The sequence below is a fragment of the Cryptotermes secundus genome, unplaced genomic scaffold (genome assembly GCF_002891405.2).
Source record: "Cryptotermes secundus unplaced genomic scaffold, Csec_1.0 scaffold976, whole genome shotgun sequence".
Lineage (NCBI taxonomy): Eukaryota > Metazoa > Arthropoda > Insecta > Blattodea > Kalotermitidae > Cryptotermes > Cryptotermes secundus.
This window is the reverse complement of record NW_019734370.1, coordinates 565,179-630,135: the sequence shown is the minus strand read 5'-3', so window position 1 is coordinate 630,135 and position 64,957 is coordinate 565,179. Positions and strand designations below refer to the sequence as shown.

The following is a 64,957-nucleotide window of genomic DNA, read 5'->3' as shown; positions in this document are numbered from 1 at the left end:
TTACTGCATCCGGAAGAGTCGAAATGTGTAAGACCTACAGCAAAAAACAAAATAGAGAACTCCTCTCCCCCCACCACTCGCTTCTGTTTTCTTAAGCTTCTAGAAGAAGGCCGTTAAAAATACTCATTTTTGACACGGGGCGTTCTACATGATCTGTTTTGGCAACTCCGCAGAATTCGCTCCGACGCGTAAACTGTCAACTTTCCGGCGCCTTATTCGCGATGTCCCAGGTTCAAATCTCGGAACGCCTGGCGGGTTTCGCTTTCTTTTCATTCAGCCCCTCCAAACAAATGCTGCAATACTGCCTTAAACTGGGCCACGGCCGCTTCCCACCTTATAATTTTCAATTCATTATTCACTGTCATCGAAACATAGGCGGTAATGTAGTTGGTTGAGGCACTGTGCTACAAGCCGGAAGGACACGGGATGCATTCCCGATGAGGTCATTGGATCTTTCAATTGACCTAATTCTTCCAGCCGCACTATGGCCCTGGGGTCGACTCAGCCTCTAACAGAAATGAGTACCAGAAATCTTCGTGGGCAAAGGGCGGCCGGCGGGTAAAGGGGCCCATACACGTACGAGTCTGGCTCGCGAGTCCGACTCGGCTCGGGTTCCAATGAGCCAAACTCGTCCGTGTGTGGGTCGCAAAGTTGGAAGTCATCTCATGCGTTTGTGGTGAATTTAATCCGAGCCCGGCTCCCGAATCAAGCTCGCCGAGCCAGACTCATACGTGTATGGACCCCTTAAGGCTGACAACCTCACTGCCATCTGTGAGCCGATTGTCTAGAAAATGTGGGAGCCTCGACGTCTCACAGTCCTATGGATCTCCTGTAACAGAGACAGCTTTACCTTTTTTATCCATCATTCGAAGTTATATATTTTCTACGGCTTGTAGGATTGTACGTAGGTAAGTCAACAAGTAAGTTACAAATGGATACAGAACTTTAACAAATAAAAGTACTGATTTGAAAAATGCTTTTATTCCTCAGCATAATCTCCCTGTAGTTCGAGGCACTTGTCCCATTGTTTCACAAGCCCCTGAAAACAAACAGCATAAAATTCTTTGGGCTGCTGTCAGAACCAGGCGTGTCACACGGCATGGCCTACCTCATAATGCATGACAGGTTATGTTTCCACAAAGTCTGTGCACGATGGGTGCCGCGCATGCTGACCCCACAACACAAAATGCCAACAATGGGTCTGGCATTACAGCATCTCAATCGCTACCATGATGAAGGACACGATATGCTGGCCCGAATTGTCACAGGTGACGAGTCTTGGGTTCACCATTACCAGCCCGAGACAAAGCGTGTGTCAGTGCAGTGGAAACATCGTGCGTCGCCTGCCAAGAAAAAGTTTAAGGTGACAGCATCCTCCAGGAAAGTGATGCTCACAGTCTCCTGGGATCACAAAGGCATACTGCTCACCGCATGCCAGCCTCAAGGACAAACCGTAAATGCCGACCCCTACTGTAACATCCTCAGGAAACTTCGTAAGACCATTCAACGGAAGCATGCAACCCGCCATGCATTGTGAGGTAGGCCATGCCGTGTGAACACGCCTGGTTCCGACAGCAGCCTAAAGTAATTTATGCTGCTGGTTTTCCGGGCTTGTGAAACGATGGGACAAGTGCCTCAATGTACAGGGAGTTTATGTTGAGAAATAAAAGCATGTTTCAAATCAGTACTCTTATTTGTTTAAGTTCTGTATCCATTTGTAACTTACTTGTTGACTTACCCTCGTAGATTAGGGATAAATTGAAAGGATTTGTAAGGAAGCGGTACTTCTCTTGAGAGACAAGAAGGACGGCGTAGTGAATGCCGTAAAGCGCACCAGCTGAACACGTGTGTAGAGCGTTACCGCTACACGAACATGCTCAGTGGAAGCAGTGAAGCCTGTGCTACTGACAGTGTCACCAGCTGAACACATGTGTAGAGCGTTACCGCTACACGAACATGCTCAGTGGAAGCAGTGAAGCCTGGGCTACTGACAGTGTCACCAGCTGAACACATGTGTAGAGCGTTACCGCTACACGAACATGCTCAGTGGAAGCAGTGAAGCCTGGGCTACTGACAGTGTCACCAGCTGAACACATGTGTAGAGCGTTACCGCTACACGAACATGCTCAGTGGAAGCAGTGAAGCCTGGGCTACTGACAGTGTCACCAGCTGAACACATGTGTAGAGCGTTACCGCTACACGAACATGCTCAGTGGAAGCAGTGAAGCCTGGGCTACTGACAGTGTCACCAGCTGAACACATGTGTAGAGCGTTACCGCTACACGAACATGCTCAGTGGAAGCAGTGAAGCCTGGGCTACTGACAGTGTCACCAGCTGAACACATGTGTAGAGCGTTACCGCTACACGAACATGCTCAGTGGAAGCAGTGAAGCCTGGGCTACTGACAGTGTCACCAGCTGAACACATGTGTAGAGCGTTACCGCTACACGAACATGCTCAGTGGAAGCAGTGAAGCCTGGGCTACTGACAGTGTCACCAGCTGAACACATGTGTAGAGCGTTACCGCTACACGAACATGCTCAGTGGAAGCAGTGAAGCCTGGGCTACTGACAGTGTCACCAGCTGAACACATGTGTAGAGCGTTACCGCTACACGAACATGCTCAGTGGAAGCAGTGAAGCCTGGGCTACTGACAGTGTCACCAGCTGAACACATGTGTAGAGCGTTACCGCTACACGAACATGCTCAGTGGAAGCAGTGAAGCCTGGGCTACTGACAGTGTCACCAGCTGAACACATGTGTAGAGCGTTACCGCTACACGAACATGCTCAGTGGAAGCAGTGAAGCCTGGGCTACTGACAGTGTCACCAGCTGAACACATGTGTAGAGCGTTACCGCTACACGAACATGCTCAGTGGAAGCAGTGAAGCCTGGGCTACTGACAGTGTCACCAGCTGAACACATGTGTAGAGCGTTACCGCTACACGAACATGCTCAGTGGAAGCAGTGAAGCCTGGGCTACTGACAGTGTCACCAGCTGAACACATGTGTAGAGCGTTACCGCTACACGAACATGCTCAGTGGAAGCAGTGAAGCCTGGGCTACTGACAGTGTCACCAGCTGAACACATGTGTAGAGCGTTACCGCTACACGAACATGCTCAGTGGAAGCAGTGAAGCCTGGGCTACTGACAGTGTCACCAGCTGAACACATGTGTAGAGCGTTACCGCTACACGAACATGCTCAGTGGAAGCAGTGAAGCCTGGGCTACTGACAGTGTCACCAGCTGAACACATGTGTAGAGCGTTACCGCTACACGAACATGCTCAGTGGAAGCAGTGAAGCCTGGGCTACTGACAGTGTCACCAGCTGAACACATGTGTAGAGCGTTACCGCTACACGAACATGCTCAGTGGAAGCAGTGAAGCCTGGGCTACTGACAGTGTCACCAGCTGAACACATGTGTAGAGCGTTACCGCTACACGAACATGCTCAGTGGAAGCAGTGAAGCCTGGGCTACTGACAGTGTCACCAGCTGAACACATGTGTAGAGCGTTACCGCTACACGAACATGCTCAGTGGAAGCAGTGAAGCCTGGGCTACTGACAGTGTCACCAGCTGAACACATGTGTAGAGCGTTACCGCTACACGAACATGCTCAGTGGAAGCAGTGAAGCCTGGGCTACTGACAGTGTCACCAGCTGAACACATGTGTAGAGCGTTACCGCTACACGAACATGCTCAGTGGAAGCAGTGAAGCCTGGGCTACTGACAGTGTCACCAGCTGAACACATGTGTAGAGCGTTACCGCTACACGAACATGCTCAGTGGAAGCAGTGAAGCCTGGGCTACTGACAGTGTCACCAGCTGAACACATGTGTAGAGCGTTACCGCTACACGAACATGCTCAGTGGAAGCAGTGAAGCCTGGGCTACTGACAGTGTCACCAGCTGAACACATGTGTAGAGCGTTACCGCTACACGAACATGCTCAGTGGAAGCAGTGAAGCCTGGGCTACTGACAGTGTCACCAGCTGAACACATGTGTAGAGCGTTACCGCTACACGAACATGCTCAGTGGAAGCAGTGAAGCCTGGGCTACTGACAGTGTCACCAGCTGAACACATGTGTAGAGCGTTACCGCTACACGAACATGCTCAGTGGAAGCAGTGAAGCCTGGGCTACTGACAGTGTCACCAGCTGAACACATGTGTAGAGCGTTACCGCTACACGAACATGCTCAGTGGAAGCAGTGAAGCCTGGGCTACTGACAGTGTCACCAGCTGAACACATGTGTAGAGCGTTACCGCTACACGAACATGCTCAGTGGAAGCAGTGAAGCCTGGGCTACTGACAGTGTCACCAGCTGAACAAGGAGGTTTCCCGTGAACGCAAGTCTCTTGTGCCGAACTCTGCACCTCACTCAGAACCTCGGTTCGAGCTTACAAAATGAGCCAAATGAAGGAAATTGGGCATGAGAAGAGGAGGACGCGGGACACACCACTCGTTCGCGAAGGGGAACGCCTCCATCATAAACAGATTTTGGCAGATGTGCGCCTCCATACAGTTTAACTAAGATCTATTTCCACGTGCCTCTCTTCTCTGCGCGACCCATTAGCGTGTATATATTAACGTCAACTCGAAGTCTCGTTTAGTTCGCTAAATTGCGAGACTTTTTTTAAGCTCGTCATCTTCCTCCTGGCAGACGTCGCGCCCAGCTAATGTTAGAACGTCATTAAGCGTCCTCATTTGTCTCGGTAAGGGTTGCAGAGACGGTAATGTGAGTAGGGGAGGTTTCCCTTTCATTGCGTCTAATCACCCACGATTGGCTTCATCCTTTAAATTGTTTCATCAATTTGTTTTTTGAATAACAGGAACCAAGTATTCATAGCAAGTGCCACCAGTGGAACCTGTCCTAGGAACAATTCAATCCAGTTCACTTCCTGAAAAGGACTACATTTCCACAACATCAATTTTAATATTGTCACGTGTCCGGGGTTCCGGACTAGACGAAGCTATTAATTGGACAACTTTTACGTCACAACTACAATCACTATGAAATAGCGTCTTCCAGACGACGCTACCTCACTAGTCCGTCGTCTATCGCGTTTCGTCTTCTGGTTTCTTCTGCTCCCAGCTCTGCTCCGTTCGCCACGGATCTCACCTCTGATCTCATGTCTTCTACAATCGGACGGAATAGAAGACACTTTCTGCAAGGGTTTCGTTTCCATAGCGGCTGTCTGAATTGTCTCGGGAACGTGTTTTCATCTTTAGGTAACACGTTGATTTTTATCTCTGGCTATTGGTTGTTGCGGGGAAAATGCATATTGAGCCGTTGCCCGGCAATGGACGTCTCTGTATGCGCTCTCTCGGAAACGTGTTTTAACAACGTCAAGGCCACAGTGCGGCTGGAAGGATTGGGTAAATTCGGGAATCGAACCCACGACCCTGCGGCTTGTAGAATGAGTTACAGTAGTCAAGGCATTCAGAAGTGACAGACATTTCTCACCACTTGGTCATGTTTCGTAACAGATGTCACCTTGCAACAGCTGGAGCTGAAAAAACGCCTATGTCGCGAGATGTTGCAGCTGCTGGAGACGTTGGGGGCAGGACAGTGCAGGATGAGAGGTATGTACAGCCCCCCCCCCTCCTCGGGGTTACGCAGAACTAGATTTTAAGTAAAACCCCCCAGAAAATAAATGTAAGTACTCTGCTACGCTCATTTAAGTATGTATCGTTTTTAACAGCCTACGCCCCAGTACGAAATAAGGTGACCTGGCCGCGTCCCAGGTTTAAATAACGTAATTAGCACCTGCAAAGGATCACTAAGGACCTCGCCTTAGCCCCGGCTATCATATCCTTAATAAGAGGTGTGATATTCAGTTTCAAACAGTGTCTTTCTTTAGGCGGCACGCGATGCCAAGCTCAGTGGATTCATGTTTTTAAAAAATAAAAATTCGTCATTAAAGATAAATTGAATGTTTTCTTGGAGAACGATCACATATCGATCTATTGGAACTCCGATCGTACCATATTCATGAAAACTGAATATTCTCCCCCCACCAAAAACAAATTTGAGTTACCCGCTTGAGTAGGTTAATCTTTTTTCGCCCCTCCCCACACACAAAGTCACTGAATATAAATATTGACAAGTTACTGCATGAAGTTTCCAGTTCTCTAGGTCTGACATACACTGCCAGGCTCACCGTTTAAAACGATTATTGTTGTGTTGTTCTGTTGGTAGGCCTGCTGCTTTACGAACTGCACTGTACTTTAATGGAACTGCGACAGAGGCGTCTTGAGAATTTGGGAAGCAAGAACACATGTGGAGCCGAACTGCGGGTGAGGCAGACACTACAGACAACAAACAGGATGCAAATCCTTTGTGTCCAGTCAGAAGGAGAAGTATTTTCTGACAATATCGAATGTATTATTTAGTTCTTTTCGTTGTAAAGAAAGGACTGTTTTATATTTACTACAAAGGACCTTTCTTTCCTAAGAACCAGCATTTGAAAGAAAGAATTTGCCCTATATCCGGGCTGAAACGGTACCTTGTTCTGTTTCGAGAACGCCTATTGGTTTGCGATATCGTCATGTAATGACGCAGACTATTACATCATCATTAGAGTGACCCCGGAATCTTTTTCAACATCCAATACCCGAACCAAAGTCTCCATGCCGAAGATCAAAACACACGGGAATTTACTTCTGTAATGATGCCTGCCCCAGGTGTCACGTACCTTCACAGATGTTTCAGACAGAGTTTAAGTAGGGGCTAGCAATATACACACTGTACATCCCTAACCGATTTATAAACACAAATAAATGAAATTGTTAAAACACCGAACATGCAAATGACTGTGCTTGGTTTTCGTTACAAGCAAGGTTACCTGAGGTGGCGGTTGAATGGACAGAATTCTGATGTCGACTGGCAGTCCTGACTTTCTTTCGTGATTTTTCTCAGCCTTTCCAATTCATTATTCACCATGATCCTAACACATAACTTCTATACAGTCTCACTTACTGGCAGCTTCGTTGAATGAATAAAAAATAAACGAACAAATAAATATGCAGCGAATAGTCTGGTGGTTGGGTACCAATGTTTCGGAAGAACATATTGCCTCCATCTTCAGGGTAAATTAACGAAATATGTTTATTATAGGATCTGGGCCGGGAAGCTCTCGACTTGGTGGAGGAAGCAGTCGAAATCCTCGGAGACGACATTACAGCGCCCCTGGACATACAGAACCGCCTGCGCATGTGCAGAGAAGCCGTCACTGGGATATAGTTCATGGATCATCTGCCGCCCCACCCTCCAATTGTATCTCTTCCTACCAAGACCATATAATTTCTGGAAAGCTGTTAGTTTCCTTCGTGACGAAATGGTTGCAGATGTATGATTTTTCTGAAACAAATGTTTTCTGTTCGTTAAAATAAACCGTGTTTTAAGAATAAAATTCTTATTTATTATGAGAATAGAAATGCAGTCACATCTCGACCCAAGACTTCCCGAATTTCGATCCCATTAAATCAATTAAAATGTAAAGCTCTCTCTGTAACAGGCTGTGGAGGTCCATAGGGTTGTGAGACGTCGAGCTCCCACATTCTTCTAGATAATTGACTGAGAGGGCCAGGGCCATAGTGCGGCTGGAAGGATTAGGTAAATTTAAAAGATCCAGTGATCTCATTTGGGACTTGAACCCGCGACCTTCCGGCTTGTAGCATAGTGCCTTATTCAACTAGGTTACCGCCTGCCACCATTACAGGAGCTAAAATGTAGACAGATGGGTCTGAGCCTAGAGCTTCAGGAACGGAACCCAGTACGCCTCATGTTATAATGAACTTGACTTATGACCCTCATTCGGAACCGCATTAAGTCGTGAGTACGAGATGAGACTACAAAGGCCATTGAAATTTCAATCGGCAATTGTTAAAAAAAACACCTCAAAATGATAGAAGCTATAAGCACAATATGGTTCTGAGTTTTATTTAACTTATTTAACTGAAGTCACAGGAACAACATTTTGCTCTGAGGATACATTGTCTCAGCCATGAAATAGATGGATCATTCCACCAGCTGTAACTTGGCACCAGACGGTGAGCCAGGCATCAGTGATTTAAAACAAAAGCGACACGAGGGTGCCCGGAACGTCATATCCCCATCACACAAAAGGTAAAAGTCTGTTTGAGCCTTGCTGAAAAGTGTTGTGTTACACACGGCACAGTGTTGGGGCCGAGAGCCACAGGGAACGTCTGGCTGTACTACTGTTCGTAAGTTCCCTGCCTCCTCTAGCCAGTGGTCAGAAACCAAAGAAAACTCTGGACAGAACTTTAAAATAAGCCACGATCATTTCATCGTTAATGCCTCTGTGCATTTAGCCAAACAAAATAGACATGTCTACACGTTTTAAATAAACAAACAAATGTCAAAAAAAGTATTGTTTCACCCTTTGAAGTGTCAGGGTAATTTTGATTTTCTGAATTAGTGTCAAACTTCATAATCTGGGGAAATACTTTAATTCATTCATTCGTTTTTATTTTATCCTGCAGATCAAAATATAATGCCACAGGACTTGTATATCTATATTATTATTGAAATACACTAATGATAATGGTATAAACTTATTGAAAATATGGCTTATTCTATGCATATGCTTATAAGTAGCCACTATTACAGAATCCTTCATTGAAATCATCTTCTGCTGAATAATGGCATCCCTTAACAAGTAAGTCCTGAGACACAACTGTTGAAGGCCAGACTGCAGAAGAAAACATGGCAGAGATACCTTCACTTGGCGATGAATGCCCATGGTCACCACTTGACTCTGCCTATCGAGTTTATGTAGGAGTGTTCCTGATAATCTCAGGTAAGTGACACCCAGTCAGATGCCCCTTTTGTCAAGTTAGTCTGACCATAATGCATAAGTTCACTTCACAGATATTTCATCTAGAATATTTGCTGTTTTCTGTTTATTTGCTGGTTTTAAAGTTATTTAACTATACACAAAATTTGTCTGAGATGCTTCGGTTTACCTCTGCTAATCTTCATTCTCCCATTGCTCCATACTCATCTGCCACTGCCATGTGAGGTGTGTGATATCCATGAACATGCAGCACATTATCATTTCCTCAGGCTTTAACTTCAGGGCTTCATCTCTGACCTGGCGCTTGGCTCATTGCTCGTTTTTTCCAAAAGTATTGTAACGTATTGGATGTATAACGCGACAAATAACTTCACACCGTATTTGATATAGCGAATTTTATTTCACATTCGCACTTACAATCACCCAAATTACAGATTCACAATTACTGCTATCTGCAGTATCACAAATACTGCACTCCAAATGCCAGAATACAACTGACTGGTTGCTGGATAACTCAGAACTAACTTGGAGGTAGCTCGAGGACTAACTGTGAATAGCCTTCGCTGCTCCTTATGTAGCCGCGTTTGGACAATACAGAAAATGGCCACGTAATAGGCACCACTGTTGTCTGGTGCCATCATGCTAGTAACGCTGTGTACCACTGTTACTACCGTCGTCTCTCGCAACCACTGTTTACCCGCGCTGCCTAGCAACCGCGGTACCCCTTGGTGACGTCACCGCTGTTGACTCGCGTTGCATAGCTACCAGGATGCTAGGACTCGGCTCACTTCGGCTGGCGGGGGGGGGGGGCGTCATCCATAGCTCAACATGTCACAGTATTAATAATTCCAAGCCATTTTCATGTATGGGTCCGAAACATGCTAATTTCATTTGAGAATACTGATGTGCTACTGAAAGCTGCTGTTTTACAGGCATTCTTGGTGTTGTTGCCAATGGTTGGCTGGTCACTGGGTTCCTCATTAGTCCACTGCTCAACATTAAGACACACTTACTGATACTGAACCTCACAGTCAATTGTTTAGGACGTGGGCTACTGGCAGGGTTCCCGTTTGCTGGAACTTCAATTCTCGCTGGCAGGTTTGTAGCAGAAAGAACCAAAAAAGTCAGTAAGTCTACAAAAGTTCTTAAAAGAAAGTGGTTGTGACAGAATTCAATTGGTTTAACATAGAATCTAGTGGTGAAGTAAGTTTGTTGTGGATGGTACTGTAACAAGGACTTCCATTTCGGGGTTTGGTTCAGTCTGATAAGATACAGAGGGTTTTCATGTGAGAACACTCCAGTGGAAGTCAGAAGCACTGTCTAGAAAACTGCCTGTAGCTATCTTACCTGCTATTCAGGCCACTTCTACTCTCCATCAGAATGTCCAGGAAAATGGTTGGTGAGGACAACAATGCCCAAGATTTCCCACTCTCTGCCTACTGCCATATTTTCCATCTGACTTTTCTGACCTAACTAAGTCAACCAGTTAAATGTGTTTACTGCTAGTGAATCTTACTACAAGTCCATCACAATCAACATTCCTGTGAACAGGACGGCTAGGTGACTACAGAGAAGTATGTTCAGAGAATGTGTGGGGCATCAATCCAGAAATTTCCTTCCATGACCTCAGCAAAGTCATTCTCAGCCACAGCAGATGACAAATATTGATGTATTCAGTGTACCTCCATTTCACAGGTGGCTGTTCGGTGCCAAATGTTGCCAGCTCTTCGCCTTCCTCCAGCAGCTCTTTGGCATGTCCCAGGTTGCTGCAGTCACAATGCTGGCAGTCGAGCGTGTCATGGTGACCCGTTATCTTTACTCTAGTAAGTACTGGACTAGCAACAGAACCCACTGATTATACTAGGGGCCCCTACAAGACCTCACACAATCTACCCACTCAGTTGGTGTCTCCACATCTTTAGACCTCAAGACAGAAACAGATTCAGCTCCTGAGATGCTGTGTTTAGCTAGGAGTAACAGACAATGGACAAAGTCCAGAAACTCATAAATAATAAGTTTATACACATCCCACCATAAGAACACTTTAGCATTAACTTACGAAGCTGATAGACATAACTCCTTCAGAAAACTACAATGGTTGAAAGTTCTGTTCATCCATATCCCATACCAGCCATACGAGATGTAAACGTCAGAATATTATCCTTAAAAGCATACTATAATGGGCTCAGTGACGTCAAAAAGCTCCTTCTATTGGACCCAACAGAAAGTGCTTCCCCATATTTTCACCTGAGGTTGGAAACAGATCCAGTATCCAAAAACACGTGTTCAATTCGGAATATTAGATGCAAAAATCAAATAATTTTAACTTTATTTACTTCTTGATATACAGCTAAAATTAAGTTACTCATAAGTACTTACCTTTATTCATATTACTAATGATATTACTGTCATGCAAATTAATAATTATCATTACAGGAACCCACCCTCCTCTGCAGCAGTATGTAACAGGAATTTTGCTTTGCTGGACTACTGCTGCATTGTGGTCAGTGCCACCGCTTCTAAGTTGGGGAAGGTCTGTCTCTCCAAGTCTCTTCAGCACCAGTCAGTTCAGTACCTGTAGCCAGGGGCATGCTGCAAAAATCGTAAATACCGTTTCACATGTCCAAGTGTCAGCTGCCGGTGTCTCATTAGACTGCTTTCCAGGACAAGAGCTCAGTCACCATAATGATTTGGCTGCTGGCTGGACATCTAAGGAATCAGAGTTCAATTCCAAACAGAGACAGGAGATTTTTGTTTACTCAACAGCATTCAGACCAGCTCTGGGGCCAACCTAGCATTATATACAATGGGTACCAGGGGCTGTTTATCTGGAGATAAAGAAGTACAGGCCTGAACCTGACCACTTATTTCCACATAATGCTAAGATAATTGTGGAGCTATACCTCCACTCCTCATGGAGTGGTCCTTGATTAAGCATAGAGGCAACTTTACCATAACTTTATTTTTCAGAATTTAAAAACGGTTTATAATGTGCAGGGCTGGAAATGGAGAATGGCCCAGATGTACAGCCTCTACTTTCTTCCAGAGTGAATCAATTTGAGAAAGTTTTATGTAGTGTCTTAAGACACCATAACTACCAGTCCCAACAATGATAAATATAGGAACAATTCATGATCCTGCACTAATAGTTTGCTTTTAGGCTGCGCCATAGCTCAAGCAGTTAGTCGCTGGCCCGGGTTCAAGCCCGGTCTGGTCAAGTGGGATTTGTGGTGGACAAAGTGGCGCTGGGGCAGGTTTTCTCTGAGTACTTTGGTTTCCCCTGCCAATCTTCATGCCACCAAATTCTCCATCATCATAATCACCCAGGACAGGTACAATAGGCCAATCAGTGGCTGACGTGCCTAATGGACCTAGCTGGACTCCACCTCCCACTATGAGAATTAAAAAAAAAAGTTTGCTTTTAATACATGATGGTCATGACCCCCAGCCATTCTACTGATCTGGATTACCTCCCTCATTCTGAAAAGCTATTTTCACCGTTGGTTGCATATGTGTGTCACTACCCCAAAAGGTACACTCACTTATAACATCCCCTGGCTTGCTTTCAGGGCACAATTTTAATCAGAGTTCAATTTCCAGGTATCAGTGTGCCTGAGCTTGCTCCCTTACATTCCAATTTGCAGCTGATGTTGCTGGTAACTTATGTCAAAAGAAATAACCTACAACTTCACCCAGAAATACAATGACTGGCATCTGGTTCTTCTCTTCATGCAGTTTCACAAGAACATTCTAATAGCCGAGGCCTGTCCACCCAGCAATCTAAGATATCTTTGTTCTCATTCAGATAAAAACCACTGCATCTACTATACAAAACATTACATGCCAGAACTCACAAAATAAGTTATTTATATTTGGTAGCCGTGACAGTGAAATGACTGTTCCTGAGACTCTGAGGAAGACATTCACAATATTTCAAAATACACCAAACAAAGATGAATAAATTATGGAGTGGTTAAATTAAAATGAATTTAATTTATATGTTGTCTGTAATGATATTAAATAGCTAAATAAATAAATAAAGTTAAAATTGTCCATGTATGTAGCACAGATGTGGGAAACAGGAAATGAATACAGACTTTAGTGAGGAAATCACCTGGGAAGTGGCCACTTGAAATGATGGAAGAGACAGAAGAACATTAAAATGAATCTGAGATGGCAGTGAATTGGCACAGTATGGACTGCAGTGGCATATTTTAATTTAGTATTAGTTGGACTATTAATAGTAGCAATAATAGTATGAATTTAGAAGCCTATAATGAATCATAAAGAGCTGTCTGATTCCTGTCCATTTGTACTGTCAGACATTTCTAGAAAAGAGAAACAAATTGTGAGATTTGACATTTTCAAAGTGCTGAATACTTGGATTGTGATGACCTGCAGCCTGGTAGATAAACATTATGGTCTTATGGGATGTGACAATGTGTAGTTTGGTAGACAGGTACTAACACTTCAAAAGAACCTGTTGCCTTCATCTCCTACCCTGAAGACAGAGGCAACAGGTACCTCCAAAACAAAAGTACATATCTACCGAACTACCTGGCACCACATCCCAGAAGACTTTAACCTCAAATCTCATAGTCTGATGAAGGGCTACAAATGTTTTGAAGGAACTACCTGCCCCCATCTTCAGGGAAAACTAATTAACACCGTATGTTACTCAAAGCAGGTATGGCTGTGATCCTACTGCCATGTCTTGCAGTCTGCAGTGGGATCTAAACACAGGCTACTCCAGCAAAATATACAACATCTGTCTGCTTCTCCTTGGAGGGATTCTTCCTGCAACACTTATGTAGGTGCAGTTATAGTAGTTTTTAAAATATTTTATGGAAAAACAGGTAATGAACCTAGGACTCCCACTCACAAAGCAACTGTTTAGCCTCCAGGCATACTTGCTCTTTACTCAGCAGTTTGTTTCAGGGCAAGCTATGAAACTGCAAGAATTTTGAACAAGAAACATCACCCCATGGTTTATATGAAAGGACATAATTTGATTAATAAATGTAAAACCATGGGGTTTGAATGTGCCTGTAGAACATGTTATTAATTACACATCTTCAGTTTCTCCAAAGAATGTAACAATTTATTCTTATAAACTGATTTTGCCTGGTTGTCAAAACTGTAATCAGTTAAATCTGAGGTTCTTACAGTGGTAACCATGTAACTTCTTCTGGGATGTGATGCCGTGTAGTCTGGTAGATGTTCACCAGAGTTCTGGAGGAACTGCTTACTGCTGGCCGGTTGCATGGCTTATTCCTTGACTCTATAAAGATAGGGGCAGCACATTTTTCTGAAATGTTAGTGAAATTTACCAGACTACATGCCATCATGTTCCAGAACACAGCATCTTTTCAATCAGTAATTTCAAGTAGTTCAGAATGAACATGAATATTGGATCCTACGTAATGACTTAGCAGATTTAATGCACAAGACAGGAATGCATACAGAGGTGGTCATGTCTGTTCGTCTATCTGACAAAATTTGGTATGAATGTCATGACATTGGAGTCCACCCCAAAATCATATATTTTAATTTCCTAGGGCTGATAACAGAAAAGTGGCAGAAGCATGAATTTGTGAGGTGGTAGCAACATTAGCCAAAATACAAGTACAAATGGTAACCAATATGAAATTTAAGTTTATCATAGCAGTGAAGTATCAAGACTTCAACCCGTGACTAGCTGTACTACATAGTGTCAAACGGTAGAATAATAGATGAATTAAAATAATTTGAAGGCCTAACTCAAATTCTCTCTTGGTGTCAGCCTGGAGGGACTGCTGAAAAGCATGAATAACTTGAGACAGAATAGCTGGGGTCCAACCTGTATTTCAACTGAACACCTCCCAAATGTGAGTCAAAAGCCTTACTGCCCTGCCAAGTTTGATAGATAGATAGATACCAACGTTTGGAGGAGCCTGCTCCCTCCATCTTCAGGGTAGAAGAGATGGGGAAAATGAAGGCATCAGCTTCCTCTGAAACACTGATACAGAAGTACCTAAAGCCATGTCCCAGGACAGAGTAATTTTTGTGGTTAAGGGGAAAACTGCCCACTCTTACTATGGTACATGCCATGATATTACAACGGTTATGTAACAGAACATTGTGATGTTTAGGTCTTTTTGCATATGGTGTGCTGTGAGTTCTGAGGGGAGATCCAGTGCTGGTATGGATGTAGATCGCCTGTCACAACGTGCCCTCACCAAGGTCAGTGCAACTATTTGCTAGAGAAACATGCCCTCATTTATCATGGTTCATTTGGTAATGCTGTCACTAGCTCAAACTATCTAGATTTGAATGATAGGATTGTTATTGTGTAATGAACCAGAAGGAAGTGGTCTAAATCTAATTTGATGTACCATCCTGGAATTTGCCTAGCATTTAACAGCTATGTTCACACCCTGAACAAAGTGACCTGAATACCCAAATTCAACTACCTTTTTTTTTGTGGTATGATAAAATATATTTCTAATCATTACATCAATTAGAGAGCCTGAGTTTGTTGTAACTATCGTTGGACATGCAAACATATTGAATAAACTGTAATAAAGCTTTCTGATGATGCTTCACAGACTGTAGGAGTGCTTGTGCCAGGACTGTGTCTGATGTGGCTGCCACACTCTTTGCTAGTACTGTGGTCTCTGACAGGAATCCCATTGCCAGTTCCACTGGTTATCCTAGCTACAATGAGTTCAGAGGTTTGTGTGATTTCATTTCACAGTGTTAATCATAAAAGTGCAAGGCTTAATTCCTCCATTTCTAAGTCACCATTTTATATTGTCAGACCTACTCTTCTTTCATGGAAATATTATATAAAAACTCCTTAAGATTCCAAATGTATCGAAAAGTTCCCTCCAAGTGTTTCTTCATTAAATAGTTCAGATAAAATGCCAACAGATGTCACATATTGTTACATGCTGCAATTTTTGTAAAGAAAGCAGTCTGCTTTTACCAGTTCTCATGGTCTCTTCGCTTGCAGATTTCTTATAATTTTTTTCTACCCTGAAGATGGAGGCGATACGTTCCTCCGAAACGTCGGTTAACACCACATATACACGGTGCCAAATCCCAGAAGACTGCTTTCTTCATAGTCACCGCCATGAAAGCCTCAAATCTTACAACTTTTACTCTTGTTAGACTATATTAAATTCTTGATTATGAATTATACCTATAGAAATTTATGACATTTTAAAGAAATTATCCCATATAATTAGAGTAAATTCATTTAACATGTTTGCTTTTATAATGTTTTAGTTCCCCTTGTTTTATTTTGTGTTTCTTTCTTAGGCATCTGCGGTTATTCCTATATCAGCATGTATGGCATGTGATCAGAATATGCGAAGGGCTCTCCTTGGAATTTTGGGTATATCCACATATTCACCTGCAAAGAATGGAAGATAAGGCATTCACCTGAGGCATATAAAGTAATTCATACAAGTGTGTCATGAAACTGAATGATATAACATACAAAGGAAATGTGGGTTCATCACACAGTGTATGCTCACTTTCCAAGTCATTATGGCAACAAATAAAATCTGAACCTTTAAAGTGGGAATAACACTTGAATTAAGTATCTAAAGTTCACTTATGTAATGAAAGTAATATTTTGATTGAGGGTTCAGCTCGCATCCAGGAACACTACTGCAATACTTCATGTCACATTAACAGCCATGGCTATGGTATATACTGGCAAGAGTATGGAGTCAATTTCACAATACTTTTGAGTGTTCAATATTGACCTTTTTTCCAGAAGCATTTTTGGCAAACAGTTTACTTAAATGTAGCTGTTTCCACACAGCCACATAACTAATCAATGGCCTGCTAAGATGTAGGAAAGAAGAAAGGTTTAGAAATATTTCATAAAGACACACATACATGCACCAACCTCAATACACACACATATATCAGATGGCTATGAGGCTCCTTATGAACTGTACATGTGTCCAAAAACTGAAATGCTGAACACTCAATGTAGTTACATACGTGGCAAATGCTCACTGTGGTACAGCTGGGAAAACAGCTGCTGTAACCAGGACTTCAAGCACCCATCACACACCAATGAATGTGCCACCTTCTAGGAACGTGGTCAGTAGGTTAACAGAGAGAAGTCTGTCTACAGAGTAAGGAACTTTAATGTTACACAGTGTGGCCAGCTTCCCTTTAACTCATGGGTTCATTCATGTTCAACATGGATACAAGAGCTTAATTTTGCAAAGCATTATTCTTGTACTAGGGCGGAGATTGCTCTTTTCCACTTATACTGTGACAGAAAAGAGACTTGTGGCGAAGGCAGGAAATCAGACACTTTGAAATATAACCAAAATGAATATTAATTTACTACAAAGTGTATAAATAACAAATAACAATGTATCATTGACAATAAGCATTGCAATGGTGTGGTGTCATCCTTTGTTAACTCAGCACACTGTACAACAATAATTTTCTCTTTGATGTGAATTTGGTCGAATTCTGCGTATTTTTATGTGTACACTGCAGAAATGTTCATGAAAATCTTCTATCATACACAGGTATCTTTAGAAAACTGAATTACTGATTTCTTTGCAAACACAAAAATTTATGACAGGCATTTGGCTTGAAGAGTGGAAGAGGGCAGCCACTAGTCAACAGATTGTCTTGATATGCACTGACTCAGCAGAAAACCACCAAGGCATAATTCACCTGTGTTTCTGTAAAGATGAGAAAAAGTTATTCATCTTGTTGTACAGTGTAATTTGTTTTACAAAACTCGGTGTTCGGTCATATTTATATTCAGATGTCCATAACATACAAATGTGTAAATTATTATCAAGAATACAGTTCATTAAAATATTGCAAACATCTTTACCAGGAGAAATTCAGCATCACCAATACACTTTCCCCATCTCATTAGCTCTTAATAGAGATCAAATGAAGAGCTATGGGTAGCATCACAGAGTAAGGCAGCAAGATGCACGGCTCATGCACACTCAGCACTCATCAACAAACAGCTAAACATACCACATACTGATTCAAATTCCCTACGTTCATAACTTATGAAAAATGGACTCAATCAATATTTTCTGGTAATCAAAATACATTATAACCAATACTTCTCTTTCTATACAAAAGAAAAATATTTTAAAATGTTTCTCTGTTCTATGTAAGTACCAGCCGTTACATCACTGTAAGTTCCTTGCACGATTTGCATAATCCATTTTATTTTCTCCGATTTTATAACCACACCGCATCATGAATCCACAGACTACACATACTACTAGTTCTGGTAGCTTATCAGTGCTAATAAAACCTTGAGCGGCCACTTGCATCGCTTTGGAGCTGCAGACAAGTTCTGGATACCTTCTGAGTTTCCATGTCTGGGAATCATACCCTCATGATAGGCAAACAGATGTGAGACTTCAGTTTGTCATGAAGATTTCTATCTCCTGGGATATAAATCCAAGTAGTCTGTTGAGAGTCAAACCGTGTTTCAAAAGAACATCACCTTCATCTTCAGGGTCGAAGAATAGGCCAAGCAAGAAACCAGCATGAAGAAATTAGCAACCAGAGCAATCCACTTAATAAAAGCTATATTTTTGTAGGAAACAGGAGGGAACTGCAAGACAACTTACTAAGTTACAAATTGGCTTGCTCACAAGAGAATGAACCAGCAGGAGACAAGAAAAGGATACCTAGAGTCAGCCTTGAAAAGGCTGCTAGAACAGGTCTGGGAACATAGGGGGAGATATGTCGCAAGGGTGTGGTGGGCAGAGAATCGAGGAGGTTGAGTGAGAAGTTGTGAGCATGTGTTGTAGGCATGTGATGAAGCTGGCTTTGAACAGACTACAGAGAATTATATCCCAAATAATGAAGCTCTTCAACTAAAATAACTTTGGACTTTGACACCAAATTGATGCAGCTGGTCATCTGAAAATATTTTACCACTTTTAGTCACCATGAATGCTTGCTACTCCTCACTATAACACTTAACTTGAAGGCACCTCCTTAATATTCAGTGATCTTACAATCACAAATCACAGTTGCACTGTCATGCTGCCATATGGACTGCATTTCCATTTTGATGATTTGTTGATTTTTGGCTCGATGTGCTGATTTTCCTTTGTATCAAGTACCTTTGTAGTGGTGGGATGAAGAACAGCATTAACCCACTCACAGCAATTGTGACGCCTGATACATAGAACCCAGGGTTGTATGATTGGAGAGCATCATACAGCCACCCTGTATGAACAAAATACACATTTCAACACACCTGGAAAATTTACTATTCAAAGTAAAATTTGCTTATAACAACAGATAGTGAAAATATTTAAAAATATAGTAATTTAACTATTATAATTAAATAAATAAACCTAACATAATTTTATACACATTTTTACATAAAATAAAATTAATAATTAAACACAACTGAACTTTTAGTTATATACTGACATCACCATCATGACACTGCCTACAAATCATGATGTTGCAATTAGAAAGCTGAAATGTAGATAAAGAGCGTTATGGCTATTGTGTGGTAAGTCTCATAATTTTTGTAACTGCATTTTCTAAAGGGAGTTTATCATCTTACATATCTACATATTATCTTCATTCTTAATGATTCCGTCTCCACATTTTGTGGAGCAGGAGAAACTGATATATAGTGTTTGAAACAGGAACAGTTCAACATCACAGACAGAGAAAATGGAATTATATTTTCTGATTTATATTGTGATTATACATGGTTTAATAATGAATATATAGCCTTTATGACCTGAGGAACTACATGCATTTGTAACATGAAAAATTATGAAAAACTAAAGAAGAACCGTTAAGAACTAAGGCAATGACATGAAATTACAAAATCGCAAAATAAAGAATGTAAGTCAACAAACTGCATTATTTATAATATATTGTGGCGTGCCGCCAAAAAGGACATAAGACACGTCCATTGATAGGCAACGGCTGGGATAAGAATGTATACTTCAGTGAATACACAATACCAGCAGACCATTGCATAAGAATCGCCCAAACAACAAATACGTTTCCCCGGAAATGGAAGGATATCCATGGAAATGAATACTACCAGCAGATAAAACCGAACCCATGAACACAATGTTCACTAGTCAGTCTGAGTGCGCATTATAAAAGTCCAGCTTCGACGAGACCACTCAGTTTTTAGTGTAGCGGTGCAAGTAACTGTGATAGTGAAATTGTGAATAATTGTATTTGTGAGTGTAAAAGAGATTGTCCAATAAACAAACGTCTTCGCCAAATCCGAGATCCACGTGAATTTACTTGTGTTACATAGGAAACATGCAACAATATGTTTTGAGGTGTTCATGGAGGTGGTTTCTCAGACTGCAGTCTTCTGGGTTGTGACACCATGCAATCTTTTAGACAGATACTGGCGTTTTGGAGGAACATGCTGTCTGTATATTCAGAGTTAAAATATGTAATTTCAGTAACTGACTTTTTATACAGGCAAGTTACAAGAATAGTTGTCATGAGACCCAAAAAGAGGGGGTAAACAAGGGAGTCAGCTTACATAAATACACATATTCTTTATCTTTTTACCATTTGGTACAAGAATGGCAGATTTCAACATTGATTAAAAGTGTGTAATTACCCCAGCACTCTTGTGTAATTTTCTGGGATATATTACAAGTGACTGTGATTATTGTTAACCTGTTCCCCTACTAATATTTACATTAAACTAATTTACTTAATATCACTGGCTCAGAGTCTTGCTGTTTCTCTTGGCTAACCTAACCAGTCACACTAGTTCTCTCTCTCTCTCTCTCTGCCTGATAATGTAAGAGGAAACAGCTCCCAAAATATTGTGTACTTGGGTATAAGATGGATAATATGCAGGTTATTAAAACTAACTAATGATGTACCCTCATCAGAAACATTCAGAAACGCAGGAGTCTATAATATTTGTATCACTGACTGTACCTGCTATAGGGGGACCAAGAAAAGATGCAATTCCTTGGAAGAGCAGCAGTAATCCAAACGCATTTGTGAGGCGATCAAGTCCAAGCAGATCCACCAGAATCACTGAAGTTAATCCCACATATGCTCCAATGGTAAATCCATATACGGATGCATAAATAACGAATGAATAGAAGTCATAGCAGAAGGCACTGAATGTGGTTGCTACAGAAACAGACAAAGCCATGTTATTTACTTGAGTTTAAAACCTATGTTAGGTAAGATTCCTGCATAGACTACTAGGTGAATTTAAAAAATGAGAATATTTGGAACTAATGTGAGAAATGTGGTATTAACATCAAAATTTAGAAATTACAAAGTGAGTTATAAAAATCCATTTTAGGTATGTACATATACGCATAAATGATTTCACACTGTTAACACACATGCATATGCTCATGACAACTGTTCCTAGAATTAATATGATAGTAATACTGAAACACCACGTTCAAAAATTTTCCAGCAGTTGGTACAGTGAACCCTCCACATTACAGATGTTTGGGTTATGGAATTTTGTCCTTATGGAAATTATAGAACATAACCATGAATTTTATGAATCAAATCATAAACACATCCCTACAAAAATTTAGAATACATGTTAAATATTTTTAAACACACTCTGAAAACAAATACAAATTCAGCTAAAAATAATTTATTTAAAGAAATTTTAATTTTTTAAGAACTTCACATCACATATGCGCATGCGATATTCATGCAGCAGGGTATGTCGCTGGCCATTGGCTAACCTATGCACACACACATCAGAGACATAGGATTACTTATGTACATTCATGGAGAAGAAATCACTAGCAGTCTCAGTTCATACAATGCTTACTACCATTCGGTTCAGAATTTTTTGCCTTCCCATAAGCTACTGGAAATGTAAATATTAAAATTTAATTTTGCCTCCTGTTTTGTACATATGTGAAACTTTGTCTCTTATATCAAAGGAAGAACAGCGACTCAGGATACTTGACAACAGGGTGCTGAGGAGAACATTTGGACCTAAGGGGGAGGAATTAATAGGTCAGAGAAAATTGCAAAATGAGGAGCTTCATAATTTGTACTTCTTGTCAAATATTAGTATAGTCATAAATCAAGAAGGGTGAGATGGGCGAGACATGCAGCACATATGGAAAGGATGACAAATGAACACAATGTTCTGCTTATGAAATCTGACCACTTGGAAGACCTTGGTATAAACTGGTACTTAATATTAAAATGGCCGCACCATAGCTCAAGCGGTTAGTCGCTGGCTTCCCACCGCGGTGGCCGGGGGTTCGATCCCGGGTCTGGTCAAGTGGGATTTGTGGTGGACAAAGTGGCGCTGGAGCAGGTTTTCTCTCAGTACTTCGGTTTCCCCTGCCGATCTTCATTCCACCAATTGCTTAACAATCAACCTCACCTATCATCTGGAGCTGGTACAATAGGCCAGAAGTGGCCGCAGTACAAGGGACTTAGTCCCACCCCACTAGCAATAAAAAAATATATTAAAATGGATCTTGAATAAATAGAACATGATGACAAAAACCAGATTCATTTAGCTCAGAACAGAGACCTGAGGCAGGCACTTGTGAACTCAATGGATGTTTTTGTTTCAAAATCTCCAGGCAAGGCCGTTACTAGCTAAGCTACAATTAGTTTCTCAAAAGGACGCCACTCTGAGGACTTAGTTAATCTGAAGACACAATACAGTCTGTTCTACACTCACCCACGCCACAGATGGTCAGGCACACATTATAGACCATTAATCGATTTATCCAAGGTTTGTCAGATATATAACCTAGGACAATCCTGCCTACAAGGTTGGCAATACCTATTACTGCCAACAGCAGACTGGCTCTGTTTGTGGAGATGTGTCGCTCTTCTGCCTGAGCCTGAGAACACAAGACAACGTCAGAATGTTCACAGAGTAAGATACTCAACTGACAGAATCACCATGGTCATACACAAACATCTCTATCAGAGAAAAATGCCAGGAGTAGATTCTTCATCCACGCCTACCTTCACACCATCATAACTTTATTCGTCTGAGAACACATGTTTAACAAGGATCCACTTCCTCTGATACATGTAATATACCATAAATCTTCCAAAAAGTGTTCCATCAGTGCACACTCTGATTTAGATTGTAGTGTTCTGCCTTACAGTGCTGCGTGGTAAGAAGCTGCCAGTGCTCTGCTTTCCCAACTTGACTTACTTCTGCATTGAAGATGGAGGCAGAATGTTTCCCAAAAACACTGGTACCAACTTACCAGACTACGCAGCGTCACACCCAAGAATACCACAATCTGAATTGAGGACCTCACATTGCACTGTCTCCTCCTAAGAGGTTTACAGGGTTATAACTTCATACTATTGAAGACAGAATTAAAAAATATCAAAAAGCAGTACTGAAAAAGATAGGTTGTGCATATGAAGTTTCATTGAGTACTTGTGTCAGGGAAAGAATGAACACAGATTCTCCCCTACATGTCCCTGTAGCAGATGCTTCCATCATCCAACTCCCAAAAGTTGTCACTTTTATTCTGGCCTGGTCTGTCATGAATTTCCACTGACAAATCATGTTATTTTATTAAGAAATTATATTATTTACTATATTTTATGAAGGTCAATGTAAATACTGATTACAACAATAATGAAATATATGACTGCCTTCTCTGTAGTGAGGTGACTGATCTGCTGACAGAAAGGAGATATGCAGTGTACACAGGGTGGGGGAGCAGGCAGTTGAATGTAATACAGCTCCCCACACCATCAGTCATGTATTCCTTCTTTCCTTGATCCATGAATGGGGTGAGGTGTTGGTAACACTGGACCACTGTGATATTATAAAATGGGAAGGTTGTAATTTAATTCCACACTGCAAGAATACAGAAAAACATGACAAATTCAATTAATAAATTGAGTACTGACCACTAAATATACGTATGGTATGTTGAATCCGATGCTAGTGCAGAAGTTGGACACAGTGAAGAGAATAAATATGGGATCTTTGAGGAGAGAGAAGTCCAACATTTCTGTAAGTGTATCTCTAGTTTCTTTTGAGCAAGGCATGCAGCCACATATCGTAATTCTGTCATCATCTTCTGGCCTCTGTTTCACGCCCTTAATGCCATTCTGTTCCATTAATTGATGGGACTCTTCTGTATGCTTCATGTCCTGATGTAGCCATGGGTTAGACCTGCAATAGAGTGAATTTACACAGTAATATGTGGATAACATTTAATTACAAGCTAACAGGGACTGAGCAGGCAGCTGGAAGAGGTAACCATACTCTGGCCAGTCTAGATCAGCGGTGCTCTCTGATAACGTTTAATTATAAATTATATATCAGTAATATCATCATTTAAACTTGAATGATTTTGCTTTTCAATTTTTGAAAAATATAAACATTTTGTATATGCTTATATAAATAGTTAGCTAGTTATTAGAGAGAGTGGGTTTCCCCATGCACTTAGACCTGTAGTGGTCCATTGTGCTTCCCTCTATGATTTCTACCAGCCTCTATATCCTGCCGGTATTGGTGCTTACCATCAGTCCCGGCCAGCCAGCGAGACCGGCTCTACTGGCTGAGAAGTATCTATAATGCTTCCCCCATCTACCGAAGGTATTAGTGACTGCTGTCGGGCGGCAAACGTCCGAAATTTTGCTCAGTGACCTCCTTTGGAGGTATGAGGTTCTTTTACGTGCCGTAAAGCTACAACACAGGACCCACGGCTTAAAGTCCATCCTGGAGGACTTGTTCCCTGAATTTTTCTGCCCTTAAAAATTCGACGACCTCCGCCGGGTATTTGAACCTGCGTACTACGAGTCATGAGGTGGGAACGTTACCTCTAGGCTACGGAGGCCGCTTGCTTATATAAATAACATAACTGATAACTTCAATCTAATACACATATTTTGCATAAAATGTTAATTATGCCGAAACTTAAGTTTTATTATTTATTGCTATTATAACAAATCTCAGACATGACCTGTATGACATCAAAAATTAATTCACAAGTTTGCTCTTTTATGCCTTTCATACTATTATCTCCTTTCTTCCTTTCATGTTCCATCCATTAGTCCACCTCGGCATCATTTCCTTCCCCATACCCCACCTCGGCATCGTTATGAAATCTTAAGTTTTCCCTTCTTTTCTGACAGCATTAATTACTATTTATATATACTTGTATATAAACTACAGAGCTTCCAGGACAACTTAGAAATATTCAAAATACTAGATTCCTTCAAAATGGAGGGACATGATAGTAGAATGATATATTAACATGACAGCAGCAAAATTAGTACAACCATTATATAAAGCATCTTCCAATATGAAAATAGGGGATATTAATTCTGTATTGCATACTTCTTCTTTCTGAACATTTAAATTTTTCTCATTAAACAAAAAATGTAACTGACTATTCTCAGATTGTAGTCTTCTGGGTTATGAAATTTCATGGTCCAGTGGGTGGGTACCAGCACATGTCCAGAGTTGACAGTAAGTTCCTCCTAAACTCTGATATCCACCACACTGTGCCACAACCCAGAACACTGCAGTCTATAAAAACCTGATGACAAAAGTGGATACATGCTCATGTCTGATATATCAAGTATCTAACTCCAATATGCAACCAAACATATCAAACATGAAGAAGTAATAAACATTATGGAAGCATAAGTAACAATGTTAAATTGAACACCCCAGAGTTAGGATATGTAGAAAATAAGGCTGGTAAGTACATGCATGTTTTACACACTGTACATCACACACTCATGTCTTGCATGCCACCAATGGCTTACCCAAGCCTGTCTGTGTGGCATTCAACCTTCTTTGAGGAATGGGAAGACACAAGTGGCCCTTGCTTAAATAATCTGCTGCATCCAGGTCTCAAACCCAAGACTCTGAAGTTTGTATGACCTGGCCACGTACAGCTTCTCCTTCTTTTCCTCCTCCAAGAAAAATAAAATAGAAATGGAAAAAAGCAATGGAAGAGTAGGAAGAGAAAAGGATATTAAGATTACGGTCTTCCATGATGTGAGCTTATGTAGTCTGATGGGTATCATCAGAAATTTTGGAGGAGGCTGCTCCTTCCTTTTTCAAGGTAGAAGAGTAAATTCGAGTGTGGGAGCCAGTTTGAATGCCTCAGTGTGTGGAGAGCTCAAGAGAAATTTTGAGGTGCTTGTAGGTAATGAAAATTAGCAATGACAAGAAAATACCAAATGCCATTTTGAATGTCTACAGTATAACATATATAAAAATATAACTGTTCTGTTGGTTTCTGTCTGTTTCCCATTTTCTACCACCAACCTGATAGAAAGAATACAAAGGCATTACAAAATTTTCTTTGTATGCTTTCCAGTACATACAGTGGCCACAGATATTAGAGAAATGTGCAAGCAAAGTGGTAGAGTTTTTGGATGTAATTTGAATCATGAGTCCAAATTTTTTGTTTTAAATTGTTAGTAAATTCTAATTTCTTAATGTGAGAACTATTCCTTCCTTGAAGCCTTGGCTACTCTGTGTTGTGATACTAACAAGGAAAGCGGCCATATTACAGGGTAAGAATTGGTACTTCTGCCTGTAAGTAAAGCCATCCCTGTAACAGGCCGTGAAGACCCATAGGGTTGTGAGACGTTGAGGGTCCCACATTATCTAGACAATCGGCTCAAAGATGGCGGTAAGGTTGTCAGCCTTGCTTTACTCCCCAGAAAAATTATTTGATTAATTCCTGGTACTCATTTCTGTTAGAGGCTGAGTTGACCCCAGGGCCATAGTGCGGCCAGAAGGATTAGGTCAATTGAAAAAAATCAAATGACCTCATCAGGACTTCAACCCGGAACCTTCCAGTTTGTACAATAGTGCCCCCACTTCTGCCTGTACAACACATAAGTTTACCTGTGATATGGAATGCTGTGTAGACTTCCACGGTAGAAGATATCCCTCCTGTACATGACGCCACTTGACTTTCGTAGACTTTGGCTTCCAAACGTAAGTTTGAAACTGGGATCAGCTGCTGAAGATGAGCTCATAAGCAAAACAGGTTGACTCAGTGCCAGTCTGGCAATGTCTGACTTCACATTGTGTGACTTGCCATGGACTTTAGCAGTGTGAGCCACTGTGAAGTGCCCGATGCTCACAGGCCGATGCAAGGGGTTCCCATCAGTTTTTAAGTTGGACTTGGAAATTATCTGGTTCAGGTCTCTCTCAGAGTTATTCTTCTTGGCCAGTGGACCGACAGTGGCAGAGCTGATATGAGGGGTTACCCTACCAGAAGATGCTTTCCCACTGACAGGTTTGTCCTCCCTGTGGTCTGGCACCGGCCTGAACAGAGCACCCAGGATTATACAGTTGAGCACAATAGCTGCAATGATTAGCAAGGCACCACGCCACCCATACTCTGTGACAAGGTGCTCAGTGAGGGGCGCAAATATGAAGGTTCCAAGCCCAGAACCGCAAACCGCAATTCCAGTTGCAAGGGAACGATATTTCTCGAAGTAACAAGTTACGCTAACGATGGCTGGCAGGTAGATGAGACCGAAACCAAAGCCTGGAACAAAATATTAATTTTCAACATTAAGAGAATACTGAAGTGGCATAACTAGTGCTCAAAGTAACCAAAAGTAAATAACTGACTTCAGAATAAATGGAATTCTTGAGTAGATACTTAATCAATAAACTGTGTGATATCAACTTCTTCAGAGTGATCCTGTCTCACACATTTTATCAGCTTATTGACTGCTGTCCCATCTGTGTGACTGTGTGACACGTAACGTCATCCTGCTGTATCCACCTGTCTCCTCCTTGAAGTTCCAGTAAGGAACACAACTTCAGATGTATGGATTGGTATGCTTCAGCATCAAACACCATGGCAAAGTGGACAACATCCCTGTTTCTTTTTCAGTATGTCCTGGGTTCAAATTTGGGCCCAAAGCCCGCTATACTGACTGGGATATTTCATGGTTTACCTCAAGTGGACAACATCCCTGCTTCTTTTTCAGTATGTCCTGGGTTCACATTTGGGCCCAAAAACCAGATATCCTGACTGGGATATTTCATGGTTTTTCTCAATCCCTCCATGACACTACTGCTCCCTTCCACATACTTATCAGTCATTCTGCCTACACTATAGAGCCTGAGCTACTGACAGAAACATGCAATAAACCATAAATAAAACATACATATTTTTCAATGCTGATGTTTCTTCCAAAAATAGCTGTTGTAGAATTCTCAGTGTTTCGTGCTTGGTTAAGGTTCAGAATGGATCATTCTGTATATTTACCTGCTCCCAGTCCGATAGTGAAGTACAGTGTGATAACATTCTCTGCAAAGACACTAAGCACCAAGCACACAAAGGCGAGGACTGCCCCTGCAATGGTCACTGCCCGACAGCCATATTTGTTCACAAACGAACTGGAGATTGGACCTGCACAACAAGTCACACATGAACACTAATCATAAAAGACTGCATCATTTAGAAAAACTATTCACATCCCTTACCCAACAATAGGTGGAGGAAAAAATTAATGTCTTCTGGGGTTTGACGTCGTAAAGCCTTGTAGATATATAAAAAGAGTTTCTAAGGTACCTGATGCTTCTATTTCTACCCTGAAGATGGATGCAGCAGGCTCCTCCAAAACGGTGCAAACTATCTACACATAAGATGGGAGGTTAAGATTTATTCATTTGCTAACTTAGATTCAAAATTTCAGTGATTGAACATATATTTAATATTGAAGTTAAAATGTGTGGATGTTTACCTTGAAGTCTACCATACGCTTCAGAGGTTGGCTGGACACGTAAATAATTCTATCTATGAGTCTGTAAGCTATGTGCTGGGAACCCAACTTTAAACGAAATCATTTTGAAGAGTGCTGTATTCTGTCTAGTGACACCGTGTGCTTAGACAAAAGTTCGTCAGAGTTTCAGAGGAATGTATTGCTTTCGAAACGTCGGTGGACTTATACGGATTACGCCTCAAATGCAACACACAAATAATATTCTAAGCTCTAATATTGGATATTATCCACCGTTTGGGCATTACACAAAAATGGGATGTGTATAAAACCGTTGGATGACTACATGCCAGTGCGTCTAGGAGTGGAAGGAATCATTCGTTGATTTACTAACAAGGCGGAGATGATGGTACTAAGCTTGACTGTTGGCCAATGCTGTTTCGAGGTAACATGGCTTGTAAAATTGCGGCTGGACTGTAAACACTGGTGGGCTGTTAGGTGCCCTCAGATTCTGAAGTGTTATATTTAGCTGTGTCTCAAGGACTCTGCATGCCCCCCCCCCCACAATTACAGTCACCGTGGCCACATTCTCGTCACATCGAAAGACGTGAAATGTTGAGGGGACAAACGTCTGGAGAGCCACTGAGAATAGTTCGAGGTTTATCCTTTAGAGCGCAGTGCTAACTATATTCACCACATTAAAAACTCTGCACTCTGCCCACGCAGTGTATTTATGGGGTTCGTATGATTCTCAGAACAAACAGCGATTAGTTCCCTAAACAGCATTAACCGGTTGGGCTTTGTAGCGGAGACGTAATGTGTTTCCTGTGAGGTCCGAACTCTATTCTTATATACTGTTTACCTAAATCTATACCTTAATACCCCGCGTGGAGGCGGGTTCGAATACCTCCACCGTAGCCCTGCGAGTCGTAGGAGGCGACGAAAAGGGAACCCGGTGCCTGGGGGCACAACTGGGCCACCCTGTTCTTGGGGAATATAAATACGGGGGGATCTGTTCTTCCCGCAGGACTCGGGTCCGAGAATGACTGCGCTGGCGAGGACCAGCAGCAACTGTAAACAACAACCCCGTCCTCTCGTCATACAGGGCGCTGAACATCCTGAGAAACCTGCAACTGTCTGACAGTAATAGAAATCTGGTGTTGGGCCCCAGATGGGTGCTTGACATCAAAGACACACTGACCGACTGACCGTCGGTCGTAACGAAACTTTGTCTCTGACTTTGGCTTTACCTTCTTCAGTTACCAACGCTTTACCGACACTCAAAAGTACTTCGACCAGGAGGACTAGCGGACATTGCCTCGAAATCTGCCCCCTCCAAAAAAATAAAAGTATCTCTTACTACTCCATCCCTCCCCCACTTCCGCTTCTCTCTTCCGGCCTCGCGTTTTTTTTCTTCAGCTGCGGATGGACTAAGCCCTCTGACCCGTCACGACTGAGAATTCCTTCTTCTTTTGTTCATTTCACGCCGCTGCGCGTATCTGATTATGTAGCGTCAAGTGTTAGGATGACTGGTGAATAATAAACTGGAAAGGATTTGTAAAGAGACGGTCGTGGCCTAACTGAAGGTATTGTACATTTTGGGGGCTCGAAAACTCAGCCAAGATACACTTTGCCCCGCTCCGATTTGAACCCAGTACTTCCCGAATGCACACCTAGAGCGTTACTGCTATGCCAGCCGGCCGGGTAAAAATTATTTCTGAAATAATGACTCCATTACATATTGGCTGGATCCCGTGGGCAAGGGATCGACCAGTCAAAAAACATCTTGCTACACAGGGCAAAACAATAGATAAAAAGCTCCAAGTGGAACACAATGCAGCACACAAATGCCATGTTCCTGTCACGTGTGGGTCTGTCTGGTGCCGAAGCATGGGCGCCGACAAAGAATGGGGGGGGGAAGCCAGTCGTCTACCCTCTCCCCTGGATATCTGAAGGAATGGAAACTAAAGGAAAGAGGAAATATACTAAATAAAAACAAAGAATAACTCCGTGGCCTGTAGTACGCAAGCGAACTATATCGACCGAGCGACCGCCGCTTGTCGACGAAGTTAGTACCAAATTTAGAGAATAGAGGATGTCGCGTGATCAGCGCAACGGATCCTCACGGCCGTTAATCTCGGTTTCCTAGACCGGAGCCGCTATTTCCTTGAAATAGTTCCTCAATTATCCTCACGAGGCTGAGTGGACCCCGTTCTAGACCCATAACTTCTCAGAAAATCTGGTAGCGCCGCATATCGAACTCGCGACCTCTGGATCTGTAGCCAGTAACTCTGACCACTAGACCACAGAGGCATAGCAATAATAAAAAATACAAGCCCTTAAAAATATTTTCTCTAATAAGCAACCTAGGAAACAAAGGTAAAATGTTCCTTTTCTTAATTAATACCACGCCGTGAAGACGCACGGGGAACAGGAATATGGTCCAATACTTGACCTTTGCACTAGATGACGGTAAGTGGTGGGCTTCACGCCTCGGTCGCTTTACCCCCAGAGAAAGATCCCCCGGTACACATCCACTAAGAGGGTGGACTCTGTGGAGAGCAGAAAAATCCCTTGCTCTTATCGGGAATAGAACACAGATCGCCCATCCAGCAGTCTGTCACTATACCGGCTCATGAGTAATCTAGGGCGATCAGTAAAAATATTCTTACGTCCCACTTGACCAGACCCGTGATCGAACCCGGGCCGCCGCGATGGGAAGCCAGCGACTAACCGCTTGAGCTGTGGCGCGGCCCTTAGGCTTACGGCACTCACCCAGCGTCAGCTTGTGACGTTCTCGCTTCCGGAAGTGCCGGGTTCGTATTTCCATCTACAAACCGCCTATCCTCAGTTTTCGTGGTTTTCTTCGATCCCACTGGACAAATTTTGCCACCATACCTCAAAATAAACCACGGCCGCTTCCTTTCGCATTCGACACTGTGTAATCTGAGCTATCGGCAGCGTCGTTAAATGAATTACAAACGAACAGAATCACATGTCTTGTGTGACACAGTTCCGTGTCATATGACGTCACACATTGCTTACGTAGGCTGTTTCACACTTCATGGGTAAAAAGTAAAGATAATTTCGTCTCTGCTTCTTTACGCAGCCTGGCGTGAAGATGTATGGGGGAGTGGAGGTATAGCTCAACATTTAACCTCAGCACTAGATGTTCCACGCCACGGCCGATTTATCCCCGGTCCCCACTGGAAAGAAGGTTGGGAGCCCTCAGAGCCGATAGAGAGGCTGTACCCTGTTCGCTGTGTCGGAGTCATCCAGGCTCGTCCACCTTCCTTCTGTCCATGCTTTGTAATTAAAATGGGGCTTTACAACTGCGCTAGGAATTTAGGAAGGGACATTTACGTGGACTTGAATGGGAAAGCTGCGGCCACGCAAACGTCCCCTGCCACCCCCCACCCCCCACCACGAAACCAACCGAAGTGAATAGGAAGATAATGACCGAGGTGCAGACAGGAACTTTGCAGGCTGCCTAACCCATTTCCGGAACAGGATCTAAGGGGCGCCAGCGTTTCGTTATTTCGCCGCTGGGAGCGTGTCATCTCAGTCAGCACAGTGACTAGACAATGGGATACGGCATTACATCCTTGGCAGGGGCAACACGTATCCTTGTTTTCCTCAGAGCGCAGACCGACTGTGGGCTTCACACAGCCTATGTAATGGATATTCTAAGGGGGGTAAAACGGCCGGGGCGTGAAGCTCACCGCTCATCTCCATCTCGTAACGGAGCTAAGAGAGCGTGAATCTCCACTCCCCACGCATCTTCAAGAACTATCGGTATTTAACAAAGCACAAGGAAAAATTTGCCTCTGTATGACCTCCCAGTTCACATGTCTTTGGGTGCGGATGTACTGCCACACGTAGCTGCATTACTAAGTTCCCGTAATGAACATCCAAATTCCTACTGTGGTATTCTGGTGATTACCGACGTTTCGGAGGTACTTGTTGCCTCCATTATAACTTCGACAATTAAAATGCAGGCACTATGTTCCTGCTAAACACTGATAATTACCTACCAGACTACACGGTAGCATGACTATCAAAATAATAGTGTTACGAGTCCGAAGTGACTCTCAACCGAAGTCTGGACTGGATATTGATGTACTGACCACTTACACACACAACTCGGAACTACAAGTAAATACAGCGGCACCGCTAATCTCCACAATTCTCAAATCACCACAGTACCCGCTAAGTCTTTTGTGGCTTGCCGTTGCCTGGCAACGGTTTTTAACACTGGAGATTCTACAGCTTCACGCACTCAGTTTCACTCTGAACTGCTGCTCCCTTCCAACTGACTCTTTTCCTCATAGACTCTCGTACAGAACCGACTCGGGTGCCTCAGTTGTCTTCCTTTGCACGGACCGAGTAGAAAACACCGTTTCCAACAGTACCTTTATTGTTGCATGAGTATCCGTTGCTGCGGGAACATGTTTGTCAGTTATAGATCAGAGAGAGAGATAACAGAAGGTTTAGAAGACAAACAGGATTTGATCCTGTGGACAAGAATCACGTAATTCGAGTTCAGTTAAGGGCTGTTGTGTATGCGGCGGTGAACCTTTTGATTAGCTTCCGACAATTTCTCAACGGGCTGCGGGACCATCAGCTTCTCAAGGATGCTGGTGTATTCAGTTCGAAGTAAATTGAGTGAATGATGCAACACCGCCGACAAGATAAACTTGTGCCTGCAGTCAAAGCTCAGGTGAGCAAAATCAATAGCATCTTGCATCGGAACACAATGCTATTAGCGGCAGACTGCAGCTCAGAAGGCGGGGTCCGAGAATGCGATAAGCAGCGATGCGGGAAGTTCGTTTAAGCCGTATTCAGAGATTAGTTCGTACCTCACAGGAAACACGCTGTGTCCACGGCAGGAAGACTAATCAGTCAACGTTGTTTAAGGAAAATATCGCTGCACAGCCTGAGAATAACAGGAAACACATAAATGCAGTTTGTTTCTCACACAGAGCACTGCGTTTCCAACATAAAGCCCACACGGCTATTGCTCTTCCGGGAATTCATCGCTGTTTTGAATTTGAATCTGAATTTATTTACGTTCCGAAAATCCAAGTAGAGATTGACACCACAGCATATGGAACAAGTCAAGTAGAATGTAAGTTCTGAGGTTTTCACGGCGATGACTATGAAGAAAGTCGTCTTCTGGGATCTGGCGCCGTGTATTCTTGGTTTTAACCGACGTTTCGGAGGAACTACTGCAGCTACTGCTCTCTGTATTCGCAACGCAATTCAACTGCCCTGAAGATGGAGGCGATATGTTCCTCCGAAACGTCGGTTAAAACCAAGAATACACGGCGCCAGATCCCAGAAGACGACTTTCTTCGAAGTCAAGTAGAAATTCATAATATATGTGTGTGTGTATATATATACAATAATAGTTTTGCTTGAAAAGTCAATAAGATTATAATACAGTATTAATACTACCATGCTAACTGGATACATAGGGGCCCGCCGTAGCGTAGTTGGTTGAGGCACTATACTACAAGCGGCCGGCGTCGTAAGGCTGACAACCTCAGTGCCATCTGTGAGCCGACTGTATAGAGAAACTGTGGGAGCCTCGACGTCTCACAGCCCTATGGGCCTTCACGGCCTGTTACAGGGATAGCTTTCCCAGTTTTGCTTTTTCAATTGGATACATGCAGCACAGGCTGCTAATAAGCAAAATGATACAGTAACATGCTTGGGGATACAGTTTAGCTGACTGAGGGAAGCTACTGAACACTTTGATGCCGAAGGGGTGAACTCCTTTATGATATAGCGAGATTTGTTGAATGCTGGTGGAAGTTGAGTTTCCTTTGAGAACCATGAGGAACGCGTGGGCAGTGGGCGGTAAGGTAAACGTAAGGTTGTCCCTGAGCTTAGCTCATTAAGCACTACGGCATGAAGGCGTATGGCGGAGTGGATGTACAGAGCCACATTTTATTGACCTTGGCACTAGTAGGACGTGAGTGGTCACCTCCACGTCCCGGTCACTTTACCCTTGGGGAAAGAGCCCCCGGTACCCATTGGCTGGGAGGCTGGGTGGGTCCCAGAGCTGGTCTGGACGATTTGGAGAAAAGATAAATTCTTGACCCTACCGCGGCTCGAACTCCGACCCCTAGCTCGTCAAGCCCGTAGCCAGTCGCTATACCATCTTTACTTGTGGCATCCTGTTTCATAGTGTACATAAAAATGTTTATATCATATTTCAGTCAACACAAGAATTTATAAAACACAGATGACCTATTTACATGAAGGTCGTCTCTCCGAGGCACAACACGTTTCGACCCCTAAAGTGTCATCATCAGGTGCTGAGTCATCTAAGTGTTGAACTTGTACCTAAAGGTATTAGGGGTCGAAACTTGTTGTGCCTCGTAGAGACGACCTTCACGTAAATAGGTCATCTGTGTTTTATAAATTCTTGTGTTGACTGAAATGTGATATAAACATTTTTACTGCAACAGGTGGTACCTCTAAGAGACATGACTGACCTGAACACAGCGTCACTCCTACAAGGATGGACGCAATCCAAGCCGTAGCACCCTTCCCTTCGTTGAAGTAATGGAGGAACGTCAAGTAGAAGACGCCGAACGAATACGTCACGCCGTCAGCTGAAAGAAACAAATCAGCGCTTCGTAAATACGGACAACAGCAATGCGCAAGAGAGCACTCACAGGGGCACATGAACTTCATTATTCATTAACTGTTCACCACGCAACAACAACTAAAAACATTTATTGAGCATTTGACATTAGAGAGACTTGATCAACTTAGTCTGTCGCCACCTGCTCACGCAGGTTCCTCTCTCGCGGATTTTTATACCCTGAAGACAGAGGCGATACATTCCTCCGAAACGACGATTTGCACAATATCTACACGACGCCACATCCCAGAAAACGGCATTCCTCGTGATCGAAACTGCTTATACTTTCCAATCTTTTTTTTTATTGCTAGTGGGGTGGGACTAAGTCCCTTGTACTGCGGCCACTTCTGGCCTACTGTACCAGCCCCAGATGATATGTGAGGGTGATTGTGGAGCAACTGGTGGAATGAAGATCGGCAGGGGAAACCGAAGTACTCGGACAAAATCTGCCCCAGCGCCACTTTGTCCACCACAAATCCCACTTGACCAGATCCGGGCTCGAACCCGGGCTGTCGCGGCTGGAAGCCAGCGACTAATCGCTTGAACTATGGCGCGGCCCTAAGTCAGACAGTAACAACAGACACTCTATATCAGGGACGGCCGAACTTTACGCGTACAGCTGAAGGGCCGGATTATCTGTTGCAAGTGATCCGGCGGGGCCGAAAGGGTATCAAAGAAATATTTTTAAATTACTATTAATTAGCAGGAGAATATTTGGACCGAAAAGAGATGAAGTGACAGGAGGTTGGAGAAAACTGCATAATGAGGAGCTTCATAACTTGTACTCTTCTCAAAGCATAATTAGAATGATCAAGTCAAGGAGGATGAGGTTGGCAGGTCATGTAGAACGAATGGGGGAGAAGAGAAATGCATATAGGATATTGGTGGGAAAGCCAGAAGGAAAGAGACCACTGGGAAGACCAAAGCGCAGGGTGGACAATATTAAAATTCATCTTAGAGAGATATGATGGGATGGTTTGGATTGGATTGATCTGGCTCTGGATAGGAACCAGTGGAGGGCTCTTGTGAACACGGTAATGAACCTTCGGGTTCCATAAAATGGTGGGAAATTCTTGAGTAGCTGCACAATTGGCGGTTTCTCAAGAAGGGCTCATCTCCATGAGTGAGTGATTACTAAGCGGGGGACAATATATTTACTGCTGCATAGACCATCTGTTCCTGGGAAAATTACGTTATAGCATTGGTTAGGAAATGTTTAAGATTTCTGATATAAATTAAAAATAATATTATAGGCAAATCTTCGTAATAGCTTCGAGGACCGATTTTCACGGGCTAAATCAGACCCATTGGCGCTGGTTTGCTTACCCCTGTTTCATATGAAGCCGTATTTGCACTTCTGCGTTCCTTTCGAGCATAAATCGGTAGACAGCAGGGAAAAATGTTTCGAACAAAACATGCAGAGGAACATGAAACACGCATTTCATGTTCTATACAACTTTTCTGTTAGCCTTTGCGCTCTTAGAGACAAACAAACAAACAAACGGAAGTGATCGCAACAGAACGGCTACTTTGTGCGCACGTCGCCTGTCCTGTGCGAGGCGACAACTGGGCCTTGCCGCAGGCCTGTTTATGACAGAGCCGTTGGCCTTATGTTTCCATGTTCAGAGAATGAGTAAGCGGAATTGAGCTGTTGCGCAAGACGGCCGCCAGTGACCTCCTGACTTAAAGTTAGCACAGCAAACAGCACTTTATTGTATCCTTTACACACAAAAGCAGCTGTTCCTTGCGGGATAATTACAGGCAGTAATCGCGCATAAATGTCTTATCACATAACAGTTTGTATGCGCACTCTGCACACAAAGAGAACGACATGAAAGTAAAAAAGAGAGATCATTAATACCAACCTGTACAAAGACCGCACGTGTGGAAACACACGTGCGGTACGGATTGCAATTTTCCAGTCTTGTTTGCTTCTTAGTCACAATTTTAGTGTTCATAGGAAGTCCTCTCTAGAACGTAATATTTTGTCTCGGGTTTGTCTGTGCTGTATATTTATTTACTGCAACGTTGCAGCTCGAGTTGCACGGCCAAATGTTAAGGGCCGCCACTGCTAGCTGTATCCACAATAATACAGAATCAATAACTCAACATCGCTGTATATCAAGGCAGCGATGTTTCGCCCTCTCTGTCCAGAGGGCAACGGTTTGCATTAACATGAATGTTTCTGTATCCCGTCCAAAGTTCATTTGCTGAAGGATACTAAATTTAACTTGGCAGCAGATAGATCCAAGCTCTCGTCCGCACGGCCGTACAACCGCTTGCTCAGTGCAGAAACTGGGATCCAAACACTCTGTGCTCCTTGCACGTGCGTTCAGGCCATAGGACGCTCTGTGCTCCATGCACGTGCGTTCAGGCCACAGGGCGCTCTGTGCTCCTTACACGTGCGTTCAGACCATAGGACGCTCTGTGCTCCTTACACGTGCGTTCAGGCCACAGGGCGCTCTGTGCCCCTTACACGTGCGTTCAGGCCTCAGGGCGCTCTGTGCTCCTTACACGTGCGTTCAGGCCACAAGACGCTCTGTGCTCCTTGCACGTGCGTTCAGGCCATAGGACGCTCTGTGCTCCTTACACGTGCATTCAGGCCGCAGGGCGCTCTGCGCTCCTTACACGTGCGTTCAGGCCACAAGGCGCTCTGTGCTCCTTACACGTGCGTTCAGGCCACAAGGCGCTGTGCTCCTTACACGTGCGTTCAGGCCACAAGGCGCTCTGTGCTCTTTACACCTGCGTTCAGGCCACAGGGCGCTCTGTGCTCCTTACACGTGCGTTCAGGCCACAAGGCGCTCTGTGCTCCTTACACGTGCGTTCAGGCCACAGGGCGCTGTGTTACCACTGCCTGCCCGAAATATCTTTGTGCAGCCAACCAGTAGTTAGTTTCTTGGGGTGAGGTGAGACTGAGTCCACTTGGTACGTCGGCCTCTATTTGGCCTACTGTACCAGCCCCGGATGCAGATGATGAGTGTGGAGCAGTCGGTGGGATGAGAATTAGCAGCGGAAACCGAATTACTCGGAGAAAACCTGCCCAGTGCCACTTTGTCCACCACAAATCCCACATGCTCTGACCCGGGTTCGAATCCGGACGCCGCAGTGGGGAGGCAGCGACTAACCGTTTGGCCTTGCAGCCAACCTTACGGTACAGAAACCCTTTCTGTAAGCGCGTTATTTATCTGCACTTTCGGTATCGAGACTACGTGCGGTCGGATGGTAGGATAACTGATGGATTGAGAAGGATGTGGAAGGGACGAAAACCCTCTGTCAGGATAATCCGTGTCCTGGCCGAGATTCGAATCGAATACCTCCGAAATATAGGTCTACAGCTTTACTACCTGACCTGTGCGTTTGTCGAGATGTTGGGTGCGGCAGTTTCGGCTGCAAACATAAGCTGAAAATAAAACAATGACGACAACTCAGAAACGTCCTGTGTGGGGAGGTGAGTTGTCATGATGTCCGGCCAAGGACCTCGTCAACTTGTCAACGAACGAGTGATGTGTTTTGGAGAAGCAGATTCCTCGCTGGTGATTCCCGTAGCGTGAAAACGGAGACCAGACGGTTTTGAGGTTATATTTTCAGATTTCGCTGATGGGGGACGGAGAATCCGGAAGCCGTCGACTTTTGGGTTTGAGGTTCTCAAGTTGGTGAGTATACACAGTACGGTCTTCTGGGTTCTGACGACGTGTAGTTCGGAGACACCCCGAGGATTCGGAGGAACATATCGTCTCCATCTTCATGGTCGAAGAAAAGACAAAAGAAGAAACCAGAAGATGTAGGCAATAAGCTTACCTTCGGCTCCTGACGACAGAGGAGGTATACTGCTCCGAAACTTCGGCATACATCCAAACTAGACAGCATTACAAACTAGAAGACCGTAATCTCACATTTGGCCGCTTGTTTCTGGGCCGTACTGGAGATGTAAGAACCCCAATAACAAGCCAATCTCCCGATCTCTGAAGGATCCGGCTCTGTATCTGGGGGTCACTGGTTCGAATTTCAGCCCAGAGACCAGACATTCTCAAAACCTTTTCACTCATTCCAAAAAATTCCCAGAATATACTGCGGTATGTCTGCCGAAAGCCAGAATTGTGGAGCCCGCAGAGACATCCGTTGCTACGGAACGGCTCTACAAGCAATCCCGTTGCTAGGAAATGGCTCAGTAGTCGCCACATGATCGCCGCAAGACTCATGCATGCAATAACAGAAGAAATGTTGGAGGCGGTGCTTTCTGTGTGGTCCGTGCTGATGCTATATAACGAGAACCAGCTGTCAAGGCAACATCGGACAAGGTGAATCTCGACACAGGAAATACAAGTGGCTTAAACTTGGCGGCGGTCAAGCATACGACTGTTCAAGTGGCTAGACTGCCGTTGTAGCAGGAGCTACTAATGATGGGACATGAACTGCTGTGCTGAGCCTGGGTTGGCGAAGTCTTGAATATGTTGTATATACACACATATAACAACATGTAAAATATAAATTGTACATATTGACAACAGACTGCTGACTGCGACTGTCTCGTCAGAGAGGACGCCCCACATCAACAAGCCTGCAACTGCCATACACTAATAAAGATCTGGCCTTAAGCATCGGGTGGTTGCTTCATTCCAAGACAGGTTCGCCGACTAACCGTCAGTCGCAACATAACTTTGATTCTGACTCGTTTACAGGAGAGTCTTGAGACGGCAGTTAGAAGTGTATGAGGTTGGTGTGAGATGGCCGCCAGCCTGCGAGGACGTGAGCCCGGAAGCAGAGGAACGCCCACTGTTAGAAGCCGTTACCAAGCAGCGTAGTGAAGACCGTGACTGAGAACACTAGTGTATGTGTGACGGTGATCTGCAAAGTGTCGTCACGAGTTGTTTAAGGGTCAAATAAATCCGATTACCGATCCAAACCCCGTCTATAGTCACACTCGATCACGTGACAATACCTTAAATCAGCACACTCCTTGCAGATAATTATTCAGCAAACATTATACCGAAGAGGTTGATCTCGAGTTAACGTTCTACACTTCATTCAGGAGGTTCTCGGTTCGAATCTCAGTCGCGACACCGGATATCCTGAATGAATCCTTTCGTAACTCACATCCCCCCGGAATAAGAAGGGTAGTACCTAGATTTGGCCACGACCGCTTCCATTCAAATCCTGTCCAATTAAGAACACATTTGTACACCACGTGTGTAGTCTGGATGCGGACAAGGCCGAAACTAAATCACAACTCACTCGCCTTTACATAATGTGAGCTACTGTCAGTTTGCCAAATAATCCATAAATACATTAATTCTCTCTAGAATCTTACTGCAGGCTTCGCTCACCATATTTCGGGCAAACGAAACACCAAGCTGGGAAACTCTTTCTGAAAGCAGACAATAAACTGAATCTCAGCGACTGCTGAAGAGGCGTGTGTCCCAACACTTGCCAAATGACAATGCTCCCCGCTGCTGTCCTCTTACTTGTCTGTCTGACGTGAGACTCCAATCTGCTCCCTTATCTCTGCTTTACATACACTGAAGAAGTATCCTAATATCTTAAGACAAAGCTGGCGGTAATTCCACAACGCGTACGTTGGCGCTTGTCTGTATCTACAGGCGCCATCTTGTACGCGTTTCAGCTGTTCCCGCAAAATCGGGGTAGCGGGGAGCGCTGATTCATATGTTAACCTTTCTAAAGGTAAATTAAAGCTGTCTCCGTGCATAATTAAGCACTTCGCCATGAAGACGTATGGAGGAGTGGAGATACAGCTCCAGGTGAATGGACAGCTTCCCCCAGGGAAACAGATGGTAGGATATCAGATTAATTGGAAAGGGTTTGGAAAGAAGCGGACGAGACCTAATCGAGATATCCTGGAATTTGGCTAAATGAGCTGAGGAAAACCACGAAAACCTCGATCGGGCTAGGCGGTTTTTCGGCCGAGATTCGAACAGAGCACCTCCCGAATACAAGTCTAGAGCGATTAACTTAGACCACTTTTAGCAAGTGACACCCTGTAATCATGTAGAAGTTCCTCCGAAACGTCAGTGAACTTTGCCAGAATACACAGCGCGACATCCCCTTCGTAACCATCGCTGCGAGAGCCTCAGTGTCGGGCTCTTTCGCTTGAAGGCGGCTACCAAACTATACCATGTCACATCGCAGTAAATAGTAAACTTAACGTTCTACTTCTCCTAAGCGCACGTGTTGACTGCCTTAACCTGCTTATCTCTAAAGCGACAGAATCTTCCGGCTGTGGCGAAACACATCCCTCTGTACAGAGGAAAGGTCGATATTCTGGCAGGTCACATGATCGGTCATTCTAAGCAAAATATATATATATATATATGTCTTATTCCGAACTTTTTCCGAGACACAGCTATTTGACTGCACAGTTCCAAAATAGTTGACAATAAAGAGATATTACGTACTTTTCTAATACCGGTATTCATTGTTCAAGGGAAAAGTTCATACAGTTTACCTAGTGTAATACATTTTCGAAAATTCCAACGGCAACATCAATCAATCGTGTGAGGACGGCTTACGAATATCAGCATATTCGGCATTTGTGAAGATGTGGGGGCATCACAGCATTCCTACAGTGTTGCTATCAACAGTCACAACGGCCAACTGACGCTTCACACCGACTCACACGCTTTTGGCAGTGGCGCAGTACAGAAGCAGGGAAGGACAGCAGTGGGCACAAAATCCAAACTACTGTATAGTGAAATAGCTTACTTCGGAAACCGTTCGGAGTAGGGCACATGTACGTATACACTTTCTTGCTTAGAATTGCCGATACGACGTGCTATGACCTCCCAGGATATTGACTTTCCTCCTAGGATATTCTGTATCTGACATGGGAACATAATGGTGAAATGACCTTGGCTGGAGTTCGCCACAAAGACGTGGGGCGAGTCCTTGTAAGTCTTGCACACGAGCGATAGTCATACAGCACAAGAGATGGCGTTGCTAACGTTGATTATCTGCGATATTATGAGAAATACGTACATATATATCCTAAATGCAGTTTCGTGGTTAAATCTGTGTGTATTTACGTCCCATCACAGTGCATTACCTCGAACACTGAAAGATGCTCAGCTGGCAAATGCTACAGCTGTAGGATGAAGGCTGACTCATCTTTTGGCCGGTGGCCGAAGGCACACGCATATCAGCGTGGCCACTGCTAGTAACATACTCAGCTTGCTGCAGCTACTGGACTAGCAAATACCCGATTTCAATTCGTCAAAATTAAACCCCTTAACCCAGTAGCCACCAAATTACTTTTATAAATTACAGTAAATCACAATTCCATAGTCACTGTCTACAAGGGCCCACAAGAATGAATACCTTATATGAATTAATAAATTATTTCTTTCAACAGCCAGACCAGTGAGCTCTGCTCAAGCCGTGGATAAGGTCCATGTATGAAAATGATCTATGAGGCCATCGGTTCATGTTCCGCCTCTTCTATCATTTTTCAGGCTTCAAGTTGTTCAGTTACAGTTCAGTGGTTCAGTGGGACGTTTTATTACAGTGCTGATCACTGGAACACACAATCAGTATGCAGCCTGCAGGAGTGTGGGTGTGTTCACACTGTGCAAAGCTGCTCATGTGAGCCTACCCCCCTTCAACCTTGAAAGCAGAAAGGCATTAAAACAATCGTAACATTCCATTAAACTCTCACAGCTATTAAACGGCCCCGAATTCATAAGATGGACTAGTGTTTGTCGCTAGATGTTCCGCCATCCCCTGCCGGAAATCAGAGCCTAAATTTTGTTTGTCCAGAACATTTCTGGCCCTACGTCATAACCCGAGAGGCAACCTTAAAAAGTACGCAAAGCTATCCCTGTAACAGGCCGTGGGGACCCATAGGGCTGAGACGTTGAGGCTCCCACACTATCTAGACAATCGGCTCAAAGATGGCGGTAAGGTTGTCAGCCTTAGGCTAGGAGCGCACACAGCGATATCAGTCGTACAGATAAATGTCGTATGACTTTTTCCGTACGACCTCCTTTTCCTCGAGGGGTCAAGTTCCGATGAGGTCATTGGATTTTTTCAGTTGACCTAATCCTTCCAGCCGCAATAGGCCCTGGGGAGTAGAGTGCCGCCATCTTTGAGCCGACTGTCTAGATAATGTGGGACCCTCAACGTCTCACAACCCTATGGGCCTTCACGGCCTGTTACAGGGATAGCTTTACTTTTACTTTTTTTTTTTACTTTACTTAACGACCTCCTTTTCACACTAGAGCGACCAAATACATTTCTTTGCTCTCTGACTGTCGTACGGTAGATGTCGCATGACGTCACGTGTGAAAGCTAACACTACATTTTATATTCTACTACTTGATGCGACATGAACCGTACGGACGTCGTACGACCGATGTCGCTGTGTGTGTTCCAGTCCTAACGCGCCGGCCGCGCTTTACTCCGCAGGAAAATTATTTAATTAATTTCTGGTACTCATTTCTGTTAGACGCTGAGTCGACCCCAGGGCCACAGCGCGGCCGGAAGGATTAGGTCAATTGAAAAAATCCAATGACCTCATCGGGACTTGAACCCGCGACCTTCCGGCTTGTAGCAGTGTGCCTCAAGCAACTACGCTACCGCGTGCCCCCGAGAATGTAGCAACTTTCTAATGCCGGCTTGCCTATCCCCGTCACTGGCTGGAATGACGCAACCTCAGACGTGTTTTACTCACGTTAAGCTGCTTCTCCTGCAGTAAACAAACATATGTCGCAAATATTTGAAAATAATAATGTAACATAAAAAATGTCGCAAATAAACGCAACCCAATGCTAATCCTGAAGTTACGAAAGAGGCTCCCACTACAGCCCCCTCTCTCAGCAAATTCGGATCTCTTGACGTGGGGGTCGCGGATTTATCAGCATGTACACAAAGTACAAACCGGATATTAACGGGAAACAACAAACATCTTGAAATCCTGGCATGGCAGAAGCTCGCTGTACCAGGACAGGCTGAGCACACCCGCTGGGCCGCTCTCTAATTCCGCTACAGATCTGTACGTCACGACATCAGCTGTTGCAGCGACAACCGAATAAATGGGGCAACTCGTGGCCCTCAGGGCTTCGCCTCTTATTAGCATTTCGAAAGTGAAACTTGTCTCAGAGCTTAATTACCACAGCACGAATATGTACGGGGGAGTGTTAAGTAGAGCTCCACGCATTACTAATCTAGGTACTGGGTGGAGGTTCAAGCCCCGGCCGCATTACCCTTCGGATAGGAGGTTGGGTGGGCCCCATGATGCTGCGAAGCCTGCTGGGACTCGAACCCACAGACATCTCGGGCGCCCACATGCAGCCCAGACGCTGCCATTCTAAGGACATCCGCGGCAAATCCCAGCTGTGGGCCGGGTATCCTGACCGGAGTCCTCATGGTTTTATTCAGTCCCTAGTGTGAACGGAAGGATGGTGGGTGTACTTGCCACAACCGTCTCCCCACACACCACATACGGTTAATAAAGGTCACAAAACTGTAAGAGGCCGTGGAGGCCCATAGGGTTGTGAGACGTCGAGGCTTCCACATTTTCTCTAGACAATCGGCTCACAGATGACGGTGAGTTGTCAGCCTGACGCGCCGGCCGCCTTTACCCCCAGGAAGATTCCTGGTAATCATTTCTGTTAGAGGCTGACTCGACCCCAGGGCTCTAATGCTTCTGGAAGGATCAGGTCAACGGAAAAATCCAATGACCTCTTAGGGACTCGAACTCACGGCCTTCTGGCTTGTAGCATAGTGTCTCAACCAACTAAGATATCGCGTGGCCTGGAAATATGATTAATAAATTATAAATATCCCAACGGGAATCATAAATAAAAGTCGCATTCACAAAGAAACTGAAAGCAAAGCGAAGCCGGGGAGTGCCTGCCACCTTTCCGTGTTGTCTTCAAGCTGCTCGTAAACAGGGCAAATGCTAGGCACACGTGCGGCTCTGGGGGGTCTCCAAGAACACAGCGCTCAAACGAACATGTGTACCCAAGAGGGAGGAAGTAACAGGAGACTGGAGAAAATTACGCAATAACAAGCTTTCCAACAAGTATTATTAGGATGAACAGTGCAAACAGAGAATGTAGCAAGCATAGAAAAACAAGAAATGTGTGTGAAATCTTAGTCGGGAAATCTCGTGGAAGAAACAGACGTTAAGAGGATAATATTAAAATGGATGTTAAATGAACAGAATGAGAAAATGGAGAGTAGATTCATCTGGCTCAGCTTTAGGATCAACGGCGGGTTCTTGCGAATAGTCGGAATTTCTTTAAGTCGATAAGCAACTGTTAGATTCTCGAGAAAGACACTGCTCTTTGGAGACAGCGCGTGTTCTGGCCAACCCTGAGTTATCTATTTCTAGTTCATATTATAAATAACTTATCAGTTGCATGAGTGTTTACGCGTCGAAACGTATTTATGCCAGCCATTGTGTCGAAGTGGACAGTACAAGGTTTCAATCTTATCTGACAGCGTTCTCGAAATCCGTCTTGAACTTTCCGTGTAAAACAGAACGACATCATGCACTTATGTTCTTCGCAGCAAAGCACGTAAACACATGCGTCACTGAAACCTTACATCGGGTGCCGTGCGAACGAACACAGATGAAGGGGGGGGGGAGATTTCGGAAAACAGGCTTAGTAATGGTATCCATGTAACAGGCCGTGGAGGCCCATAAGGTTGTGAGACGTAGAGGCTCCCACATTTTCTCTAGACAATCGGTTCACAGATGGCGGTGAGGTTGTCAGCCTTACTTGCCGGCCGCCTTTTACCCCCAGGAAGATTCCTGGTACTCATTTCTGTTAGAGGCTCATTCGACCCCAGGGTCATAGTGCGGCTAAAAGGATTAGGTCATGAAGAAAGCAGTCTTCTGGGATTTGGTACCGTGTATATGTGGTGTTAACCGACGTTTCGGAGGAACGTATCGCCTCCATCTTCTCTACCCTGAAGATGGAGGCGATACGTTCCTCTGAAACGTCGGTTAACACCACATATACACGGTGCCAAATCCCAGAAGACTGCTTTCTTCATAGTCACCGCCGTGAAAGCCTCAAATCTTACATAGGATTAGGTCAATTGAAAAAATCCACCTCATCGGGACTCGAACCCGCAACTTTCCGGCTTGTAGCATAGTGCCTCAACCAGCTACACTACCGCGTGCGTCCATTTAGGACGGCCGTATCATGAAATAATAATGAATCATGACATAAAGTAGGAATATGGTCTCAAACATCGACCTCGACGTCTCGCTCGGCAACATGTAGGACAGGACTGCAATACAAGCTTATACAAGGAATGACGTGACTTTCCATTGCACCGCTTTGCACACGCACGCGTTACTTCACGTCAGTGCCTTCACAGTATCGCAGTACCGACAGTCACGACTGTTTCTGCTTCGTATTGAAGGGGATAGGTTTCGAATCTCTCACAGGCGATCTGCTACCCTGACAGGCCTACCCAATTGTACCTCGATAGGGGGCACGTGGTAGTGTACTTGGTTGAGGCACTATGCTACAAGTCGAGGGATCGAAATCCCGATGAGGTGGATTTTTTCAATTGACCTAATCCTTCCAGCGGCACTATGGCCCTGCATTCGACTCAGCCTCTAACAGAAATGAGTACCAGGAAACATCCTGGGGGTAAAGGGCGGCCGGCGCATAAGGCTGACAACCTCACCGCCATCTGTGAGCCAATTGTTTACTAATGTGGGAGCCTCGACGTCTCACAACGCTATGGGCCTCCACGGCCTGTTGCAGGGAAATCTTTGCTTGTTTACTTTTACCTCGATGTAGACCTGGACCACTTCCTTCCGTATTCCTCCACATGCATCGATACTATACAGCAGCAGCAGGCAACTAAAATAGTTGTGTTTGAGATTCTTGCATCTTTGACTATGAGAACTGTTATATTGTTACGGAATATGAACATATGCTAGGCAACGGCTAAGTAAACATTGCCTAAAAGCCGAAATAATACCAGAAGCGGAAGTCATTTTTACTAGGCAACGGCTAGGTAGACACTTGTTTCCGCGGCAACGAATGTTTTCAAGAGGAGAGCAACTGTTCGACCTGGAGACGTCTATCCAGGCCGCGTGGCAGTGGATTTGTGAATTCGAACGCCGTGAGAGATTCAGCTCAGCGAGAAGTTCTCCATAGTGACTCGTCAGACAGACGCCGTCCAGAAGGAGTGCAATGTGTGGGCCGTTATACTGGACTGTGATTGTAAACAAGTGTAAATAAACCCAATTATCAAATCCACAACCCATTATTATTAGTCACGCCAGCCCGATACGTGACAATATTCTAACAAGAAGTTCTGGGAAGAATTGATCGCCTCCGTTCCTTTGATACGACACGAAACCTATAGAAAACGATGCGTTCAACAATTCTTCTATTGTTGTGCGTGTATTCGTTGCCGCGGTAATTTTTATACCTAGCCGTTGCGTAGCAACGATAGGAGGGATACACATACAGACACACAGACTGATGAGAGGAATTTATAAGCAAGCCGATGAGACTGGCTTAGATGCCATGTTATACATTCCAAGTTTCATAAAGATTGATTCAGTCAGTCATAAGTTAATACGGGTGGATACAAAGGCACAGACAGCATACAATCGCATAAGCATAGTCTTTTTTTTCCCAAAATATGAAAATTAGGATAAAAATGTGACTCCGCGGCGACAACGTAGCTCCGACCTCGAAGTCAGCCCCTCCAGTTCAATGCATTATCAACGCGCAGAGAATGGGGGGGGGGATTTCCAGTGGCTGGAACAGCGCCATGATTTCGGCAGATTCCGTTGCCTTGGATACCTGGACGTCCGACCATTAGCTATTCACAGTTTCATAAACAGTTTCATTTTCGGCGAGTCGCTGCCTTTCCTGCAAATGTTCAAGGATCGAAACATGTGTAAGTAGACAAACACCAGCATTCCCATGGGAGCAGGCAGAAAATTTCCTTACAAATTTACGTTCAAGCCATTCAAAATCATTTTTATTGTTTTCCCTACAGTATTCAGAATAGTGGAATAAATGTTTTAAAGTGATGTTTATATTTGGTATATTTCCTTCGTTTACAATTTTGATTTTTCCCCCCAAATCTAGAGGAAGGTAGGCAAACACCCCGCCCGCACACCCCAAACCAGGCCAGGATGCCTGCCTTCCGCGTCAGTTCTAGTTCCCACCGCCTGACGCTACATGGCCTGAATTGCAGTATACCCTTGCTAATCCGGATTAACTGTGTGGGAAATCACGCGGATTGAGAGGTAAACCGGTTTAATTAACAAAAGATAGAGCAAAAAACAACAAAAAAAACTTAGAAAACAAATAAATGAATATAAAATATCGGTGCAGCAATTCCTTCCTCTGTCAGAAGCTGAAATGCAGGGGCTCCTTCAGCCAGCTCAAGCCAATCTCGGATATTTTCTTGCGCGGTTTCAGTCTCTCCAGCTGCCCTCAACACAGTCTGAAAGTCCTCTCGCTCCAGTCCCCCTTGCTCCTGTACTCAAGTCGCCTTGCGCGGTTTCAGTCTCTCCAGCTGCCCTGAACACGGTCTGAAAGTCCTCTCGCTCCAGTCCCCCTTGCTCCTGTACTCAAGACGCCTTGCGCGGTTCCAGTCTCTCCAGCTGCCCTCAACACAGCCTGAAAGTCCTCTCGCTCCAATTCCTCCTGCTCCTAAATTCCGTGAGTCTTTAAAATTATGTACTCAGATATGAACAGACTTTTCCATATATCGATCCGGATAAGCGAGGGTTTGCTGTAGTGACAAGGCTGTTAAGTAAACCGCAAACCGCTGCAAAGGCTCCACGACGCGCGTGCGCAAGTATTTGACTGGGCAAGTTCACGGATCTGCCGAAAACTTTCCGTGCGGAAGGTCTGAGGTCTTGACTGCGGTGAAATATGCCATTCTGCAGCAGCGTGCAACGAGAAAACTGAGTCACGAAACTGGGTTGATCCGCCCTAACCGTAGTTGCACTGGAGACCCACATCAGTCATCAGTCGCCATGCGCAGGAAGTTGTTACCTAGCAACGGTATGGGGATACACAGACAGGCCCACAGTTTCTTTCATAAGACATGGGCCACACAGAAAATGCGTCAAATTCTTCTACTGTTGCTTGTATTCTCTGCCGCGGGAACGTGTTTACCGAGACATTGCCTAGCAACGAGAAGAGGGATACACAGACCAATGGGAGGGATTTGTGGAGGACGCCGTCGAGATCGGCTCAGGTGTCATGTTATACATGCCAAGTTTCGTAAAGTTTGGTTCAGGTATTTTGACCCCTTCTATGGTCTAGTGATCAGAGTTCCTGGCCACAGATTCAGAGGTCCGGGTACGATTCCCGGCGCTACCAGACTTTCTGAGAAGTAGTGGCTCTGGAACGGGGTCCACTCAGCCTCACGAGGCTAACTGAGGAGCTATTTCAAGGAAATAGCGACTCCTGCCTAGAAAACCGAGATTAAAGGGCGTGGGGATTCGTTGCGCTGACCACGCGACACCCTCTATCCACCAAAGTTGGCACCAACTTCGCCGACAAACGGCGGTCGCTCGGTTGGTATAGTTTGCTTGCGGACTAAAACCAGGGAGTTTGTTTTTGGTTCAGGTATTTAAAAGCTACTGGGGTAGGGGGGAGGGATTCACAGGCACACAGAAATCATGGTGATAACTTAAACCTACTTTTATTTTTCTCTTGCTAAGGAAAGCAAGCTAAGAATGGATCTTGAAGAAATAATATGGGAAGGTGTGGACTAAATTCTTCTGACTCAGGATGTAGACCAGTGGCGGATTCTTGTGAACGAGGTACAGAAACATCCGTTTCGGTAAAATCCTCGGAATTTCTCGAGTAACTAGCAATTGTCAGCTTCTCAAGAACGATTCTGCTTCATGGAGCTACTTAAGGTCTCTACGAAACCTTGGTACTAACCTACCAGAATGTACGGTGTCATAACAGAAAAGGACAGTTTAAAATTAACCGCCGCGAGTTCGAGCACCGTCACGTGAACCCTACGAGGCACACGAATGGCTTCACAGAAAGGACAAGCTGCTCAGTAAGGTGCCGCCTTTGTGCGCCTTCGTGCACGTAGTGTCTGAGATGTTGGGTGTTCTCTTGTCACGCTGCTCTGCACCTGCTGACGGCCAGTCTTTGCCATGCATGCTGCATGCTCCGCACATCCGACACTGCTGAACCTTCGGAATTCCCTACTATCACAGTCACGCCCAGCAGCGTCCGCGATAACGCTATATCCCGCAGATAAGTGGGGGCGCTTGGCTGGCAACAAAACAGCGTTTGCTGCGGGTCCGCGCTCTTTGGGACTTGGCGAGTGTTCAGCACAGTAACCTAATGCTTCCTGGTCTTCAGCAGAAGCAGCAGTTGCCGAGGGTCTGAGGAGGGCGTCATAACACCAACTGAGCCACAAGAAACCCCAAAAGCAGTGCATAACTCTCTTTCCAAAACTTATTCACTCATGGAGGTGAGCCATTCTTGAGGAACCGCCAATTCTGCAGCTACTCAAGAATTTCCCAGCATTTTATGGAACCCGAAGGTTCATCACCGTGTTCACAAGAGCCCTCCACTGGTCCCTATCCTAAGCCAGATCTATCCAATCCATACCATCCCATCCTATCTCTCTAAGATCCATTCTAATATTGTACACCAACCTACGCCTTGGTCTTCCCTGTGGTCTTTTTCCTTCTGGCTTTCCCACCAAAATCCTATACGCATTCCTCGTCTCCCCCATTCGTGCTACATGACCTGCCCACCCCATCCTTCTTGACTTGATCATTCTAATGATACTTGGAGTAGGCCATCACTATAGAACAGTTTCTCGAAACGGATGTTTCATTCTTCTTTGTATTTATTTCTAAAGCTGATACTGAACTGTTTGTAAAACCGAGTACATTACAATAGCATTGAGACAAGGACCCTTACACAGAAACACACAAGGGAAGGAGTATTTCAGGCTTTGAGGAGAAAACAGGAAGGGGCAGAATTAGAAACAACATTTTTAGAGGAGAAGCTGGAATTCAAAATTTACTAAAGCAGTTACAAAGATTTAAGAAAGTTTTGGCCATGTAGAAAGAATGCGGATGGCAAGAACATTCTTAAGGACAAGAGAATAGAACTATAGAGGAAAAAGATATGTGGGATGGACCAGAACGAGATGGTTTAGTGACACACTGGAAGACCTCAAGAACACGGAAGGGGCTGGCAAGGTGCGGAGAAAAAGAACACACTGGAGTCTGAAACAAGTCAGGTTATCACAGCGGTAAGCATGAACGTGATGCCGTGTAGTCCGGTAGGAGTTCAATGCAGTTTCGCAGGAACGTACTCGCTCCATCTACAGGATGGAAGAGCCTAGCAAACAATCAGCAACATGTGGTCTGCTTCTATCCCTGAACATGGAAGCAGTACGTTGCTCCGAAAAGTCGTCAAGCTTCTGACGGACTGCACGGTGTCACATCTCAGAACACATTACTCGGCTCTTCAAGAACAGCGCCGTTCGCTTGATAGCGTCTGATACTTCACAACTTCAAAGGAAAAATCGTGACTTCGTTGCCTTGAACTGCACAGACAGGTTGCCACTAAGGTCAGCCGAGGAATGGATTCCCAGGAAACGCTGAGTTTTTGCTCACGCGTGATGTAAACGGGTGTTGGAAAAACTTCGCGGTTCTGAGTGCACTCAGAGGTCAGATGTTACCGTACCTCTCAGGATTGCCAACGTTGGCGCATGAAAGTTAACATAAACAACACTTGATCATGCTGCTGGTCCTTGCCAGCGCAGTCATTCTCGGGTTCGAGTCCCTTGGGACTCGCGACCGTATTTTACTGTCTCAGATTTGAGACTTCCTTTTTCGTCGCCTCTGACGACTCGCAGGGTGACGGTGGAGGGATTCGACCCCGCCTCCACACGGTTTTTCTGAACTATTCTTGCTTCTATTATCCTCCACATAACCCCTTTTGCAAGGACCGAGCAGAAAACACAGCATATCTATTTTTGCATGCGTATCCGTTGCCGCGGGAACGTGCCTACCGAGCTACAATATATACCGGAAGTACAGTGATCTTCAGGATCGTCCACAACTACAGGCTCATTCTGGTAATGATGTCACGACGCTGTTAGTGGCTAGCCTGTACAATTACAATGAACTGGTAACTATCCCGGTAAATGTGTCTGAAGAGACTGAAGAAGATGGTACTAAACTACAGCCAGGACCGGATTCGAACCGAGCACTTCCCGAATAAAGGTCTATAGCGTGCTAGGCCAAACTGCCGTTTCGGAACTGCAGAGCTTGTAGCCGGGTGGTGTATGCATGCTACACGCGGCGACCACGTGGGCTGCAACTCGGTTGGCCTCTTGCTGTCTGAACAAGCACAGAGCAGGAGTCAATGTAACTTGTAGAGTGTGAGGGGAAGTGTGTTCTAGATTGTGACGCCGTGTAGTGTTGTAGAAGTTCACACAAGCATGTCTTGCTGGTTGCTTGCCTGGCTTACTCCTCGAACCTGAAGATTTAGAAGTTCGTTCCTCCGAATCGTCAGTGAACTTCTACCGGACTACACGACGTCACAACCCTGAAGACAGTAGTCTTCTAGTAGGATGTTTGTGTTTCTGTCAAAATGCAGACAATGCACTACATTATATATCTACAGATTCAGATCAACCCTTCAAAGCACAGTGGTTACTATACACCATTTGATTTAACATTAAAAAACACTTCATTCTGCTCACACAGTGTATCTGTGTGTTCCGTATGGTTCTCACAATAAACAGCGACTGTTTCCCCAAACAGCATTAACCGGTTGGGCTCTTTAGCGGAGACGTAATGTGTTTCCTGTGAGGTACGGACTGAATCTCTATATTATTTGTGTGTTCCGTACGATTCTCACAATAAACAGCGACTGTTTCCCCAGACAGCATTAACCGGTTGGGCTCCGTAGCGGAAACGTGATATGTTTCCTGTGAGGTACGAACCAAATCCTAAAATGTGATTTAGACCAACTTCAGGCTCCAAATGAGTAATATGGCCCCTCAACACAGAACTCCTGGTAACAGGATCTGAGACTTGTACAGCAGTTCACGAGGTGTAACTGGGAACGGTCGGGAGGCCACGTCTGTCGCAGTTAATGGCCGCATTTCTAGAACTTTACACAGAGTGAACACATGACGCAAAGTGGAAACTAACCAGACACCATTCACAACGCAATCTCATTCCTGCATAGATCATTAATCTATTGAGTAATGGCGGAACGGAGTCAAAGTTGAATGACGCACTATGTTCACATTTTATTACGGCAACCTTAAAAATAAATGATTTTTACTCTGAAATGATAAAAGATACTAAGATTTGAAACAAATTTACAACACAGCGACCGTAAGTGCCGTTGTATAATTTAAAGTTTAAAGTAATTAGAACGAACTTACGGTCCCCCATTGTCACTAATCTGACCTTAATTAGAATTCATTTAATACAGCGTTAACTCAGCTATTCACCAGCCTCCACTTCGCCATACGTCTCCATGACGAGGTACAAACGCAGCTCCCGGCAGCTACTCACAAAAGCCACAGTCGAAATATGTAAACACAGCAACCAACAAATGCTAACCAATAAAGCAACTCTGGAAGACATACGAACACATTTTCTACACGGAGGCAGAAAGTTGCTCCGAAACGTTTGTATCTATCGAGCAACCCGCTAGTTGTCACATCCTAGGAAACACTGCAACATTTCATTGCAAACCACTTGCACATCTTGCATAAAGGAGTGAACACTTACTTATGATGTGGATCATAAACGAAGCAAACACAACGACCCACCCCCAGCCGCCATCCGGAGGCAGGGGTTGAAGACTCGTGTACAGCTCGTCCTGTGCGACGTCCTCATGACTGGCGCTACATGTGCGCCTCTTGGGAGAGGGAGCATGCGTCATCTCAGCGCGCTCCAGCCAGTCGCGAACACACGGGCCCCGATGTCACTCATAGACGCTACGATCCGGACGTCACCAAGTGCTCGCACATACTGAGTGCAGAAGCGCGTCCGCTCGGCGCTGCGCGCGGGACGCATGCCACCAAGCAGCTCCCCGCTCTTGTTCATCACCTCACTCACAAGAGCCCGTCCTAATTACCGCTCAGCTACTAAAGAAATTCCATGCCTTGCATTGAACCAGAATGTTCATCACCTCGCTCACAACAGCCCGTCCTAGCTGTCGCTCAGCTACTACGGAAATTCCATGCCTTGCGTGGAACCCGAATGTTCATCACCTCGCTCACAAGAGACCGTCCTAGCTGTGGCTAAGCTACTAAAGTAATTCCATGCCTTGCGTGGAACCCGAATGTTCATTACCTCGTTCACAACAGCCCACCTCAGCCAACTCCATGGAGCAAAGTCCTTGAGAAGCTGATAATCGCTCAACCACTCAACAATTTCCCCATCCTTCACGGAATTCCAATGTTCAATACCTTGATCACAAAATCACATCAATCAACTCCATGGAGCAAAGTCCTTCTTGAGAAGCTTATTGTCGCTCAGCTAGTCAAGAAATCCCCTGTCTTTTATGGAATTCCGATGTTCATTGCCGTGTTCACAAGAGCCCGAGGGTAAACTAAAGAGTATGTTGAATGGAATGGTCGTGACATACTTTGAGGCAGGTTTCCTATCCCAAAATTCTGCTTTGTTATCGAGGAAAACCACGGCAAATTTCAGTCACTATATCCGGTCTTTGGGTCGAGACTGGAAGCCGAGACGACGCAAACAAGCAGAGGGAGTGCCACCCACTAGACCAAGACATCCCTGTTGTTGACAGCTTCGCCAGCAACAGCGTCCCTCTCTCCGTGCAGACTGGCAGGACCTGCCAGAAATACATACAACACCAAGGTCAATAAGGGGACAAAAATATGAAGGAGTCCACGTGTGTCCTCCTCACACGTGTCTACCGCAGGTGTTGCACATGTTCCGATCTGCGTTTCTGTCGGAACACTGATCCAGCCCTTCACGGAACTCTCACAAGCGACGGTGCAGTTAATGTTTTCAACAGCTGTGACTATAAGGCGTAGCATGTCACGTGATAGATGGGATTTGGATCTCTAATTGGACTTACAGATCCGTGACTGCAAGTAATTATAATCGTTTTACTAAACCACACACTCTACAGTTCACTAGAGCACATAGTTAAATCTTCTCAGCACGCTGTGCCTTCACCAGTCGTAGTCTGGTAACGGCTTCCAACAGCGGACTTTCCCCTAACTCTGCGTTCCCGAACTGTCCCTGTGCCTCAGCTACAGAAACTCTCGACTGACTAGCTCACCAACCAACCGAATCAACTTCAACACAAATGACTCTCACGAACAGTCCTGCTTATAATATATCGGCACGGACCACAAAGAAAACACATTTCCTATGTTGCCTATCAACGGGTATACATGCCACAGTATATTTTTGGATGTGACGTCGTGTTGCACGGTAGGAGTTCAATGGCCGTTTCGGAGGAACATACTGTCTCTATATTGAAAGTAGTAGAGATAGTGAAGCAAGGAAAATGCAAAGAACAATACCCACTTTCGAAACGTCGTTGATCTTCTATCGGAGTACACGCGAGAAGACATTACGCTTCAGTTGGAAATTAGGATATGACAGTTTCCTTTCCAATTCGTCACTCAATAATCATTCTATGATTCGAAGCTATGGTCCATAGTTTCAGTTACTTACAGTGCCGTTAAATAAGCATGGATGTTTTAGTTTATATTCCTTGGCCGCTTCATCATTACAGTTTCTCCGATCAGCCTTGCTTGACAGCCTCGGAATCACTTCCCCGTTTCTCCTGGCGTTTGCATTCCCTGGCAGAGCGTCAAGTCGCGCAGTGTCCGCAGTTTGCTCAACCAAGAAAGCAACTCCATGGATCCTAGCCCTTCACGTGAAAATAACACTCGCTCAGTTACGCAAGAAATCCCTTTCTTTCCATGGAACCAGAAGGTCTATTAGTGTATTCACAAAAGCCCGCTACTGGGCATCATTTTGAGCCAGATTAATCCAATACTCATCCTCCACCCTATTTAAGACTAAAAAGAGTAAAGCTATCTCTCAAACAGGCCGTGAAGGCCCATAGGGTTGTGAGAGGTCGAGGCTCCCACATTTTCTAGACAGTCGGCTCACAGATGGCGGTGAGGTTGTCAGCCTTACGCTCTTTACCTCCCAGGAAGATTCCTGGTACTCATTTCTGTTAGAGGCTGAGTCGACCCCAGAGCCATAGTGCGGCTGGAAGGATTAGGTAAATTGAAAAAAAAAAAACACCTCATCGGGAATCGACCCCGCGACCTCCCGGCTTGTAGCATAGTGCCTCAACCAGCTACGCTACCGCGTGCCCCACAGATACATTTTAATACTATTCTTCCATCTATAACTAGGCTTTCCAAAGCACCTCTTCCTCTCTCAAGTTTAACGACAAAAATTGTTTACACAAATCTCAAACTTTCCATACATGTTACACCCCCCGCCATAAGCTGTTAGTGGGCACCTTGTCATCGTGGTGGCGGAGACATTCTCTAGATATGGAGGGTATACTCCACCTATTCAGGAAACGAGGTTGCATCGTTGTCGTCAGGCAGTGACGAGCTACGAGCTGGACGGCCCTGGTTCGATTGCAGGCAGTGTAACATTTTCCTGTTTTGCACAGCGCCCAGACCGGCTCTGGAGCCAACCCACCCTCCTATCCAATGGGTAGGGGTGGTAAAGCGGCCAGGGCGTGAAACTACCCACTCACCTCTATCTAGTGCCGAGATCAAGACTGGTGGGACAAGTTTGTCTGTATATATCCGGCATTGGAAGGCCGGTTTGGAATCCACGCATACTTACCAGGGAATTTTCTTCCGTAAGGTTGCCTGCACAAGGTGCATGTGGTTCTTCTGCAGGTGATTAGGTTTACATTCAACTGAAACGTTTTTATTATTATTATTATTATTATTATTCCCTGGGATGTGAATCCACAAGGGCTTGTAGCAAGCTACCGACGTTTCGGAGGAACTGGCTTCAAGGTAAACAACGGTACTGTAAGATTAGCGAAATTTGAAATTTACACAGCTGTGAAGATTCATATCGCCACGTTCTGGGTCATGACACCGTCTATACTCGTATGTGCTTACCCTAAATATATAGGCAGCAGCTCCTCTGAAACGCTGGTAAGCACCTACCAGACTACACGTTGTCGTAACGCATAAGACCCTCACATAAGACAATAATTTCTTTATAGAACAGAAAATGCACTGCCTTCTGTGAATGTCTGCAATTGTTTGTTGCCATGGCGACGAAAAGTCAATATTTACGTGGCCCACGGCCCTGTGTGTGTGTAGCGAGAACATGTTTACAGGAGAAGGAATAAAAAATGGAGCAAGGAAGAAGAGGAAGAAGGAGTAGGAACAAAGGAAAATTAAACACAGAAATGAAAAATGGCAAACAAGTTACGAAATGTGCACACAGTTTTAATTCTGAATTCTGTATTTCAGCATCCCGTTGCAATTGTTCAAATTAGAGTCCATTGTTTATCTTCCGTCAAAATTGCAACACTTTTACATTCTACACTTCAACACTACACGTTTCGGCCCCAAACGGCCACCTTCAGGTGTTTTTATGTTACAGATATTTTACTAAGACTGTGTTAAAAACTGCTACACTGTTTAAATTAGTGTTAAAATCACACGCTGTAGTCTTCTTAAGTAAAAGTAAAGACAACACCACACGCTGTGGAGGAAGCACACACAAACCAGGAGCATATGGCAGTCAAAACTGAAAGTAGACCACGAACATGAGGGGTAAGCTGCGGAGAAAATACACCTTGATACATTTACGAGAATGACACCCCGGGTGAGGTCAAATAATATGCAACAGAAATTTTAAAGGATTTTATCTCGTTTTACGTAAGAAGACTACAGCGTGTGATTTTAACACGAATTAAAACAGTGTAGCAGTTTAAACACAGTTTTATAGTAAAATATCTCTAACAAAAAACACCTGAAGATGGCCGTTTGGGGCCGAAACATGTAGTGTTGAAGTGTAGAATGTAAAAGTGTTGCAATTTTGACGGAAGATAAACAATGGACGCTAATTTAATTCTGAAACTGCTCTTTGTCATCACCTATATATGTATGTATCTCCTTCTGAATGGATTTTAGCCCATTTTAAAAACTAGGCTTATGCGATATCCGTACTGTCTGTGTGCCTGTGTATCCCATCAACTTTTCAATATCTGAACCAGTACGTATGAAATTTGGTATCAGGGCACCTCAGTCCATCTCAACGGCGTATTACATAATTAGTTTATGTGTCTGTTGATAGGCAACGGCTAAGTAAAGACGTTACTGCGGCAACGAATACGAATGCCTACTTAACATTCTCTCTCTTTGACAATGTAATGCAAAGGGGTCGGACGAAAAAGGGACGCCGGTAAAATGTTTGGTCGAAATCAATGCAGTGCCTCTTAAGCTGCAATATGTAAGAGCATAAACATTGCTTTTATTTAATCGGGCTACGGGCTGAACGGCCGTGGTTCGATTCCCGGCAGATGCGAGAGATTTCTCTCTTCTCCACTTCGTCCAGACCGGCTCTGGGGCCCACCCAATCTCTACCCAATGGGTGCAGGGGGCTCTTTCCTCGGAGGTAGAGCGTCTTGGGCGTGAAGCTGACCACTCACTTCCATCCAGTGCCGTGGTCAAGAATGGTGGAGGTATACCTCCACTCCTCCATACGTTTTCATAGAATAGTGCTTAATTAATTAAAGACTGGGATAACTTTACCTTTTTTTACGTCCAAATTCGCAAGATTTGTAGGGGAAATGTATTTGTTCACTGGTAACGAATTTCCGAAGACAATCTGCTCTTCCGAAGTGACGAGAACAGGTAGGGGAAGTCGCTTGAATGTGTGTAGCCGCGGCTTACGTAAAGCTGAGCCTTGCTAATCTCGCCGCTAGAGGCGGTCGGCCAAGTGCGAGTCGCAGAACATTACAATTGGGGCCTACGCTTCAGAACGATCAAGAAATGACCAGGAAAATATAAGTCAGCAATTTTATTGCGTGAAACGAAACCTGCAAGCAACGGAAACCAGTCACGAGATTATCATACAAAGACTGATGACCCTATTATGCTACAGACTACCAATAAAATTGTTGAAATTAAAAAACGGTAACAGCAGATGTCAAGCCAAGGAGGATGAGGTGGGCAGGGCAGGGGGAGAAGAGGAATGCATATAGCTTATTGGTGGGAAAGCCAAAAGGAAAGAGACCACTGGGAAGACCAAGGCGTAGGTGGGTGGACAATATTAAAATGGACCTTAGAGAAAGAGGATGTAATGGATTGATCTGGCTCAGGATAGGGCCCAGTGGAGGGCTCTAGTGAACACAGTAATGAACCTTCGGGTTCCATAAAATGCTGGGAAATTCTTGAGTAGCTGCAGATTTGGCTTCTCCTCCAGAAGGGCTCAGCTCCATGAGTAAGTAAGTAGCAGATGGCATAGAGGACGCACAGCAGAGCAGGGCGGAAGGCGAACTGACTGCATGGCATTGCGTCCATTTGTCTACACTCGTTCGTTTCTGTTCCCCCCCAAAATTTCGGATGAGATGACTGACGTGCATACGTGCATGACACGGGAAGGCGACAGTATGAGCTTCATTATGAAAGATTTGAGGCTTTCACGGCGGTGACTATGAAGAAAGCAGTCTTCTGGGATTTGGCACCGTCACGGTGCTTTCTTCATTATGAACGTTCACGGGACAGAAATTTCGCAACATGAATCTGCGCCAAGCGAGGATTGACTGTATCAGGATAATCACGTTTAATCAGTTTCGCTGTAAATCCTATCGAAGAAACATTTTTAATCACGTAAGACAAACGCAAACAAGATATATCCGTGTTGTTGTCCTTAAGCGAAGCGACAAGTCTGGTACGTCGAAACGGCATTAACCCTTTTAATTCCAGCGGTTACCATACTTACCGCCTGATTTAACACATTTAAACTCTTATTAAACACTTATTAACATTCACGGAACTAAACAAGATGGAGCAACCGGAAGTGTGGGGTTTCCGTTTCTCATTTTCGTGTCTAGACTACAGAGCGCCGGAAGGTTCATGACTGATCACTGATGAACTGGAAGGGATGGGGAAGGAAGCAACCATGGCCGAATATAGGCAACTGCCTGGAGGAAATGAGGAAAGCTATGAATGTCCTCAGTCAGGATACCTGTGTCTCAACAGAGATTAGGACCGAATACCTCCCCAGTGCAAGTCTGGAGCTTAACGACTACGCTAACCCGCTTGGCATTGCAAGTTGGGACCAGACTGGACGGCCGGAACAAGTCGATCTTTCCAGCAATCGATTATTAGAATATGTAATTCTGTTGCGTAGCCGGGCTGGTTACTCCGCCGTCGTCAGGTTAATTATAATTAATTATCTCAAGAAGGACGTTTGCCTAATATTACTGAATATCAGTAATGGTATTTTCAATATCTCGTGGGAAAGGACTCTGCCTAGACAAGAGTCGAAGGAAAACCGGAGAATCACAAGTTGAAGTTGAGTTGAGAAAGATGTTTATTAGAAGTTCGAAAAGTTAGATTAAGTAGTCTTCAATACAGTCGATGTACACTAGACCAGATCTTGTTGGCCTCTCTTCTGCCCTCTCTACATACATACATTTCTTATACTTAATAAAAATTAATTGGGATAGCAAGTCAGACTGTTTTAATTAGGCTGTCTCTTAAAGTTGGAAGGGGTGAGCTATTGGTAGTGATAGACCCCTGAACTTTAAGAAGTCTACTGTTTCCCTACGTCTATCTTATCGTCAGTTTTTTCTTGGTTCCTGGGTTACAGCATCGAGACAGATTAATGGTTTCCTGTGTCTGACAAACAATCTCAATATACAGTTTACAAAAGTTATAATCATTCAGTACTAATATTCTTTTTAATTACCATATCACTCTATATCCCCTACTAGTGAAGTTTTTACTACCTGATGTCGCACTACACGACAATTCTTTTACTGGGCAAAGCTAAAAAATACAACGTATCTAAAGTACAAAGACCAGTCCATAGAACTGTTCAGGGAAACAGGTGCTGTGTTCTGAGAACCACCTAACCGCACACAAACGAAAATTCCGTGTTATGCCATGTTGCAGAAAGCGGCATACCGGTTACCACTGCCCTGCAGAGGGTTAATTACAGCGCATGACTACTCCAACACAATTTCACGTTGCTCGGTTCGAACTTCGGCTGGGAAACCGGCTATCATGAGAACTTTCATGGTTTTTGATGAGCTCTTCAGGTGAAATGCCAGGAGAAGAACTTCGTATAGTCTATGGCCTCTTCCTTGCACATCCTTTCACATTCACTTCTCATTAGTCACACAGGCAATGTAGCATGAACTACAAAGAGCGTCGTTAAATGAGTGGCACAGCATCGCCATCTGCAGGACCGGTTTGGTGGTTCTAAGACAGGCAGAACTTCTAGAGGTAGACTCTCTTGGGCTGCACTTCAGGGTACAGCCCGGGAGATTGTGCCCTTCGTGTGGGTCCTGCCAACAGACTGAGTCACAGAGAGTCTCGTTTAGAAGCACAACCAACTAAGTCCACGGAGCAGCCTTTTCCCCAAGACAGTCAATACATTTCCCACCACTGGCCATGCAAGACGCACAGATCTGTAATTACGTAATATTACATACAAATCTAAGTTCTTTGTCAGCTTTCTTTCCGAAAGCGAACCTAAAAGAAAACACACAAAAACATTACGAAATGTACTCTATATTCTTGCCAGTATGTACGGTAGCCACGGCTGTCTAGGCGATGTACAAGTTTCTGGATGCAATCAGAATCTTTTTCAATCTATTTCAATTACAGGAATAAACTTTAATTCCCCAGTTTGAGTGTCATTCCTTCTTTAAGCGTCTAGCTGCCACGTGCTGAGATTGACAAAGAAAGCAGCCATGTCCCGGACGAAGAACGGGTACTTCTGCTTCTGACAGCCTCACACACTACAAGAGCGCTGGGGATTTTATGTGACGCCGTACAGTATTAATTATACAGCTGTGTGAGCTCGGCGCCAGATGCACGTTGACGTAACCAGGTCACAACAACAGCTGCCGTTGCGGGGTTTAGGTAAGTGAGACATGACATGGAGGAGGCGGTGTCCAGGCGTCATGGGTAGCTGCGAACATTGCCTAGGATATCCGACAAGGGGTGGTACTATAGCTTCTCAGAGGTCAGTCTGGGGCATGTTACACGCAGTTTCCGGCCTGGATGTGTTCTCTGGAATGACTTCCAGGAACAGCAATTCGTTGAGATCAAGCCATTCTTACCCTCTGCAACCCAAATGGAACAGCGGCGGTTGTCTGCAGTCTAACTGCAACTGTCAGAACAACTGCCACGAGGGTCTCCTGTATTTGTCAAACCCGAAATGCATCTAAATAACTCAGTTCCTACCTCACAGGAAACAGCGCGTCTTCATTAAACAGCTCAGTCGGTTCACGCTCTTCAGTAAAGATTTTGAGCTTATCACAGAGATCATTATGAAAAGTTCTATCTTCTGCGATATAAGGTCATGTAGTCCGTTGAAAGTCAACGGATGTTTCGGACAAACATGTCGCCTCCTTCATCACCAGCTGGTTGCAACTGCTTTCAGGCTGGTTATTTTCTTGATTTCCAAAGGACTACATGAAGGTATATCGCAGAAGGTAAAACTCTTCAACTGTTGAAACGTATAAAACACGTAAATACAACGTGTGGACGAAATGCTGAGTTCTGAAGTTACAGCGCGACATGTAAGTGTATTTTATAGGGTTAAACACTTTGAACCGCTGTGCTAGATGTCAGCAGGTGGAACAAAGCACATGCAATTAGAGTTTCCGTAGGCCAATTGATGGCGGTGACCTTGAGACGTTTGTTTCTGAGGTAATGCTATGCCAGATGGTTTGCTGACAAAAGAAACACGAGTTGCACATGAACAAACCGTTTCTGCGTGAAGAACGTAACCTTCAGGAAGGCATCCCTGTCTGCAGACAAAGCTTCCTCTATCACGACTCTCAAATGCAAGTTTCTCACAGATTTTATGTTTGCTAAATGTTGGCCTTTCTTCTATAGTAATGTTACTGAACATTCGAGGAACAAGGGTTCGATTCCAGACAGGGGCTAAATTTTTTATCTTCTCCACAGCGTACAGGCAGGCTCTGGGGCCCATCAAGCACCCCATCCAGAGAGTACTGGGGTTCTTGATCCTTGGCGGTAAACAAGTTACAATAGGATATATTTCAGAAATATATGCATATAGAATATGAAATAAGGGATACGAGACGGACAGGTCTTGCAGCATGCATGGATCATTTCACAAAGTTCTCGTAGAAAAAACTGAAGGGAGAATCCTAGTGTGGCTGTGAAGATAATAGTGTGACGTTGATAGCGCAACAGGAAGTAGGGGTCACGTGAACTTTGCGGTCACGCGAATGACGTCACAATATTAAAATTGATATAAAAAATAAAGTATGAGGCTACGTACTGGAGCCACTTTGCTGGAGACAGAGACCAGTGGTTGCTTCCTGAGAACATGAAAACGAATCTTCATGTCCGGTGAAATGGGAGAAATGTTTGACAACTAGAGCGACTGTTAGCTTCTCAGTGAAATCAGCAATGCTCCACGTCTTGCACCTTGCGCTGACCCACAAGAACACAAATTGCAGCTTCTCCTCTCCCGACAAGCTTCCGTTTGCAATTATGTAAAAGGCAAAACTGTCCCTGTAAGAGGACGTGGAGGCCCATAGGGTTGTGAGACGTCGAGGCTCTCACACCTTCTAGACAATCAGCTCACAGATGGCGGTGAGGTTGTCAGGCTTATGCACTGGCTGCCCTTTAGCCTCCAGGCACATTCCTGGTACTCATTTCTGTTAGAGGCTGAGTCGACCACAGGGCCATAGTGCGGCTGGAAGGATTAGGTCAATTGAAAAAAATCCAATGCCTCATTGGGAATCGAACCTGCGACCTTCCGGCTTGCAGCATAGTGCCTCAATGATACAGCGCGCCCCCAAAATCTCTTGCACCTGCCGGGAATTGAACGCAGGCCATCCAGCCCATGTCCAGTCACTATACCAACTGAGCTACCGTGGTTCTTTACATTTATCTACAAGTCAGTATTGTACTGACTGTCAATGGAACTTCTTTTTGAGACTGAGCCCCTGTAGTGGTACGCGCCCCACCGGCTGACAAACACTGTGCTAAAGTGACGCCCTCACGTAAGTAGATCACAACTGGCCATTCCAACCATTCATTTACTTGAGGACGCTTCTATGCAGCGCCGGATGGAACTGGAAAGGATGATGAAGGAAGAGGCCGTGGCCTAATTTCGGTACCGTCTGGCAATGTTCTCGAAGGGCGGAGGTGAAACCAGGAAAAAGTGAGGACAGTGAGTCTCCAGGGAGATATGCCGCTCTGCAGCCAACAGACAGCTCACTTATCAAATGTGTGCTTACGATATGAGGCAGAACCACAAACAAATAAAGTCCCAGAGGACGTTCATGAAAGTTGCGTCCGGATCACTTCATGTATTTATATTGTGTGGATTCCTTCACGACGCCCTCAGTAGCCGGAATAAAGCGCCAAATGGCACGACTATAGCGTCGGACGGTAGGAATACAGCGTCGGATGGTAGGACTATAGCGTCGGATGGTACGGCTACAGCGTCGGATAGTAGGACTATAGCGTCGGATGGTAGGACTATAGCGTCGGACGGTAGGACTATAGCGTCGGATGGTTTCCGTTTATGCAGTTTCGTGGTAATTTG

At 44.5% G+C, this 64,957-nt stretch overlaps 2 protein-coding genes across 3 annotated transcripts; one reads left to right on the top strand and one right to left on the bottom strand.

Moving 5' to 3' along the window:
• Nucleotides 1–5,247: 5,247 nt before the first annotated feature.
• On the top strand, nucleotides 5,248–17,686 carry LOC111868936 (visual pigment-like receptor peropsin). Its single transcript, XM_023860062.2, has 10 exons — nucleotides 5,248–5,589; nucleotides 6,206–6,303; nucleotides 7,124–8,828; nucleotides 9,758–9,923; nucleotides 10,521–10,648; nucleotides 11,262–11,358; nucleotides 13,513–13,635; nucleotides 14,957–15,047; nucleotides 15,413–15,538; nucleotides 16,128–17,686. Exons 3-10 carry the CDS (start codon nucleotides 8,735–8,737, stop codon nucleotides 16,239–16,241), a joined length of 939 nt encoding a protein of 312 aa, XP_023715830.1. The 5' UTR covers nucleotides 5,248–5,589; nucleotides 6,206–6,303; nucleotides 7,124–8,734; the 3' UTR covers nucleotides 16,242–17,686.
• Nucleotides 17,153–54,191, bottom strand: LOC111868935 (monocarboxylate transporter 12). Of its 2 annotated transcripts, XM_023860060.2 has the most exons (9): nucleotides 53,936–54,191; nucleotides 35,033–35,152; nucleotides 28,076–28,219; nucleotides 26,692–27,343; nucleotides 25,596–25,745; nucleotides 23,724–23,991; nucleotides 22,519–22,684; nucleotides 20,772–20,972; nucleotides 17,153–19,055 (listed from the first exon to the last, which is right to left on the bottom strand). In XM_023860060.2, the coding sequence occupies exons 1-9, from the start codon at nucleotides 54,087–54,089 to the stop codon at nucleotides 18,865–18,867; spliced, it is 2,046 nt and encodes a 681-aa protein (XP_023715828.1). In that variant the 5' UTR covers nucleotides 54,090–54,191; the 3' UTR covers nucleotides 17,153–18,864. The 2 variants fall into 2 exon arrangements, with proteins under 2 accessions (XP_023715828.1, XP_023715829.1); XM_023860061.2 differs by lacking the exon at nucleotides 25,596–25,745.
• Between the last annotated feature and the right edge of the window lie 10,766 nt (nucleotides 54,192–64,957).

Excerpts from the sequence above, each read along its gene's own strand:
- LOC111868936 (XM_023860062.2), top strand. The coding sequence starts at position 8,735 with ATGGCAGAGATACCTTCACTTGGCGATGAATGCCCATGGTCACCACTT. Across the intron at positions 8,829-9,757 it reads AGTGTTCCTGATAATCTCAG|GCATTCTTGGTGTTGTTGCC; the intron begins GTAAGTGACACC and ends GCTGTTTTACAG. Across the intron at positions 15,539-16,127 it reads TAGCTACAATGAGTTCAGAG|GCATCTGCGGTTATTCCTAT; the intron begins GTTTGTGTGATT and ends TTTCTTTCTTAG.
- LOC111868935 (XM_023860060.2), bottom strand. The coding sequence starts at position 54,089 with ATGACGCATGCTCCCTCTCCCAAGAGGCGCACATGTAGCGCCAGTCAT. Across the intron at positions 27,344-28,075 it reads CACTATCGGACTGGGAGCAG|GCTTTGGTTTCGGTCTCATC; the intron begins GTAAATATACAG and ends ATTTTGTTCCAG. Across the intron at positions 25,746-26,691 it reads CACAGCATTCCATATCACAG|GAGGAAAAGAAGGAGAAGCT; the intron begins GTAAACTTATGT and ends TTTTTCTTGGAG.